The sequence below is a fragment of the Cebidichthys violaceus genome, unplaced genomic scaffold, assembly GCF_023349555.1.
Source record: "Cebidichthys violaceus isolate CVI_PGR_0920_01 unplaced genomic scaffold, fCebVio1.0.p SCAF_85, whole genome shotgun sequence".
Taxonomy (NCBI): Eukaryota; Metazoa; Chordata; class Actinopteri; order Perciformes; family Stichaeidae; genus Cebidichthys; species Cebidichthys violaceus.
Window position 1 is genome coordinate 247,396 of NW_027176970.1, and position 72,089 is coordinate 319,484.

The window sequence follows — 72,089 nt, forward strand, 5'->3', positions numbered from 1 at the left end:
TGAACTGTTCAGTGGTTATAGGGTTATCCGGGAAAGTGCTTTGATTAAGCCCCCATGGATACACTCTACATCAGCTATCATGCAGACGTTATATAACTACTTGAAAAGTTGAAAAAAAAACAATTAGTGAATTACAGGGAGGTCAAATGCTTGACATGCACACAGTGGAGTTATAGTAGTGTATGGATTTATGATGAGTAATTGGGCTGCAACATCTGTGTGTCTGTGTGAGCGAACATGTAGCAGGTGTAAATTTGGGTTTTTTAATCTTGTCTGGCCCTGATTCTGTCACAAACGTCATGTTAATTTGAATGTATGCTTGCCTTTAATTGTATAAGAAAGTAGAAGGAAGCTGTACTTCAGAAAGTGTGATATAAGTCTAATGTATTTCCATTTGTCTTATCTTTATCGCTATATTTAATTTAGTGACCCCATATGATCCTGACCCTGAGTAACTCTGTCCTACAAGGCATAAAAGAGGATCTCCATCTCACTGCTGTATGCATCAAGAATTTATGAAAGCAGAAAATGAAATGTTTGACATTGTACATAATACCCTTAAATGTTTTATTCATTAATTTCATTGCACCACATGTCGCCACCGAGTGCTCAGTAACTCAATATGCCCGAGGAGCTCTGAAGCCTGGATAGTAATTTATGGAATAACTATAAATGAACTTCATACTTGAGGGGTTGAGGGATGACAAAGGGACCCTCTGTTTTTCTATTAATTCTAAAATATTCTAGGGGAGTTTAAAGTGTCTTTCATTTGCTCACACACAAATAACAAGGATATTTTGACATCTCAGGTAACAACAGTATTTGTTCTGTGTATACGCTTTTTATTCTTTTTCTTTGAGCTTTCAGCGAAAGGTGAAGTGTTGAAAAAAAGATTTATCCTGGTGAATGAGTATATGTAAGGTGTCTGCAATTATCTAACAACAGGAATGGAGATTCAGAAATGCCAAGACTATTAGGATGGGTGTCTGCTATGGACCACTTTTCTGCGGCCTTGTTTTGTTTACGTTTAATCAAATTAGCGATGACCCTGAGGATTTGGCAGGAGGTGAGCTGTACATGACAGACAGATGATCCTTATTAGCACTGCTGCTTTGGTTATTATATTTGAACATATTAAAATGTGTCTAGTTCTGTGGTGTGTATAATTTGCACAGCAGTGTAATTCTTCCTGACTGGAGTCCATACGAACATAAACACCTATAAGACAGCCAGGATTAAACCGATTAAACTCGTCTAACATTTAAACAACCTCTGAAACGGTAAACTGTAAACACATTCAGGGTCAGTCAGTAAAAACAGTGCAGAGCCAACTAAATATTCAACCAGGGCACCTCACCTCAGTTTGACCTCCTCTCTTTCAGAGGGGCCTCTCCAGGCACTGTATCATTGTAAGTGAGTGAGTTCAGCTGCAGGTCTGTGTCAAAGCTACGCCAGCCTGAAGTGCAAGTATTTTTTTTTAACTAGTTCATTTGACCTGTAAGCTCAAGTTTACCCGGAGGCTCATGTTTATGTGTGAAATGTGGTGTTATAGATACAAAACATGAGGTGTTAATCTACCAAATACAAAACACAACCTCCTAAAAAACAAATATGAAGAGGGCCATAATCAAGAACAGTGTATATACATATACAAAGTATACTCGAGACATACATTTTAGAATACAGGGGGGAAACCTTGAATATTTAACCACAGTCCTTGCTTTGAATGCCAAATTTCAATCTATGTATCCAACAGGGGAGTATGACTGAGTGCACCACAATCACAGTCAGTGTACAGCTAGAAGGAATGATTCAGAGAGAGAAGTCAGCACTTCTAAAGCACGAGAGACAGAGAGAGAGAGAGAGAGAGAGAGAGAGAGAGAGAGAGAGAGAGAGAGAGAAGAGAGAGAGAGAGAGAGAGAGAGAGAGAGAGAGAGAGAGAAAGAGAGAGAGAGAGAGAGAAGCAGCTGTTAGCAACACAATCACACTATGCATAAGCATCTTTTATTTAATGAGTAATACCCTTGCACTGTGCAGATGAGAATACACAAAAAGGACTTCCTGCTTGTATGGGTTTCAGGCAAATTGTCAAAATGTAATCTGCCTAGAAGAGATTAGAGGCAGAGGAGCAAATATTGAATATTCCAGTACAAATTAGATACTGTTTAGAAAAACAAGCCTGTTTCACAGTTAGTTAGCACTGACAAACTCAGTGAGAATATGCACACTGTTGTGTTTGTTTGAGCTTGTGGATTGAAAGCAAATTGTTGAAATGATAAATAAACTATTTCCACTGAAATGGTACAGGTTGGGATGTGTCGTATTTCTTATCTTATTTTGCTTCTTGAATTTATCTGCTGAGACTAGAATCATTTAAACTAGCATATGTTGATACAGCACAATACAAGTAGCCCGAGAGGAGTTCGTTATCATCAAATCCCTTGGAACAAAGCCTCAGAGAAGATTAACAAAAAACATATAGATATTATCTTTAGTAGTAGAGCCATTCATCAAAGTGGAACACAGCCCTGTCCGCACATAGCAGCCAAACTGCTTGCATGCCTTCATAATGATGCAGTGTGTGTGTGTGTGTGTGTGTGTGTGTGTGTGTGTGTGTGTGTGTGTGGAGTGAAACCTATGTAAACAGGGAGGGTTAAACTAAAGCATAGCTCTGGGGTTTTAAATAAATACTGGCTGAGCCTGAGAGCGGCAGACAGCCATACCACACACACACACACACACACACACACACACACACATACGACTATTGTCTCTTCATGCTGACACAGAGTGTGAGCCAGCCACGATAGTTGATGATAAAGCAGGCAAAAGCCCCTCACTAGCACTGCCACAGTGCTTATAAGCCATATCTGCTCTCAGTCATCTGGTGTGTTTGTAATATGAAGTGTTTCTCACCACTTGTCATCCAGTGGCTGCACTTGTTAGACAAGTTAGAAATAGCTACTGGAGCCACTTGAGGATACAGATAATTTGGAAAATAGTTTGGTCAGGCTCTGATCCAGATGGCCATAAAGCATTCTGAGTTCTATTGTGGATACAAGTCACTGGGTCACAACATAAGAAGAGGAACAATGTGTCACCAGGGTAAAACATTTTTTTTTTGGAGTGTGAGAGCAAGATTTAAAGAACCTCTAATGCAGACAAATAACACACATTGATGATAGTTAACAATAGGTAGAACTTATGGACCTGATACTGGGCAGGGGATGCTAGATAGTCTCGTCCCCATGCACAACAAAATCATTCTATCTAGAAATAACATTCATATGAGTCATCATAACCTCCAGGTCAGTCAGTTCGTTGAACATGAAATGTCATCCTGCCATTTCTCTCAGGAACAAATAATCTTAAGCAAAAATAAACCTGGTTGCAACTCTATCATGCATCAACTTGTCTTTTTCTTACATTCAGATACACTTTGGGAAAATAATATGTGGAAATTAGGTGTATTGACTAATGGGTAAAAGAAAAGTGGGGGGGATCGATACCCCCATGTACCTTATCTTGCATCTCATCCTTCTGCTTATGGTATGAAAAATAAATACAATTTGTAAGGGGGGAAAATACACATCTATGTCCACCAATCCACAACTCAAACACACATCTCTAATTGAAATGATGGGTTTTATTGATGTGTTCATGCCAAGCTTTTGTAAACAGCTTTTCAGCACTTGTCGTCTATTCAAAATATATCTGCAGAGGATAATTCTCTTTATTCTGAGCAGAAAACAATGCCAGCCAGATCTCCATGTTCCATTTGTTTTTCATATCAAAACAACAAGAGCTGCTCTATTTTGACAATTGTTTGAGATATTATTGATTTCAACCAAAACTGAAATCATAAATATACCTTTTAGAACCACTTTAGTCATCTTAAGGGCTCCCTTCATGGTTTTGGATCCTGGGTAACTTACAGCGCCATTATGTGAATGAATGCTTTCTTCAGACACACAAACGGTAAAGTGTCTAACTTTTTAAGATAGGCACTGTATTCCACTTAGTGCAGCTGTTCCATGTGGCTCGGTGCAGTCAGGTTTGATTGGCATATCTGGTGTGTATTTTGAGAGGATGATAAGGGATTCTCAGACTCCAGGGGATAATGTGGGATTTTTTTTGTCTCAGGGATCAAACCAGAGCTGTGCTGTGAGGAAAGCGCCGCTCCTCTCTCTGGAGGGCACTGGATTGCAAAGTCCTCTGAAATCTACATGAATGGATAGCTGGATTATGAATCTAAAACTCCTATACAGCATCCTCTGAAATTCGCATGACTGGTTGATGCATTTTTAAATAAAAAAGTCCTATATAATATTAAATCTTCACTTGTTTGTGCCGAACAGATAGATGCACTACTCATACGACTACTTATATTTTCCATTACTTATATCCCAAATAGTCTGATAGTGTTTTGCCTCGTAGCTGTTACCTAACTGCCGTTGATGAGTGAACAGACGGATTCAAAATCAAAATGATCATCCCGATTCTCAGCAGAATGTTGAACTGCACTTTGGAAAGCCTCGAGCTGCACACGAGCAGCCAGCAGCAGTGAAAAAGATGTGTGTGCTGTGGTGCGTGTGTGTGGTTGCCCACGGTGGTGTGCTGCAGTCTGCTCCCTGCCGTTGTTGAGTAAACTACATGGACATTAGCGGGTTCAGCGACGCAACCACCGAGCCAGAGTGGATTAAAACAGCGTGCGTGCGAGGAGAGCCACTCGATAAACGACTGTGTGACCAATTCAGAAATCTCGGCGTGCAATAGCAAGTCCGTTACATCAGTTTGCAAGCTGCGAAACAGCAAAGGAAAGGATTTTAGTAAACTCAGTATAGTGCCGTGCATTGTGTGTGTGAGAGTGTGTGTGTCAGGCAGGGAGAGCTCGGCGGGAATGGCTTCATCTCCGTGCGGCAACAGCAACTTTGATTCCGGTCTGGAAATCAAAACTCGCTCGGTGGAGCAGACGCTTATTCCTTTAGTATCGCAGGTGAGTTCTCTATGAACGTAAAACAACGCGCTTGATTTTGTTTGATCGGATCCCACCGGAGGCCTGCTTTAAAACGTACTTTGGCTTCACAACAACAGTAGTGTTCGCACTCATGAGGCTAACTTTGATTCTCATGTTTACCTGTTCGTACACGGAGACTGCATGTTTTCACATCGTGCTGTGTTTAAAGACTGTCCCACGTGCGGTTGAATCTACTATAGGTTATTACATTGCGCTGCCGTTATCGATGTTGTCGATAATGGACATTTATTACAGCATACTACTATGTCGTTACAAGTTTTTGCACGCAGCAGAGTCATACGAACTCAAAACTTTGAACGTGTAAGATAGGAATTAGACGAAAGACACAGGTTTTTGTTGTTGTTAGGCAGAAGTTGGTACGCTATTTAATTACATAACAGGCTACACTGTACTGCAAAAGGGGAAAGTAAAAATGGGAGCAATTAAACCAATGATCAGCCATCCAAAAAACAATTAAATTCACTGTGATATTAATCCCTTTTTTGTTGTTGCTGGAGATCACCAGAAACTCTCCTGATAGTCAGCAGACTCCACTTTGAGGAAATACTGTTGAAGAGGGTATAACAGTTTTCCCAGAAGTTGTGTGCTGTCCTTTGCCCGTCCAGTGCTGGGCTACTGTGACTCCCACTTCTCTAATTGTGACACTTTGAGGCACGTGTTTTGTTTTTCAATAAACAGAAGTAGAAGAAAGGCCCACTTAAAGCCAACTGCACTCACTCAGCAACTCTTCTCTTGCACACTCGAAACAGTAGCCCTGGCTTTAAAGCATGGAGTTCAGGTCAATGAGTTAATTAATCATTTTATTGTAAAGTGCTGCAAAGTAGACTAGGCTGCAAACTCCAAAGCTGTTTTGTAAAGGTTTGTTAAGCATTAATGTCGCTTTAGGCTGTTGATTTCCATTTTAGGAACAATAGCAGATGATTCATTATGCAAAGCTTTAGCTTTTGAACTGTTTTCCACTGTTGTTTCCTGGGAGGTGGGTGGCATCTCCTGAATAGGGGAGTGACCACCAGTCTTATAAATGCTAATATCCCCTTCTTGTCCACGATGGTAAAGAGCAAGAGGCCTGCAAATGTCCTGTTGTTTCCACTGAGAGGTGCCTCACTGGTGGTTTAACAGAGTCTGGACAACACCATGATGGAAGGTCCCTGACACTGTCCTTCCCGCTGTGAACACTGAAAGCCTGCTTCCTCCCTCTCATTGCGCAGAACGATATAAGGTCATCCTGCACTGAATGAAAATGGGTTGGTGTGTGCTCTCTGTTTATGTGGTTCATTTTAGTTTTCAGTCATTCATAAGTACACCAAAAAGAAAGTTTATGAGTTTGGTTATACATAGTGAGAAATCAAGGGGAAATTCAGGCATGGTTATACCTGTGATGCCAATAGTAATTACTGTAAGTTTATTTATAGTAAGCACTGATATAATACTGTGCAAAAGCATTAAGTACATTTGCTGTATCTTAATAATATGTATGCTGCAGCAAGCTTATGGTGCACTCCTGCCCGGGGAGAAAGACCGGCTGATCTCCAGTCTGCAGTATAGAAGAATGTGCTATATGCTGACGGTATTCAGCATGTAACAGTCCGCTGTGTTGAATAGTGGGCCTCAAGGACAATCTTTCCTAACTTTCTTTATTTCTCATTGTGAGGCCGTCCCCATAGCAACAAAGCTCTGCAATGCTGAATGAAACAACATTTCCAAGGACCGTTATCTCCATATGTAATGTCTTGTTGTTGTGATGTCATCTGGAGGACAGTCTCTCAGCAGGTACTGACCAGTACATTAATTTCACCTGCTGTGAGTGCTTTTCATCCAGTGTGGTCACATGCAGACAAATGACTGCATATATCCACAAAACATCTTACCAGAAAGTTGAATCAATCAGTCGACTGATAGATACAGCAACAATTATGATTATCATGTAAGACTAATTTTTGCAAGAAAAGATGTAAATATGTACTGTTTCTCTGTCTTCTATAATATTAAAATGAATAACTTTTGGTTATAATTCTTTTTTTTTTTTTGCCACGACGAGTTCTGGGAGCTTGTGATGGGCATTAGTTTTGGAATTTTTAAGCTTTGATAGATCAAACAATTAATTGCTTTATGGAGGAAATTATTTGTGGATTAATTGATAATCAAAATAATCAATAGTTGTCCAACATGTTTCATAATAACGTGATTTCCCCATTTACTCTTTTCACGATTTTACATGAAAATAATGTAAATAACTAGTGTTGGGTTAATGTCCAGAAATAGGTGTGGCATCCTGTCTAATAGGAAATAGGAATATAACAGGAAAATGAAGGGATCTTGCAGCTATTTATTGTTTCTTGCATTTACATAGTCCTGTAACTTGCTGTGGTAGGGCGGTTGAGGCATATACACAGAATCAAAATGCCAAAATAAATCTGTCTAACTTGTGTATCTACCGGTGGTCATCAGAAAGACTGATGTTTAAGCTGTGGTACTCTGTTTAGCCTTAATGTGAGTAAGATGACTCAGTTAAGGGCTTTACATGATGGTTCTGAGAATGAGTATTGCCTTATATGGGTTATAATTGGATCATTATAGTCAGTGTAAACGCACTGTGGGGGCTGGTTTGTGTGGCTTTTCTTTTAAAGCAGCTTTGTATGAATGTGTGTGTGCGTGCCCATGTGTTTTAGGGATCATTAGATGACTATCAAGGAGGAAATGAAAAAGCAGTGTCAGTGAGAAAAGCCAGTGTTTGATAAGGTATCATGTTGTGCACTATCTCCCTTTTTAAAATTTTATTATGTATCTCTCCTCTCCTTTCATGACGTTGATGTCCTCAGGCCTCTTTTATCAGCTTCACTCCCACCAGGGTGTAATTATAGGGCTGGGAGTCTTGCGGCCTTGCACTATATACGTACATACACACAAGCAGTTTTTTTGACAGAGAGTGTGAATGTGGACTTCATTCCTAATGTTAGTGCTACTCAGAGTTTTTCTAAAAGAAGGTCTGAATGTTTCTGAGTCCTTTTTTTTGTAATGTGGCCACCTGGATGCTTTCTATCTGCATCCCTTATCAATTTGCCCACCATCCACTTCGTTCTTTTCAAAACAGAAGAGGCTCTTACTTGATTTGACAGAAGCAGTCTCCTCATCTTGGGATTCACTAATGTGTTTCACCTTTTTCTGCTACAGTCATTTCTATACCAATGTACTTGCATTGCGAGGGGCATGGCGAGGGTAGTGAATTGCTCTTGTGGTGGTTCCAAAAATGTATTGGGTATCACACAGAGAGAAGGGAAACTACATGAATGTGCCTGCTGTTGTTTGTGTGTCCTACCTGTGATGTGCTCTGCAGCCAGCTGGAAGGCAATTAGCGATAATCTGGCTGCTTTTTCCTTGAGATCCAATTCCTGTTTTTAAGTGGTGATTAGTGAAATAACAGCTCTGTTCCTGGGTTTTTATAATTGAGGTGTGTTCCTAGTAAAAACACACCGGCCTATGTCTCGGTGTGGACATGGTGGTCCTCCAGCTGACGAGGTGTAATGGTGTTGTTTTGAGGTAAAGATGTGTGGGAACGAAAAAAGGGAAAGGAAGTAATATCTGAGACTTTGATCAGGTGAACATTTAAACACTTGTGACACACTGGCCTTGTGATTACATAGCTATGCCGGCTCCGTAATTTCTTTGCAGCGCTAAGCCAGGAGTTTCTTAAAAGATTTTCAACTATAATTGGGCTTGGAAAATCTGTTCTCTGTCCAATATTGTTAGTGTCAACTTTGCCTTGCTGCCAGGGGTTCTGTGGTGCTTGCACTGTTGTCGTCTGATGTGCTAAAAATGAGTGGGTAAAAAAAGCTTTACCGTGTTCATTTTGCTTACAAACTGGATTGAAATGGCATATTTATCACCCAAACAAAAGCTCAGTGGCAAGTTTTAGGATGTGATTTGCTCAGAGGATTAGCATTTTACCAAATAAATTCCGCTTCTAATAAAACGCTGACAAAAATGCTCTTCAAAACATACTCCTCACTTAAAAGCTCTGTAAGCACAAACATCAGTCAAATTTTCATCTGTCTTTCTGGAAATATGGGAAATGCACTTTTGCACAGGGCACAATTTCCCTCACAATGTTCCTGGTCCTGTGGAGGGGTGACATGACAAACGTCCAGGTAGTGAAGTTGTTTTATATCAGGACAGAGAGGCATCACTGGTGCCACGAGCCCTAACAGATCTGCTTCCTAGCCGTGTGATGATAATGAAGACAAATGGGTCCCTGGCATGAAGGTGAAACCACCTGAGGATTACAGTGTGCCACAAGCATGCATGTGTGTGCATACACACTCACAGACCAAAATATACTAGCCTCCTGGGAATGAGACAAAATAAGCCCTTATTGTGTGTGTGTGTGTGTGTGTGTGTGTGTGTGTGTGTGTGTGTGTGTGAGAGAGTGTGAGAGAGTGAGAGAAGGGTGGGGGATTCCAGTGTGGTTGGTGTGTCTTTGTATCTGGTATGTGGAATTGTTTGCTCATGGACGACAGAAACTAAATGAACTTGTGGTGCCGCTGTTTGAGGTTTCATGTGTTTGCGCCTGCATTTTTTGTGTTCTGTGTGTTGCTGCCACCATGACCATGTCACCTTCACAACAACGTGTCTGATAACACATATTCAGTGCAAGTCATATTGTCACCATAAGGCCACAATTTTTCCTGTTTTGCCATTATCAGTGGGCGATTTTAAGGAATGGCCCGTGTATACACTAACACTCATTAATTAGCCTATACAGTTATCTTTCTTCTTTGATTTAGAGACTGGCAGAGCATTTGTTTTAGTGTTTTGCTTCAGCATATCCCCCCGGTTCAAACAAAGTATGAATCACAGTGAGCCTGACTCACATTATTGTTGTGTAAATGAGGATCTAAGGCAAGTTCTTGCTCGGTGGTAGGTAGTGTATACAGGCAATAAATAACCCTGTGTCATCAAACTGAAATGAGATGTAATTTCAGTCAACTCCCCCCTGTTTTCTAGTAAAGTGGTTGCATTAGTCAGCTGACTTTGTCAGTTTCGAGAATTCCAGATTCTCTATTTTCATAATTACTCTCACTCCCCTAATCCTCCCACTCTCACTCATTCTCGTTTTTTTTGCATCTCTCTGACACACACGCACACACACACACACACACACACACACACACACACACACACACACACACACACACACACACACACACACACACACGTAAACGGCATGCATGACCTGTCTTATCCCCTTGTACTCCCACTTTCGCTCTTCTCACTATTGCTATCAGGGGAGTCATTACTGATTGCTGTTAAGTGCCGATAAAAGGGTCTGTCTCACATGTCGATCCGTTGACCTCTTCCTAGCTAATAAACTTCCACATGAGAAAGTTGTGTATTCTGTGTGTGTGTGTGTGTGTGTGTGCGTGTGTGCGATTACGCATGTGTGCCCGAAACCTCCAAATAACCCAGCCCAAAGGAATCAGTCACCTGGAGAGAACAGCGGAGTTAATTTAATGGTGAAAAAAGCTCTCTCACCTTCTGCCATTTAAGGTATCTGAAGGTTGTAGCTAATAGCGAGAACCGCTTTTAATTGTCTCAAAGAAAGCTTCTGCCTCGACAAAGATGTATTGCTATAGCTGGTAGGTTGATAATGTATTGATTAAACATCTCTCCCACTATCAGAGAGCCTCAGTGGCACAGTGTCCTTACAAATCTCAGAGTTTTGTAGTCTTTGTCAACTGAAAATGGAAAGCAATTTCAGGGACCTGTTCTCTTTAAAGTAGGGTCCTCTGCTGGCTTTTAGTTTAGTTTAATTTGTTTCAAATCATCACTCATTGAGATTTCTGCCAAAGAAATAGTCCCTAAGAAAACATCTGATAGTGAGTTTTTATAAAGACCTGTCTGTAAATATATTATGCTATTGAATTTTTCAAATACATTTTTTTTATTTATTCTGTTATCGCCATAAACCCAATTTAATTAATCTCAGATGCCCACTGTGTATATGATTATTCACAACGCTCAGCCTCTATGTATCATATGTAAAGGGTCCTCGAAGGCCTGCAAAAGCTATTAGAGGCATTCTTGTTCAGAATCAAGTGGCTTTCTGGCCCATTACCAGCCCGTATTTACAGCATATTTATTTTTATAGCTTATGATGATAAGATAGTGATGAGACGTCTCATCTCAAAGTGTGAGCACAGCACACAGGAAGAGATCTCTGTCAGTGGGAATGTGTTGCCTAATCTAGCATGGTGTTTTGTGTTGTCAAACCTCACTGGAAGCACCCTGCGGATTGAAACAGATGCATTAAAAACATGCCCAGAAGCATAGACAAGGACATACTTATTGACAATAATTACTATGTTGTTGCAAAGAGGCCATCTGTGAACAGTGCCAGTCCGTCTGTAGCTGTACGTAGCTAATATTTTGATAACAGCACGTCATCAGAAAGGATGTACCTGGTATGATGCGTTAGCAAAAATACAGTTTGGTCTACTGTTTGGTCGATACAAAGATGGACATAACGTGTTACTGCACATGCTGTATGGACAGAGGAGACGGATGAGTGTGAAGGGACAGCCCACTTACTGTAATCTTGTTGGCATGCACCCTCCCACTCGTCTTGTCGTGTATTGCCAGAGATATCACACAACGTATCTATATTGTCTGCTGCCTGGACAACCACAGGTAAACAGATCCGTATTTGGCAGGCAGCTGTTTGTAACCCATTGCTTTTCTGTTGGTGGTTTCTTGGCTCGATGTAGTGATAATTCCAGTCTTGAGCACATGACATTGACGAGGCGACTCAATGCACAATGTGGGGTCTGGGCCATGCTAGGGGAAGCTCTGCAAATCCTTACTGAAAAAATATTGATAAAATGTTTGCACAATATTGTATTAATGTGTCATCTTTAGATTAAGCTATTTCAACAAGTGCCTTTAAATATTTAATTTAGTTGTAAGGCTACAACTAACTCATTATTTCCATTCAATTAAACTGTTGATTATTTCCTTGATTAATCAATTCGTTGTTTGGTCTATAAAATGTCAGGAAATTGTGAAAAATCAGTTTTTCCCAAAGCCCAAGAACTCAAAGATTTTCATTTGACTGTCATAGAGGAGTAAAGACACCAGAAAACATTTACATATAGGAAGTTAAAATCAGAGAATTTAAAAATGTTTTCTTAAAAAAATGACTCAAACTGATTAATCGATTATCAAAACAGTTGCCGATTTGTTTAATAGTTTACAACTAATTGATTAATCATTGCTCCTCTATAGACAACTATCATTGAATACTTTCATACTGAAGAAAAGTTCTAGATTTATAAGGAGTGTATTTTTTTACATATAATTTCTAAGCTTATTAATGAACATTAAGTCACAATGTACATTGGCAATAATGACATTCTCAGAAAGAGAATTCGAAAATATGTGTATCATGAGTTAATACTCACAATCGGACAATTTTTTTGTCCCTTACTTGCCTTTCACCTCACGCAGTAACTTTGCCTCATGTCTCAGTCTCATGAGACCCCCCGTGGAGGTGCACCTCAGAGAAAACCTCTGCTTTTTGCGATATACTTTATGATTTCATAATGGAAATAGAAACATTTCAAAGACACAGAAAAGGTTTTCTGAAGATATAGTGGGGGAACACGTTTGGGAACTACTGGATTAGGATATCTGGAAAAAACATTTCTGTTGTTTGCTTTGGATGTGAGTATCATAAAGAGTCCTAAAGAATAGTTGTATACGAATACTGTCGTATGGCGTACATCCAAGCCATCATGTTTGTTCCATTCTCCAGCAGCAACATTGCTGTACCACAGAGGAATCCTTCTGTCTGACTTGTATGTGTTAATTGCTTTCTTCAAGCGTCTTTGAACTTCTCCCCTCTCAATAATGAGTTCTTTTAAAGAGATGAGGTTTGACATGACAGAACAAAGACAGTGTGAAGGACAAGGAGAACACAGAATACCAAACATTTTTCTTATCTTTTCTAATTTAGAACAGTTAGAAATATAATATATTTAAGTCTACTATGTGACTCCAACCTTCTTATCTCTTTCTCACTCTCTCTCTCTTTCTAGAATTATTTCTATATTATTTGAATGCAAATACTGACAAATGTTTGATTAGCAGTTATCTAATAAATCTGTAAACTACATTGAGAGATGTGTCACCTTTGACCGTGTGCAATAGTAGAGGTTATAAAACCCAGCAGAGTAATACTTTAAGTAGTCATACTGAGCACACTGGAATCTTTCACTTGATGATGTAAGTTCAGGGTGTTGGTGTGAGGAAGTATCAGTATGTAAGATGCTGTATAGCACCTTGTTTGTATGCCTTCCGCCCTTCCTCTGTGGCTCTGCCCAATTTCCTGGTTTTGTTTTCCTGTCACACACCTTATTCTCTAGCTCTTTAATTCTTCGTCTTCAGCCTTCTGCTTAGTTTCTCCCTATCTCTCTACACTTAGCCCCCTTTTAATCTCAATCTCTCCAGAGAGCCCGGTGTCCCTGTATCGCCTCATTAATTATGCAGCCAAAGGAAAACCTAGCCAGAGGCTACAAGTTGTGCACAGAAAGTTCACCCTCACCATTCCACTTAGGATCTTTTACCTTTTTGTATGTGCTGTAAACTGAGACATAGTCTTCAGCCCACCTATTCTGAGGAACAGCAACGGGAACACCATGTAACCAGTCCCTTTCTTTGACACAGAATTCAATCAAGATGATGGTGTTCTTACCAGCTTTTGTCTGAGTGACACGTATCTTCAGGGGAAACGTTTTTGCAGCCAGTGCAGTGATGCGAGCACAATTGTAAGCAGATATGATCTAAAACATTGTGAAAAGACTTAGTACCAAGAATAGGACAATATCATTTTAACTTGATACTGATCAGTATTACACAGTGGTGGTATGCTTTTTCTGAACAAACAGGTTTTGTTCTCACATGCTCTGCAGGATAGAGATATTTAAAGTAGCCAGACTATTGCAGGCCATTTAAAAGTTGTGTTTTCATATGGCAGCTAGGGGGTCTATCTATATGGGTCTAGCAACTGTAACGAAAAGACACAACATTGTGAATCCATCGTTTCATTAGGTGAACCAGTTCACAAGCCAATAAAAAAACATTGGCCATAAAAAGTCCAATCAATGGCAGATTCAGCCTATTGCTGGTGTATTTGTCCTATCGTCCATTTCTAGTGGCGCTCTTCCCTGATCGATAACCTGAAAGTACCCGATACAGCATGGGGAGGGTGCTCTTATCTTGTCACTGTTTCTGGGTGACTGGAGCCGGTGGGTGAAGCTGGGGGCCAGCCAGCCGAGAAACGCAGCCCAGCATGAGCATACTTACACACACGCACGCACGCACACAGTGTCAACCCCTATAAATAAGTTAAAGTCACTCACCTTCTATAAATAATGTTCCGGTTGTTCTGGACATTCAAGCGTGTCTGTTATCTGATGGACCGAAAAGAGCTTTTTGAGTTGCTTGTGTTTGAATGTGAGAGTTTGTGAGTGGAATTATATGAGTGGAGTATTTAATATGGATGGGACTTAGCGTTCCTGTTTAGATTGGACTTCTGCTTGTGTATGTAGACGTTTCTGGTAGTGGTTCAAATACATGTTTTTTTTCCCGAGTTTTAAATAGATCCTGACTAGAACTTCCAACACTTGAAGACATAGGTATGTGTCATGTAGTGAAAGCATGTTCTCTAAGCCCCCCGTGAGTATGCGTGGTAAGAGCTGGTGTGTCACAACACAGGCCATTATGCTGTCTGAAGTCAGGGGGGCTGCATTCCTTCACAGGGCTCATATTTCAAGCTCCTACAATGTGTAATAGAGTTCAGTCTGAAATTGTGTCTATGTATTGTTTATAGTGGCATCACGGCTGGGGTCAAAAGTCCCAGTCCCACAGGGTGAGACCTTTACGCACTCTATACTGGCTGGTATGCATGAGTTAGTGCCTTCCCCCCCCAAGGGCTTGAACTTGGACTTTCGTTGTTCGCTCACCGCTTTCATCAATGAATCATCTTGCTCAGCCTCTATCCTTCTGCAAGGAGGGTTTTGATGTTTGGTTTGACACACTTCATTGATTTATTAATGCAGTCATTCACATTTTTAAATCCTTCTCTTCTCAAATGTCAAACCTCCAAGATCACATTATTAGAAATGCTTTTTTTTCCTCCTTTTGGGTGAGGATCTGTCTCGCTCTGCGGATAGTTGGCCAACTTTCTTCCACACCTGACATCTTATTGTCCCATCTCCTTCCTTTCATCTGTGAGGATTTTTCAGAGGCTTAAAAATTGGGAGGGCAAAACATCATGTAGGTATCTTGTTGAGATTTATTTCAGGGTTTTTATCAGACACTTTTGTTTTTATTTGATTTGTTTCTCAATAGGTGAATCAGAAACAAAACCCATTTTTCTTTTTTCACTTTGCAGTTTTATTAAAGAAAAACAAGCCTTATTATATGAGAAACAAGCCAGTGCCTTTGCGTCAGGTGTATTAGGTCAGCGTCCTCCAAGCAGCCACTGCGTGTCATTCTTTTTTTTTCCTCCACAGAACATGCCATCGCTGTGGGAGGCTGTCACAGAGCCTGGTTAAGCCACTTTCACACACTGTTCACCGCACACCATTATTTGTCCATTACTTGTAATTACCCATCACGATGACTGATGGAATGTTTTCGAGGCTGAGTTGGCAAGCAGTTAGGATTATCCTGTTGAGGACTTTATATAATTACCCAGTCATTAAACACGGCTCAGTGTGAAGACAACCTGAGGGGGGCGACTTGCCAATGGCTCGTTTGTTGTGTTCGTATCTCCAGGTTGTGGGAGCAGGCTGTTGTCTTCATGCTATGTTGCATCCAAGAAAGTGACTCTGGGACAAATGTCGCTTGTGCATCGCTTTCATTTGGAGTGTAGAAATCTCCAAGACTGGTATTTTGTTCTCAGGATAAAACTTTGTGAAGCCTGTTTTACAAACCGAGGTGATGATGATGGTGATGATGATGACGAGGGGATGCAGGCTCAAATTGTCTTGATTTTTCTGGATTGCGCTTCGTCTAAAATATGTTGGGCAATGATGGATGTGGAGATAGTTCTCTGACAGGATGCATCAATTTACAGTTCTGTCTATTTGGGTTTATACAGGTACTCATTAATCTTAACTGGTGTGCCAGGAGATCCTTACTGAGATAATTGAGAAGCAGAATGAAGAATACAATAGCGCCTCATCAGGAACTGGAGTTTGCCCTTTTCAAGTGCACTCTTATCAAGTTTCAACAGCAAATAAATCATGGAGGCGGATATTCAAAGTTTGACGTCAGATGGCAAGAACAAAGTAGGAACAGTGCTCTGGGCCACATTGTATTTTTGTCAGGGTCCAGAGGTTTCAAAGAGAAAGATTTGTTTCAGCTTATGTCCATTTTTTCCTTTTCCTTCGTTTGAAGGTGCATCATTTCACAAAGTGAGACTGATCTAAATTATTCAACTCATAAAACAAAATTAATTTCATGGTTGCCTTTTGAGGAGCTTGTCTGTTTTTTGACATGATCCAGAATACAATGCACATTGGCTTTGAGTGTTGTTGATTGTATGTTGTTATTCATTAACTGCAAATTATGGTCTGTTTATGCACACCAACAACGGGCCATGTCAGCAAACGAAACCTTCCACTAAAAAAACCACTGTTTGTTTGTTTTCTTTGCTTCTTCTCCTGGAATGCAACCACTTGCATAATAAAATTATATGAATATTGTAACGGGTGGTGTATGGACCCAATTGCAGTACAAAGGACTCAGAAGACAGAGGTAAAAAGTTCAATGTTTTACTTAGACTCCGGCAGACAGGCAAACGGTTTAGAAACCTGCAAACAGGAATCAGGAGAGGAGAGGCAAAGTTCTTGGTCAGGGACGGAAGGCTAGGTCGAATAACCAGGAGGCAGATGAAGCAGGGAATCAGGGACAGGCAAGGTCGGTACCGGGAAGACAGGCAGGAGAAAGCTGGAAAGACTCGCATGGCAAAGAACAATCTGGCAAAGGAGTGAGTGTGGAGCTGGTGACTATATGCTGGGCTGATTGCATGTGATGAGAGGCAGCTGTGTGCACAGGTGAGTGGAGTGAACTGACGAGGTGGGCGTGGCTGACAGGTTGAGTGGGGCAGAGGCAGGATCAATGGAAAATTACTGATAGCTGGATGACTGAACTGTGACAAATATTCTATTAAGGAGCTGCAAGTCTAATTAAATTAATGAAACGAAATGTCACTTCAGTGTCCAGGCAAATGCCTTTTTATGAGGAATGCTGATTGAATGTCAGCATCCTAATCTGACGGAGCGATTGGAGACCTCACATAGGGATGTAATATGTGAGGCTTCAGTGATTTTTCTGCTGTGTTTTTCTCCCTTTGTTATATTTCCTTGAGAAATTATACAACTGCCATATCCTTGTAAAAGATTTATTCCCAGGCAAAAGTATGAATTAGATGTCTTTTTGAAATAACCTGGTCTTCTTTGGAACAAAGAGCCCAGTGTAGCCTGGAGAAAATTGTAACTACATACGCTGTACATTTCCAAATGGGTGGGATCTCATCTGAATTGCCCTGCTGCCTGGGTCAGAGATGCCTTTGATATTACGTCTTGGATGTTTTGTGAAAACTTGCTCAGATCAAAGATGTCTGTGCTGTCAGGCTGGCTGTCTTGGTTTCAGCATGATAACAGTTAGATCCAAGTAAAAACAGCGAGATCCAAGTGAAAAATTCATTGTGTTGTCAGTATCTCATGTTGTTTCTGTCTGTTTTAGGTTTATTACGTCACTCTCTGGGATGCTGTTTACTCTCCCTTAGACGATGATTTGCTTGCTAATTATTTTCAATGGTTGTTTTTTAAAAGGCGTTATGCAGTAAAAAAAAAAATGTAGATTGTCAAGTAGATGCGTGTTTTGATTATTCACTGCCTCTGAACTATTTGTTTCACCTTTAAAGTGAGATGTTATCAGTGGTGTTCAGATGCCCACCATACCAGGTGCATCACTTTCATCACCGCTCACACACTGGTAGGTGAAGGTTGAGCCCATCTCCAGCATTTAGGCTTGGGCTACTCTTATGAAACACAGAGAGAAACTTTAATTTTCTGATTTAGTATTTATTTGACAACAGAACTTCTCTTGTATTGTGTTTTGCTGAAAACAAGTACAGAAAAAATCCATTTCAACAACAGACTCTCAGATAATCTTGGTAGAATAAGAGATTTTGAGCATTATACGACGATTATGTACAACAGAAACCTAATAAACAATCAGGTATTGCATTTCAACTCATTAAAACAATTCTCTTGTCACACTTTAGTAGCAAAAACTGTACTGCGTCATGTAAGAAAGAAAGATTTTCCTTCTTTTCTGTAGAGACAACAAGATAATCTCACATATTTATGTTTGGACCAACTTTCACAATGAGAATAAATCAGTTCTTCATAAGAGGCAGTTTGACAAAATGCTGATTTGCATTCTTCCCGAGAGTAAGATGAGTTGATGGATACCACTTGTATGTCTGTACAGTAAATATGAATCTACAGCCAGGAGCCGGTTATCTTAGCTTAGTTAGCCTGGCTCCTTCCTAAGGTGAAACAATCCGCCCACACTAGCTACTTAACATGTTCTCTTGTTTTGTTAATCCGTACAAATTCTTAAAGTCACCGTGCCTGAGCAAGAATGGTCAGATACTTAACTGTTTTTCCCAAAACTATAGCTTTTAAATAGCTTATTAAAGGTAGTTGATGCTGTGTTTTCAGACAGCGAATTAAACTGTAACAGCTAATGGCTTCATGTGCACTGCAGTGGAGAAACTGCAAGTGAGTTTTGTTTTGTTGATTAGATGCAGCTTGTCAATCATGCTCATAAAGTGCCTCGTGGTGCACTGTTTAATTCAATGTTGTTATTAAATTAGTTGTAATCAGATTTTTCTCATTCACTATTCGGCCAACAGCAACTGTAAAGGGTTTTAAAGAGCAACGAGGTCGGTGCACCACAACAGTAGTTTGAGTCATGGTCTGGTGCTCTGCAAACAGAGGAGATCGATTCCCTCTGCTCCCCTTCCCATCTTAGTTAACCTTGGATCGTGGTTAACAGAGCAAAAATTGATCGTCAGCCGTGTTGTGTTCGTCTACCCCCCAGCAAGGACCGTTGGATCAGAGGTCACGCTGTCTCATCTCGTCAAATCCCGAGTGTCACTCTTGACTGAAAGAGAGCAATTTCTTAAAAAGTTCTTTGATACAGTAGAGTGAGCTGGTAAAAACTCATTTTGCTTTGTTTCCGCTGTAGCTCTTGTCGGCCGTGCCTTCTGTTTTTCCCGGTCTTAGCTGTCCACCATCTTCCCTTATTTACTGTATGCCCTCTGCCATTTACCCGTCTATCTCTCCATCACAGCTGTCCGTCTGTTTTTCTCCCAGGTTTATCATTCTCTCTTATCAGCTGCTGCTGGTTCCTCTAGGCTTCCTGCACCTCATATCAGCCTGACTCATTACATTGTAGCAATGCTCTGCTTTCAAGAGAGATTATGCGTTACTGTCAGTGCACTAACAAACCAGGTCAGGGGGGTCTCATAATACAACCGCTCAAATATCAAGTACAGCTTTAATCCACATGGGAACCAAGCATTTGAATACAAGTGTATGATGGGAACTGCTGATAAAGGATGACTGCTTTTAGTAAAGACTGATTTGTTTTTGCTTGTCACAATTTGTCAAATGGTAAACTACAACTAGCTCAGGTCAGAGTGACTCCAGCGAGCTCTCCGCTCAGCGGGCCTACGACTTGATAGATTTGTCATTATTTTTAGACAGCCATGATGGAGCACACAGGTAGCACACAGCCTGTTCTGCTTTTCTTTTAGATTCTACTTCCTGAGTGGAAACACTACCCCGCTAATGCACATGAATGGTAAGCCAGTCTACTGCCTGCCAAGCCCTGGAGATGAATACTTCTCTTCATGTGAAACAATAACAAATATGTAATCTGGAAGCCCCGGGCCCTTTTTCCATCCCTCCATTTGGAAATCCGTCTCTGAGAGGTTTCAGAGAGGCTACGAACACTTGAACTGTGGCAGAGCACCAAGGAATCGATGCCAAGCAGTAATACCAGCAATAAGTGGGATTATATTAGTCATTTATTTGACAGTGAATGGTCCCTGGGAAAATATGAGCTGAGTTTATTGGGTTTGTCTACAGTGTGCCAACCTTACAATCTATTCTGCTATTTTGTCTTTTCTGCATCCATGTGGGCAGGTTGAGCCGATCGACTGTCAAGATTGTTGTAGTATGGAGCCAACTGCACTTCACAATCACAGCAGTTGCAGAGGAAGCAACTGAAGGCAGAACAGATTCAAAATATGTGTAAGAAACACAACCAACATTAGACTTGCTGTTGGTATTTTAGATTTATATTCCATTCAAAGAAATGTACCTTTTACATTGTTTCAAAGGCCGAAAAAAAAAGTTGAAGTGCAAGTCTTAATAGTCAGCACAAAATATAATTTTGTTTGTTAAATTGGTTTAAGTGCTTCAGTAAAACATATCTGCATTTTCCATTATATTCATGGGGCTACTTGGTGAGTCAGCTAATTTGATCAAGCTTGAGTTCCTTACACACAAAAAAATGATGATGCACACTGCAGCAGCACTTGCTGTTGTGCCATGGTGCGACAAAAGCTGGAACAGGAGAGAAAGAGTATAGTGTTTGACACTTTGCCGCGCTGTGAGTCATATGAGGAGCCTGGAGCAAACATTTCAGTTGACTACTCAGGGGTTAGATGTCAACTCAGCTTTAATGGGAAAGTCACAGTCACCTGCAGAGATTTAACTGCAAAGAGAACAAAACAGAGAACAATTTAGCAAATGATGTTATGGCTTTGACTATGAAAATGCACAGTGAAAGCAGCTGAAATCTCAGTTCTGTACGACAATAGTGATTATGAATAATAACCGTGTCATTGCAAGAAATGGGTTCAAAACATAAACGCTATTTGAGCGTTGAGTAGAAGTGTGAAAATGTTGAGTAGTCGAAAACTAACCAAATATTGAAAGTAGTCATCGAAAGCCTTGCTAAATTCTTCTTCAGTCCTTTTTTACTTAAATCTTTTTTACTTAAATCAGACATTGTCTCATAACCATTGCTTATTTTAGACTCTGACTTAGTATTTTGCTTAACTTAAGTTCTTGTATGGATTTGTATGTAAAAGGAATAGTTCAACATTTTGGGGAATACTCATATTCGCTTTCTTGCTAAGAGATAGATGAGAGGATTGATACTTCTCTCCCCTGTGTACAGTAAATATGAAGCTTCAGCTAATGTTACGGGACCGTGGATAAGTGGAGAGCAGGGCCGCCTTTCAATCAGAGGGTCAGTGGTTTGATCCCCGGCTACTGCTCTACTAGTGTCATGTCAATGTGTCCTTGAGCAAGACACTTAACCCCAAAATTGCTCCCGCAGCTGCGTCTACGGTGTGTAGATAGATACTGAGTTGTAAGTCGATTTGGATGCTAAATGACTGTATTGTAATGTATTATATTCTATATCGGAAAATGTTGTTTGTGTACCGTATTGACACTATTATCATAAATATATACCCAACCCTAGTCATGACTGCAATAGAAAATAAATAATAAATGACACTGACACTACATAAGTCAGATTTACAAATATATGAACCCAATAGAGAAGCTTCAAAATCACCATTCAATTGGCAGCTTGCACATTGACTACTGGTTGTTTTTCATATCAGCATTATTTACACACACATAGGTAAAGTACATATTTGATTCCACCAGGAGCGTTTCAGAAGCAGAGCGCTCGCGGCCACCATCCACGAAAATTGTGAGATTCCGCAATAATCTGTGTAACAACCACGGATGTATAAAGAGAACAACAAACACATCAAAGGTTACTTTACCTGTCCGACGTTGAACTGCTGTTGATTTGTTCATATTTCCTTGTTTTTTGAGACATTTTTAAGCTTGGATATAGAATCTTACATTTTTGTGGTCAAAGCAAAATAAAAGAAGAGAAGTGTAGAAGAAGAGCAACGACAGAACAAGCATAAACCGACCCGTGGGCTCTCGCTCGCCCCCTTCTTTGAGGCAGAGTAGTGTTTGCCTCTCTGTGCTTTTTCACTGCGGTTTCTGTCAGATCAGCATCACTAAATATGTTCTACACAGACGTGAAATACATTACCTATTCTATGTAAAGAAAGGACATATAATAAAAGTGTTTACAAATATTACAGTGGTGACAAAATAATGAGAAAGCAAAAGACACGCGCTCAACCCAGTTAGTGAGGGATTGCGCAATCTGAGGTGAGGCACAGCTCGTCGCTGCCTCACCTCACTGTCTCCTCTGTTTGAACAGGACATGCGCTAATTCAGGGATTTAGATTATAAAAATGTTTTAAATAAATGGAATCATACAGAAATTACATTTATAGCACAGATCTGTAGAGAAATATTAATATTTATTTTATTTTAGCATTATTTGTTTTTTACTTGTCATGATGACAGGTGAGGCTCTGCCTTACCTGCCTCCCCTGACCGCACGTCCCTGAGTCACAGTTTGAAAAGCTTGGTGCATGTGGGTCTCAAGGCCCAGGTGAGCCACCGCCTCGGGTTGCTCTGTGTCTGATGCTGACCCCCACAGTATTCCCAGGTACGTCGGAGAAGAGGCAGGTGAACAGTTGAGACAGCCAGAGGGAGTTTGACCCAGCAGTCACGTTTGTGTTCAGGGCACATCTCTCCTCTCCTTGGCTGACCCCCTCCCTGACTTTCCCTTTGTCTGTCTCTGTCTGTCTCTAACTCCCTCCCAGAATTACGTGAGCAAGAAGGAATGAAAAGAGGTATTGTGCTCTGTTGAATGTAAGCTGTGTGTGTGTGTGTGTGTGTGTGTGTGTGTGTGTGTGTGTGTGTGTATGTGTGTGTGTGTGTGTGTGTGTTTGTGTGTTTCAGTGGCTCTCTCTCTAGCGCTATTCGTTGCAGCTACTGTATGCACAGCCTTGGCATACAACACAGTAGTCAGAGGAGCAAGGAACGTGTTTTAACCAGCATCATATGTATTGTCTTTTCCATAATGTCAGGGTCAAATCTCACATGCAGTACCACAATACTGTCTGTGTCCACTGACATACCTGTACTAGTTAAACAGCAATGCCTATTAGTGGCCTCTTTCTGTGCAGCACTCAAGAGGTGCAAGTGATTGTTCACAGTGAGAATGAAGACATATTTCACCCTGCTCTTAGCATGAGCCCTTTGAAAAAAAGTAGGAATTATTTTCCATCGTGAGGAAGAAAACACATTATTCTTTGTGTTTTAACAGCTTGTCATGCAAGGCTTGTTTTTTTAGTCCGGATATGTTGAATGGCATGCACTGGCACTCGGGGTAAATACTCTTCTAGTACTGACAGAAATGGGCCTGTAGCACATAGCAACAGAAACCACAAAGATAGACTACTAAAAAGTATGGTGTTATTGGTATTAGTATAAAACGATTCAAACACTAACCAGCCATAACTGGTACAAATCGTTGTGTTGGTATTTCCGACTTCATTTCCTTTCAGCTCTTAAATAATAGGCCTCACTACTGCATCCACCACAGACCCACTATGTGTCATTCAGACTCACTTAAGAGACATGATACTCCATTATTGGTCATTATCCATCTTGAGTAGTTGGTTACCCTCACTGGCACGTAGCTAGTTATTATTGTAAGTGATAACCTTTTTGTCTGGTGTTTGCTGTGGATCCAGTCTGCCTGTCCTCATATCTAAATGTCAGCACTGATTGCTGAGCCAAGCAGGCCCTTCTATCATGCAACCCCAATGGGATACAATCTGATAAAGATACTATCTCATTCAACTGCTAGCCTTTATGGCGTTTACAATGTCTTTATTGTCTGTCAGAGCTGCAACGATGATTCGATAGACAGAAAAATAATCACCAAGCTGTTGTCAGCCTCTCAAATATGGACATTATCTGCTTTTCTCTGTTTTATATTATATTAATCTGACAAAACAACACATTTAAAGACATCACCTTGGCCTTTGAGAAACTAGGATGGACTGTTTTCTGACGTTTGATAGACCTATCGATAAATCGAGAAAATAATCAGCATGATTAATCAAAATAGTTGTTAGTTGCATGCTTATACGTCTGCCCTTTTTTCTCTGTCTGCAAGCCATCAGTGTCGCCTGCTTGTGCGTCTCATTGGCTGGATGTCTGCTGGCATACGTGAGCGAGTGGGCTAAGGTTCACGTCATGTGCTCGTCTTCTGATCTGTGACCTTTTGTCACATATCACCCGCTTTCTCCCCCACCATGTTTACTGAGTCTATCCACAGCCCAGACTTTAGGCAAACAAAGTGAAAACTGGCTCAGCACATTATATGATTGCCAGCTGTGAGCAACTTGGAACAAGAAAACATGACAATGAAAAGGAAACAAAGCCAATAAATACAGCTCACTTGAGCAACAATAAGTCACCCATTCCTCTTAACTGTTACTGCTAACATGCGCTTCGGAAGAGTTCTTAACCAAGGGTTAGTACTATCATCATTATTTTAATGCTTTGTTTAAAATGAGCCATGGCATAAACAAAACATGACTAACGAGCAAAATTCCTACACTAGCAGTTTGAAATGTCAAAAATATAATATTCAATCAATCAATATTGTAATTTATTGAATCCATATCATTCTATTAACTACATTTTTAAAGCGACACTGTTTTCTCCCCTCTTGGGATCAGCAGAAACAATCTGTAAAAGCAACAGCAACATATTATTTCCGTTTAAATTCATACATCTCCAAGTTGTTAACAAACGTTTACCTCTTTACACGTTGCAACATTAGCATTCATTTGGAGTCGTGTTTCTGGCCACCTGGGGAATGGAAGTCCAATATTGATAATATCATTATCAAACTAACACCGTGATGGTTGCGATGAAGAAGAGGAATCAATAGAAAAGAATCAACAGTGTTTTCTTGCAGCTGCAGTTAAAGTTCAATAATAACTTAATAATGAAAATCATACTCTCTCAAAGAGACATAAGCACATGAAGATACTGGCCCTTTGGGCATAAATACAGAGGAATACTAATCTGGTAGTGTGTTATACTACATGGCTGACAGCATGCCCCTCTGTTGGCTTCTGCAGTCTTCCCACATCCATCGCCTCCCAGCGTGCTGTGCCCTTCTCTCCCCCCTCTGCCTCTCTCTTAGGCAATCAGCTGGTATTATCCCCGTCATCTTGTGGTTGTATAGGCACGCAGTGATTTGACTATCTTTTCTCTGGAATTATCTGTCTTGCTTGGTAAAACCATCTGCGTTCAATCATCCTAAAAGGCTACAGCCACTACTGCCAACTCACTGCAGTTTCTTTCTTTATCTCTGGAAAGGCAGCTAGAAAGGTGTGTCTTTGTGTGAATGAAGAAGAGAGCGGAAGCGAGCGTCACTAGTAGGAGGTCAGGAGGCTATCACTGGTTCAGGGAAGCCTGAAGAAAGCTCCAGAATCAGACGGATCTGAGGTCAGTTTGTTTCAGGAACAGGTTCACTACTGTCGGTTGATAAAACATTTATTTGTCACTTTCTATCCCTTCTGTCTCGCTACCGTCTCTCCCCTCACACACTCACTAGTTAATTAGATATGTGTTTACTGTTTATAAATGTGCATTCCAGATAGCCTTACTTATTCAAGTAAGACAATAACCACATATTAAACAGCAGCAAAATCATATTCAATCGAAAGCCTCCGGTTTGTTTTGTGTTGGTGTTAAATGCCTACAGGTTTTTAGAAACTGTGTAAAGGTGAAATACATTCTGTAACTTCTCTGGGTGGCCCCTTAAACAGACGTGTGGTGTGTGTGTGTTTGATGGCGTATTAAATGAAAAAAAGCTCTGTATATGCAATCTAATTCCTAAAGAATGCACGACCAGAAAAGACTACATGTGGTTCAGCTCAGCTTTAATGCTAAGTTGTACTGCTGCTTCGTGTTTCTAATTTAACAAGGTAAACCAGAAAACTTGCCTGCTGCATCTGTAACTCTTCCCATTGTGTTCACAGGCAGCTGAAAGAGCACAGCTTACTTTTGCTACATGAGGGCATGACTCACTGGTGCAAAATACGGGTGTAAATTGGCCACTAGCCCAGTATGTTTTACTATGTTTTTGTTCAGTAATGACCAAATGGTGCACTGGTGTCCAGGAAACTGGCCTTATTAGTTTGGACCAATTTGCTGTTCACGGTGTGCATTGCACACTTGCAATTAGGGCCCTAGAAATTAACTCAATTCATGGGGGTAATGAAAGAGCATATGTTTTCTGCCTAAAATGTTTTGCAGTGTATGAATTGGAGGGTGCAGCCGCTCTACTATTTCTGCTCTTCTCTGCACCTGTTTTTTACAGTATACCCCAAAGGATGTAGCTTAAACATCACAAGCTGCTACTGTATTGCACTTTAACAATGGTATTCACAGTTGAGTGCTAAACCCAAAGTCCAAAAGTAAAAGGATAGCACATCCCAAATTTCAACGTCAAGAAGGACCAAATACTATTTCACTGGTTTGTTTGGCTCTCTTCATGAGTCACTAGTCACAAGTGATGTGAGCCAAAAAAACGAGTGACATGTTAGTATTTTGTCCTCCTTGACTTTGAAATTAGGGACGTGCTACCTTTTCACTTTTGTTTTGGGAATATGCTACTGTAGTGTATCACACTGTACTGTACTGCAGCAGCCAGGCTCTAGAGACAGACTTGAATCATTCACAATACTGCACACAGAGGACTAGAGGAGAGATGGATGAAGTTGTGGAGGGAGACTGCTGAAGTCACAGGGAAGGGAGTTATTGAAACAGAGAAGAATGGTGTTAGAGGAGTCAAGGTAAAGTGGGATGCAGATGTGACATGTCCTACTCTTTATTCTCTCGCTCCCTTCACATCTCCCCATCGATCTGTTTCCACTCTCCTCCAAGCTACCTTGTCTCTCTTTTCATCTCCTCGTATTGCATCTCCAGTCTGGCTGTGGACCAGCGCAGCATCGAACTCCCATCTGCTTGCAGCCAATTTGGAAAGAATTTGCCCATCCGTTAAAGTGCATGTTCAGTGGGACTTTCATCCCTTTCCTCTTATGTTTTTTCCCCCTCTCTTTCTCTCTCTTTTGCCGTCTTATTGAACAGCCAGCTACGTCTCTCCTAATAAAAACAGCTTTTTCAAGAGCAGATTTTGTGGAAGACAAAAGCACAATGTTTGGAAACCAAAAAGTGGAGAAATCCACATGGAATAGGCAAACATTGTCCTAGTCTCTTTAGGTGCAGCTCACCCTGCAACAATGATCCCTTTGTACTGTAATGGGCCAAAATAAGACCTGGAAGTATTCCTTTTCCTGTTTACTTTAACAAAGTGATCCATTTGCTGTAGAGTTTGTGTAATGAGAGCATCAATGTGAAGTGTACAGAAACAGGAGGCTGCCAAAGTTACCCAAATGGAAATTATTTTTAACATTAACAAGGACAAACACGGAACATCACCCGGACAAGATGATGCAGGCAGTTTCATTTGATCTGAAAAAAAACAGGACCAAGGCGTAAAATCCCTCTTTTGTTGTCTTCTCCTCTTCACACAAGCTACTGTCCAATTATTTCCTTCCCATACACATCAAGGTTATTCAAGCACACATACTGTACATACAGCTGTACATGAAGTAAAGTAAACACTCATATCCGCACACACCCACGCATGCTTAAGTAGACAAAAATAAAAAATAATTCTGCTGTCACGATAGATGGATGGCTAATGTTTTTTCTTTGATCAACACCTCCACATCCACACACGTGTGAAATTCTGTTGAGCTTGACTGCTAATGGCTGTCAAGCTTCTTTGCTAGGATTCTTTACATTCAATCTTTTTGCTTTAGCAAAAAGTTATTTGAGAGTTGTTACTCTCCTCGGCAGGCTAAGTAAAGCTTAAAGGAATCAGATGTAATTCAGACAAATAAACAGGTCTTATATAACAGTTGCCAAGCAAGGAATTATTGTGATGAATGGCTACAATGTGTGTTAAGGATGAACTTGCTCACACTCACTTTTAATCTTACTGCCTTTGTGAAGGATTTTTTGCAGTTATTAAATGACAAGAATGATGCATCATTGCCACTGGGAAAGAGGCTTTTAATTGATCTGTTTTTAACAAACTGGATTTTTCTTCCACAAGCACATCCATTTATTTACAGATTCATACAATTGTATTATCCAAGAATCAGTACAGAAAAAAAGCATGCAAAGAAAGAATGACTCAGATAACACCAAACTTTCTCCAAGAAAAGTCATTCAATGAAACTCGGTAGCCATGGGAGGCCTCCACAAATGTTTCCAGCTTTTGTTACCCTCTGATTTATAGTCGGTCACTGTGTCCTTGAGGTGTTAATTTAGATTTCCCGCTAGCCAATGGGTGGGCTCTGTTGGGGTATTGTGTTGCTCAGAGTAAGCAGTTGATCTCGCTTTTATGGCCTTGTAATTGTCCTCCTAATTATGGACAACAAAGAGATGTGAGGTGGATGGTTGGGAATGACTGGTTGTGTGCCAGAGGAGTAAGTAACAAGAAGGGGATGAACAGCCTCTGCTGTGTTAATGGGAGAGTCAAAGAGAGACACTTTATAAGAGATTGCAGAACTATGTGTGTGCGGCAGCATCGGGAACGCTTTTCATTTATGTCTGGAGATATGTCATTTCCTCCAAATCAGGGACGTCAGGGAGTTTGTTTGATAAATTCTTAGAGTGGACCATTTGTCATGAATATACCAGAATATACATCCCAAGTTGAGCACCAAATTTATACATTACATTAGATAGTAGATAAAGCCCTTTCTCTTTATAGCAAACCACTGTGTATCTATGCTGATATAGCAATGGAGAGACAACCAGCTAGCCCTGTCAATAAACACATCCGCTGGAGGTCTGACTTTGCATCTCCAGCAACATTTGTGCTTTTGTCACAGATTTCATATTGTGTAAATCCTCAATGGGGGTCTGGAGACTTTGGGCTGGGTGCTTCTTGGTTTGTAGTGCTCATTGGCATTCGAACACTGCTGGAGTGCAGCAGAGCACAGCAGCATGGCATAGCGAGGGTGAATGTGAAACCCAGAGATGACGAATGAACTGAGAGCAGCTTCAATGATTGAGCAGGTGTCTGTAAGGAGTGAAGCTGGGTATCTGGTCCATAGACTATCATAATCTGAAGCATGAATGTCTGGTCATTATGTATTCTTGTTTACTATATATCCAAAAATGTCACTTGATACCAAGCACTAATAATAAATACTTTTTTTGTTTTACTTAAAAATGAATCTTCACTATTTTGTAAGCGTTTCACTCATAAATCTCTGTCTCTGCAAAATGAAACTGAGTTCAAGTTCCTTTTGATACACACAAACACAATGGCCTCTCTGCTGCGATGGCACTGTATCAATATTATGTTCTCTCCACCCTGCTCTGTTCCTGTTTGCACAGCCCAGTAAATGTACCCACCTAGTAATCTCCAATGGAGGAAATTCCAGTCTGTGGTTTTCCTCTGCTCTGTCCCTGTCTCTCTTTGTAATTCACACAGACTTTTTCACTCTTGTTTGTCTTTCACAGACACAAAGTGTCAAACGAACGTCACCCTCCACTCATCTGCTGCAGTGTAGCAGAAGATACTTTGCACAGGAAGATCTGTAATCAGGCTTTCTCTCACTGTCCCTCACTCTGAGTGCTGCTGTTTGTGTACCTACACACATGCACACGCTTTAGTTCCTCTCTCATGCTCTGACCCCCTTAAACACTGGTTTCTGGATCAGTGCCAGCTTGAGTGTTCATGAGAGTCCCCATTTGCATGTACAAGCCATCTGGGAGAACAATCATTCCTTTCCCAGCATTCAGACATGCATGGGCCCTGCAGACATAAAAATACCATGCATACACACTTTTAGTTGTGCACAGGACACAGAGTCCTCCACAAAAGCCAAGGACGGATGCTTGAATCATCAGAAACTTTACGTCACAGAATTTTTTATCAAGTCTGTTTTATAACTTGAACGCCACCTGACGTTGAACAACAGTCCATTTCATAACGTAGGTCTGAATCATGTGTCACCGTGCCCCAATTCCTTCTTTTAGGCTGCATCATGTCCAGCCGTTGTTGGTGTTTTCTACGGAGTATCCTACTCTGTGTGGATGAGTCAGTAAAGAAAACTGGGCTCGCAGGAAGGGAAGCTTGAATACTGAGATAAAGAAGACAGATGATAAAAGAAAATGACAAGTGACGGAACAAAAGCAGTGCTTTATGAATACTCTCAGGGTCAGGATCTTGCTACAGAACAACAGTCTTTCCGAGAATGGAGAGAATTAAATGAAAAAATGTTAGTGACGAGGTGACAGTGAGACAGGTATTGAAAAAAGGTCACTATAGTGTAGAAAGAGAGCGGCAGCTTAATTTGGTGCACTCTTTATTTACTGTTTTTGTATATATTCTTTTGCTCGTTGAGTCAACTTTTTCTCTCTATCCTTATTTCTTTATGGCTCATTTTCATGATTTAAAAAAATGTGCTTGTTAGAAATCCTTGATGAGTGCCATTATTACAGTGAAAGTGTCTTTTTGTGATTGAACCAATTTCAATACTATACAGAGATGTGACTTTCAAGGACTTTAGCTGTTATGCAGAATTTATTCCCAAACCGGGTAGCAATCTTTGTTTTGTGTTACACATCCCCGGTTCATTTAAATTTCTCAACAATTTGAAGATGCAAAGTCTGACACAATATTGGATTTTTCTCTGTATCTTACTATAATGGTATATCTTAACAAGAAACTTATTCGCTGTGCGCAGTGCTAATGAGCTCGGGGGCCCTGAGAAACAACTTAAGAAGCATTAAACATCAACATTACTTTGAAACTCAGCAAAGCTTGTTGAAACTGTCAGTGTGGATGAAGTGTGATGTACAGTTTTAATGTGGGTCATGTCTCGCAGGGCTGCAGCTCAAGAGGTTTGCTGACTCAGGATAATTTAGCATTGTAGCATTCAGATTGAGGAGGATTTGTACTGCAGCAGGTTTATGGTCGAACTTTTGTGGTGTGCCATTGGCAAGCATGAATTTGCATGAATGAAGACAAATAAGATTTCTTAAGTAATTGTAATGGGAATTTTTATTTTTATTCAATTAGATCAATTGATTACACAAGTAATCGTTAGGTGTAGAGCTACAACATGATTTCATCTGAGTAGATCGAAAGACAATTAGTTAAAAGCTAATTTGGTACTGTTTTGATTGGTATTGTCTTTCAAGCAAAGACGGCAACAATTTGATGGTTACGGTTCTCAAATGTGAGAATGTGCTGCTTTTTTTTCAGATTTCACCGTGCGGTATTTATTTAATATTTCTGGGATTTTGGACAGTTGATCTGACAAAACAAGATTATTAATCATGTCACCATGTGCTCCAGGATATTGTGATGGTAATTTTTTCTGACGTTTTAATCGAGCAAACAATTAATAATAATAATAATAATAGTAATAATAATAATAATAATAATAATAATAATAATAAGTATTAGTCAACAAAGAATTTCTTTGGTTGAGGACAGCCCTTTGGTTGTCGCATATACTGTTGGGATGACCGTAGAACTAAAACGATCATCAAGTATTCAATTGATTGTAAAGGTAATTAATCTGCGTTGATAATTGTATTTTGTTTGATTGTAAAGCAGAGCTAAGGACCCAGATGTAAATATCCTCAATATCATATTTGGGCACATTGTTGTGTGTGTGCTACCTATCAGGTGCTGCTCTATAACAATCCTGTTAACTTTCCATGAGATCTCAGGGTTAGTTGTGTTACACACTGTCAAATACATCCAAACACATTTCAAGGGATTTCATTTAGATTTGTTTGTGAAACAAAAAAATGTACTGTGTTCCTGTGTCAAGGATGCTGCTCGTTCAAACAGCCGGCTGAGTTCAGCAGAACCAGCGTGTGTTCTGTATCCCACAAAGACTTCACTGAGAAAGATTCCCCACTTGGACCACCTGCAGCTGTGGACCAATTAAAATCACCACCCACCACTCCCTGACCCATTTGTTTTGACTCGCATACACACACTGACACCCACAATGATAACAGCTGGAGAGAGTGAAAGCAATCAATGAATAATTGATGATAATTGGCTCTACCCATTCATAATTCATACCCTCAATTATCACTAAGAGGCCCCACCTGAGTTTAGTGTGTGTGCGTGTGTGTGTGTGTGTGTGTGTGTTTGTGTATCCGATGGTGGACTGTCTTATGTCACAGAATACGTGCGTGCATGTCCCAGCTGCTGTGTTTGTTGCTACTGTTATTTCAAATTTCATGAAATGTTTCGTAAGAGTTTTTGGTGGTTGGGCGCGTGTTTGTGCTGTAGACATGCTTTCTCTCCTTCTGACACGCATAGTAGGTTATCAATGTGCCGTCTTCCAAAATGTTATCTCCTCTTGTAGCTGTACAGGCAGGAAACTCCTCTCTCCTGATAAGCAAATGGAGTACGTGCTCCAGACTCAACACGCTCCCTTATCGAAGATGTTGTTTGGATGCAATCCCAGATGCTTACACTATCGAAAAAGAAGTTGTGATTCTAGATAGGCAATATTCAGCCATGCAACTTGTGTATTCATTTATCCTCCTCCACACTTTTAGATGGGTCGATGGAAAAGTAACTATAAAGTACCTAATTATGCAAGGGTTAGATAACGGGCTCCAACAAAAATAAAGAATTTATCTTAATGTACGTCTCCCTCCTTTTTTTTCTCCACACTTTTCTGCAGATCACAACTCTGATCAACCATAAAGACAAGCCAAAGAAGTCTGAGCGTACCCAGGCAGCCATACACAGGGTGGGCCAGGCAGTGAGCGTGGCTGTGGGACGCTTTGTCACCGTCGGGGAGGCCATCGCCACAGAGAACCAAGAGCTCAAGGATGAGATGGGTCAAGCCTGCTTCGAGGCACGCAGAGCAGGTAAGCCTCTTTTGCTCGCTCAGATTATGTACTCAACATTTCACCAAATGTCTGACCTTAAACTAAACACGTTGCTGAGTGTTTCTCTTTCGGGCGAGATAGAGACGGCACTTATTTTGTGGTTACACATTAATGTCGTAAAACTACGTGGTGCTTCATTCTAAAGACCTCCTCATAGTGGAGACTGTATATTCCTGTCATAAGCATGGCCATGGTGTTCAGAAATTGCCATTGAAGGTGTTAGCTGGTCAGCCAACAAGACTTATCAGTGTTTATTTGTTAAGATACACTGTGACAGTTTCTGAAAGCATCAGGCGTCACCGTCAGACTTCAGTGTTATCAAATTTGAGCAAGTTTCGATTTGTCTGGACAGCCTGGCTGTCAGACTGCATTACACCAGAGGACCTCCAAATTGTTCTAAAGACATTGTTGTTATTAGGTTGGAAGTAAAGGCTGAAAAAAGTGTAACTTCACCCTAAAGTGCTGTGTAGAAGGAAGGAATGAATGTGTCTGCGCTAGTTTGGAAAGCACTGTGTAGATTATGATAGAATGCGCCTGGAGACTTTATACATCAGGCTGTTGGCGAGCATGAAGATGTTGTAGTTTTCCCGATGTTCACCTCCTCATAGATTACTTCTGTGTGAGGATGAGGATGTTTTTCTCCACTTGAGGTCAGGACCTCTCATTTTTTTTCCAGGTTTTGAATCTGCTGGCTGGGCCTGTCTGTGTGGAGTTTACATTTCTCTCCACGTCTGCATTGCTGCAGTTTCATTGTTATTCTAAAACATGCAGGTTAGGTGATAGACTGGCAACCCATCCTCTCCTAATGTGCAGACCTGCAATGATTATCAGTTTGATGGATGTATATGGATATATCAAGGTTAAAACAGTAAACAACTGAGGGAAACAAAGAGGTACAGAGGATTGTAGGAGGGGTGGAAACAGTGACAACCAGTGTGAAGGAACAAGAATGTGTGGATCACTCTTTCACAGCACTGTCAGCTTTTATTGAACCGAAGAAAGAAGAGGTGATGGTTTTGTCAGGAATGTGTTTCTTTCAGTGTTTCTACGCTTTCTTGTAACATTTTGCCATTAAAATTCGGTCTAAAAATACACACTCAAGACAAATGTCAACCCTGTGTCCTCCTGTCTTTCTAAACTCTCTTGTCATTCTTAGCTTAGATAGTTGACACCACTTGCTCGGTGAAACACATCTTTGTATTGGGAAACGTAGTTCTTATCAGGCAAAACAAGGGCGTCTTTTAGCCTTCTACAGAGCAGACCAGAAACAATATCACAATTGATAAGAATTTAGACACAACACCATGATAATAGGTTTATATTGGGGGAACTAGCTTGTGTAGAAAAGCGTCTAATCCTCACACGGCGTTGATTTGTAAAGACGGCTAAAACTCAGACAAAGAGAGTGTTGGTGGGAGGAGGCGTAAAGACTGATGAGAAAATGTGCGTGTGAATGTGTGTGTATAGGTGAGGCCAAGTGAAGTGTGTGTGTGTGTGTGTGTGCTTGTGCAAATGTGTGGATGTCTGAGCCCACTGCGACTAATTTATTCTAGTTCTTATTTTCCTCTTAGGGAGGCGTTTTCACAGTTTTTCCTTACACTTCTCCTGACAGACACTATGCAACTGTTCCCTGAATTAAAAAAAAGAAGAAACTTTTTGTCTCTCTGACCACTTTTTAAATATGACGGAGACATCTTCAAGGATGAAAAAAATAAGGCTTTTTAGAGGCTTTAAATCTCCAGGAGAGAGAGGGCTAGTTAATGAAGGATTGGTGTTTCTCTAATACCTAGCCACAGGGAGAGTTTTATCAGGCAGGCTTCAGCCTTGTGTGCTATAATGAATGAAATAAAAGCAGGTTGAAAGCTCTAGTTTAATTAGATGCTACCCATCATCAGAGCGATGGAGAGATGCAATGAGGCAGGTCAGTGAAGGCAATCGGTGTTGGATCTCCGTCTCTGTCTCTTTCACTCAGTCTCTCAGTGGTATTCTCACATCCGCGAGCTTCTGTCTCACTTTTTCTTTCTTTCTCAGAAAGATTCAACATAAGATGGTAGTTAGGATCAAATAAAGTCATAGCAGGTACAATATGTGAGTGTTTAAATACAGGACCACAGGTGCAGGACAATAAGTTGTTAAAAAAGAGGGTATCGTTTGCATTGTTAGCATGCCAACATTTGCTAATTTCCACTAAACACAAAGAACAGATGAGGCTGTTGGGAATGTCACTAGTTTTTAAGGTATTTGGACAAAAGTGTAGGAGAAATCAAAAGGGGGACATGGATGTGTGTGTCAAGTTTCATTGCAACCAACCAATAGACAGATATTGCCATCCATTGAGTCATGCAAGATTACCTGCTTGCATGTGCTGTACCAACAGATCAAGGATCAGCCTTTCAAGTTTTCACTTATGAATAATAAATTCATCATACAGAAAAAAGTCAAATTCATCACACCTGATGGAGGATTTTTCCATGAAGGAACTAACTGTTTCTTACAGTGAACAGAGGTTACAAAGGTCTCAAGTACATATGATAACTGAAGGACCAGTGGGATAGCTCAGCTCTGTTTTAAATTTAAGGTCATGAATATATCCATCCTCCAGTCCATACCATCCATAATCATTTAGAGAGGAGAGTTGGCTCCTTCTGCTTTCCACCCTGCTAGGGCCATTGGGGGTTGAGCAGCATTCTTTGCGAGCCCAGCCTAGATGTTTTAACTGGTTAACAGAGCTGGCACTGAAAAGCAGCCTGTCAAATGCAATCAGTTCGTCAGTGCTGCTTCTCAGGACCAGCCAAACCGAATAGACAGCCGAGCAGCATGACCCGAGAGATTCCCCCTCCTCTTCCCACTCGCTCTTAACTCTAGACATTTTCCTCTTGATAGGGACTATTTTACTGATGGGATTTTAGCTTAAAAAACGTTGTATTCTTCCCTTTTTGGGGCTAGTAAGAGCAGGGGAGAAAGAGAGAAAAGGTAAAGTTGGACTCTGAACGAATATTTATTATTTGCATATTTCATGTAAGAGCAAATTCATGCTTGGCATGTTTGCGAATTGTATTTGATGGCCTAAGTTGTCTCACGTCACTCAGAAAGCATGCCAGTAGTGTTTGGGTCAGGCTGGCCTAGCTGTCGTACCACTGTGCTGAATAGTATTTCATCCTGTCTAGGACCATATGTTCTCCCAGAGGTAAAGAGTGGCAGATTGGAAGAACATCGTGCAGTAATGTTGTCTTGCTTAATTTTGAGGGCATATCAATTGGCCACCCATCTTTTCATCTTCTGCCTCTTGTCTGGGTCCAGATCTCAGCGACAGCAGGAAAAGCAAAGAAGCCTTAAAGGTCTCTCTGGCCAGTCACATCCTCCAGCTCTTCAGAGGGAATCCCAGGGCGCTCTCAGGCCAGATGGAATATGTAAACCCTCCAGCATGTTCTGAGTCGGCCTCCCCAACTGGACATTTCCTGAATCATCTGACAGGCGGATAGAAAAGTCTCATAAACTGTCTAGCTCAATATAATCAAAATATGCACAAGCCGAGAAAGAATGTTGTATGAATGTTCACTTACAGTTAACAAATTGTGTTTTAGTTGTCATGTGTGTTCCCAGTGAGCTCCATGCTTTGAGGAAGCCTTGTACAGATTTAAAATTTGGGAAAAAAAGAACACTGGATTGGGATCAGTGCTGTGTATGTAAATGAAACATTTGCAGGAGAGAAAAAGTCGGATCCCTATACACAAACATGATATGCAGTTTATCACTCCAGCTCTGCTGTTGAATCAAACAGTACCCATCTCTCCTGTCTTGTAGGTGATGCCATAGCCCAGCTGACAGATGTGGGATCAGCCTTGCCGTCCCAGTCAGACGGACTTGTCACAGTGTTCAGTGATAGGACGGGGATGGTGAAGGCTGCCCGCTTGCTCCTCTCTTCAGTCACTAAAGTCCTGGTCCTGGCTGACCGCATCGTCATCAAACAGATAATCGCATCACGCAACAAGGTGAGACATGCAAACGTGAGATGTGATAACCTTTTTAAGGATATGCATAAGCTCTCTTGCCCACACACACACACACACACACACACACAGATCGTGATCTACGCATAAATACGCGCGCACACACACACACACACACACACACCTTAGCAAACTCCATCCTGAGTCCTTTATTTCCTAATAGATAAGCACTGGCTCTCTGAAGAAGTACTCTGGAGGTAATTGAAGGGAAGCAGCACATTTAGCGATCACATAAAAACACAGAGCAAGAAACTGTCCCTCTTCATCGTACCTGGCTATGCTCTTAGCCAGACAATGTGATATGGATGTAGCTGTAGACTGAGCCAAGAATGGAAACAGGGGGCCTAATCATGACTGGTTAGCCTCGTTTGAACAGACAGTCGACAGCCCCTTGCCCCCCTCCATTACTGGCAAACACGATTACATCTCTTCCTTCCTCTTTGTCTGGGGAGAATAAAAGATGCTGCATTCGCGCTGCCAGCTAGCCTACCCTCGGCAGCTAAATTAGCAGCTACATAGACTACTATTAAGTAAAATGCAGGTTAGAAACTACTTAATCTGGTGGTTTTATTTTAGGAGATCACAAATATAATTACATCACATTGAGCTGTTAACATTACAAAAGGGAGATCTGGAGTAACACAGAAATAGGATATAAAATAAGGAATATTGAAATAAATTGCAGTCAAATAATTTGTATTTTTGGTTCTGTTGTAAGGTAAGGCTTCACTCTTGGGGTATGAATAGATCTGAAATAGGTTGTTAGAGTGTGGATGGATTTGAAGAACACAACCATTTGTGGCCATTCACCATGGCACTCTGATCTTTTCACTCCTCTCAGGTCCTGGTTACCCTCGACCATCTGGAAAGAGTCAGCACCTTCCAGGAATTTGTACAGATTTTTAGCCAGTTTGGCAACGAGATGGTGGAGTTTGCCCATCTTACCGGAGACAGACAGAACGTGAGTAGCATGTGAAGAAATCAAATCTCTTCAGTTTTAAGAGTGTCAAAATCATCAGCACACTGTAACGTTCTTTCAATAAATGAAATAAATATGAGGTCTAACATATGAATATTGTGTTTATGAACATATAGTTATTTGCCTATTAATTTCTGCAACACAGAGGACATTTTGTTTATTCATGTAGATGTAATCTTTTAACAAGCCGTGGTTTTCCTAAACATGGTATTCTGAATGTGAAAGCAAGTGGTGGAATTAGACTGTGAAACCTGCAGCTCTTGCACTGTGAATGTGCAGGCAAACCCAGAACAAATACATAATTCAGGCATCAAATATTTACTCCTCCCAAAAATAAAAAAAAATAAAACAATGAAGTAACAAGGCTTCTTCGGGCTTCTCATATTTCTGCAAATATTTTTTTCTGTATCTTTTAATTTTTCTAACTCATGTCTCAATCCATAGGAGAAATGTAAAGGTCAGTTGTGACTCATTCTCCTCAAACACTGCTTACATTATGATTCATTGATGATGTAAATTGACCTATGTTTTCAGCGATGCCTTCTCTCTGCAATATATCAGCTTAGGGTACAGCACATTTGCAAAACAAAACTTCTCCTTAGAGCTTTAGAAAAACCGTCCAAGTTAGGGTCTTTAACTTTGTTCTGTCAAAGACTGCTAATCCTTCTTTGATGCATACATTCAGCCTCTGCAGCTAAAGTGCTTTGCCTGCAGAAGCTGATGTAAAGTGCGCCGGCTGCAATATCTAGACAGGGAGAGAGGATCGACCATCCCTCTTTCTGAATTTCTTGGACGCACGTGTCTCATCAATGCAACGCAGCTAATGTTCTCTTTCCTCATGTGCCACCCTGTTTTCTTTATCTATTTTGTTTTCACACGCATGCACAAACACTCAGCCCTTTAGAAAATCTACCATCTTCTACTATTGAAGCCAGATGAGCACAGAGCAAAGGCAAAAATAATGACAGATAATCACATCGTCCTTGTGATCTATGGCACAGTAATGGGAGAGGAGTTGATTCAGCTGTCTTTTCCAAATCCCCAAATACCAAATTGGAGCTGTCTATTTCTATTTGAAGTACATGGATGGGGATGCAGCAGGTCAGACACGCTGCATCTTCTTTACTATATTCGTAGTATCTCTTTTTATTAGGAGATAATTAACCTAGGAAGTTTTCATGTGTGTGTAAACTTGGAGAGGAATCTGTGTCACATTTGTATGTCTCTTCATAACAGCATGAAAGAGATTTGTTGCTTACTTTTGAGGCTTTATGTCCCTTGGACACCCAGAGAGTTCTTAGAAGTTACAACTGAAGTAAAGCCACCCATTACCATCTGGTGTGTGTGTGTGTTTGTGCTGTAGGACTTGAAGGATGAGAAGAAGAAAGCACGGATGGCAGCAGCCAGAGCAGTGCTGGAGAAATGCACCATGATGCTCCTCACGGCTTCCAAGGTAAACAGCTTGTGCACTGACAGTGGACCTCTGGACAAGAGTTACAGATTATGTCCAGTTTAAAGATTTATGGCCTTCTCAAGTTTATTTAATTTCAAAGGGTTCTCAAATACTGCGATCAATGGTAATGCTCAAAAGTCAAAGCCACAATATCATAAAAAAAGCCAAAGAGAGTGAAAAATCATGGTGGTAAAACATGAAAAGGGCTAGAAGTTAAAGAGAGTAAAGGAGGGCATGAGCTTTGACATTTCACATCGAATTCCTTCCAAAGACCTGCCTGAGGCACCCAGATTGCGAGTCGGCGCGGATCAACAAGGACGCCGTGTTCCACCGGATGCGCTGTGCCCTGGAGCAGGTCATCGAGATAGTCACCGAGGCACGGAGCTGTGGGGAGAACAAGATCCTTCCTGCCAGCATCTATACCGGCATCAAGGACTTCAAGGTAGGGTCAGAAATTGGACTTAGTGAAGGTGTCCGTGAAGTTAAGTAATGATCCTCTAGTGGGCAGAGCATCATGCTGAGCAAAGTACATTTTAGCTGCTTTAAAAACATTTTCAAAAAAAGGCAGTAACGTAACTGTTCATATTAATAAGAAAGACCATCGTTTTCAACAGGAATCCCTAAATGATCTAAATGTGACTCTATGTGGGTGTTGATTTGTGGTTTAAGTGTAAACATTTCAACATTCACTGTGCTTCAAATGTAGCACAGAATCAATATGTAGAACCAGACCTATCTGTTTTATGATCTGGTTAATACGGTTGTGTCAATCACCATAAACCTTTGACTAATCTTCTCCCTCCTCCTGGTTCACTGGCAAATGAAAGAAAAACAACAACAAAAAAGGTTTTAAAGGGGTCTTTTCCAGTTTGCGGCATTTTAATGAAAGGGCTCAGAGTTGTGTATTGGTTTTAATAAATGGCTTCTTAGCTCTTAATGTCAGAGTTAAACTAAAAGCTTACGCAAACCTGTCATCTTAGGACACATAAACAGAGACCATTAAAAATAGATTTTTGAAAGAAAAGAGAAGGATAGAACAGAAACAAAATGCATTGGCTTTCATGTTTGTTTACTTGAGATGTTGTTTGCAGAATTTATTTTCCACCTTTGATGGTCCAAGGTGACTCCTGGGCTAAACCTGCGTCCCATTTATTTGATGACAAGGTCATGTGCATAATGATAATGAGATAATACATTTTGGCTTTTTTCACCACAGAACATTGTTTAGTAAAACTCGTGTGCGTGTGTGTTGCCACCTCAATCTGCTTCCTAATTCCCAACCCTCCTCCTCCTCCCCTCCTGCAGTCCAGCGTGGAGTGCCTGCGGGAGAACCTGAACTCCTTGTCCCCCCAGAGCATGGGCAGCCAGCTGGAGGCGCTGGTGGAGCGGACAGAGGACTTCACAGATTCGGCCTACACCAGCCACGAGCAGCGGCAGGCCATCCTAGGTCTGTGCCAGCTGGCGCGCCAGGACACTCAGCAGCTGGTGCAATCCTGGGCTGAGGCGGTATGTTGGCACTAGCAGGCTCACTTGCACAGATGCTCATACACCTACGGAAATATTCATACAAATATATGCTACTATATGAATAATAATAATAATAATAATAATAAGCCCCTCATATGTAAGACACTTGAAAAAGTATGATAATAAGATGCAAAACAAGAAGAGATGTTGGTTGGAATACTTTTGTTAGTGTAAGGAATGATGTTGAGTTGGTAAGGTTATAAACTAAATACAATTTTTAATATCTTGTTTGTGCAAGACACACGCAGCATGTTACACAGGCCGACCCACATTAAGACTCTCGGCTCATCTAGTCATTCTTATTGCCTACTCACTTTCTTTTCATACATCCCTCCTGGAACAACGGAGCATAATAACCAACCTGAATACCCGTTTTTACCAAGGCTCATTCAGTCGAGAGAGAAACATCACGTAGTGTCCCGCAATTTGTCTCCTTGGCCTCCGAAATTGAAACGTTTTGTTTCAGTTTTCTCATTGTGAATTTTTTCAGTGTGTTTAGAGCGGACAAAGAGACTGCTGCCACATAGTTGTACAGTAGTGCCTCATCTAGCCTCTACAAAAGAAGGTCATCTGGAGAATTGAAAAGACCAGAACACTGTGGTGTTTTGAAATTGCAGCGAACGCATCTGAATGTGTACATATTCTTGGGTGTTCTGCACAGTCCAATTTGTGGTCTTGCTTCTTGTTGTTGAAAGCGAAATATATAGTTTTCATTCACAAATGTAATTGGAAAGTCAAAAACCATGTTATTAAAAGCCCAAGTTCATTTTCCAATCCAGTTGTTTTCTATTGTCAAACTCTTCCAGACAATAATGTAGGTTTGTGTGTGGGCCTGTAAGACCATGTTGAATCTCATGTTGTATTCCCCTCTTCCACTCTCTGTCTCACTGGAGCAGCAGTCTGTCCATGCCAAAGAAGCCACAGAGGACATGGAGGTGGCCATCCTGAAGACATGCCAGAGCGTCAGTGACCTCAGACGCGAGGTGAGCAGCAGTCTCTAGATGTTCTTCCTCTGTGGTTGGTTTCCCACTTTCCTTTTTCTCATCACTCTTCGGCTTACCTGCCGTCTATCCGTCAACTCAGCTATGTCATTGTGTCCCTTCTGTTCCTCTTCTTTTTTCTTTGCCTCCTCAAATTCCACCCTCATTCATGTCTCCCACTCATCTTTCTTTCTTTTGTGTTTGATCCAGCCTCCATTACTTCGTCCTTTTTTTATTCTGCAATTTAATTTTTGATTCCTCCTCCAGCTCCATAAGGTGGCAGTCATTCGTGCCTCTGACTTGCTCAAAGTTCATGGGGAGCAGTTGCCTCTACGGGCTCTCAAAGCTGCAGGCGCCGAGGGAAACCTGGAGGCAGTAGCGGAGTATTCACGCACACTCACTGAGCAGAAGGAGCAGCTGGTGGAGGTAGGTAGAGGCGGGGGCAAAGGGAGCAGGGAGGCACGGGGCGGTTTGTTGTAGCGCCACCTAGTAAAGGTGTTCAACTGGCAAACAATACACTGGAGGAAATCTTTTGTGAACTTTAAAGTGAACTTTTTTTATAGTTATCAATCTAGATTTGTGGACAAAATTTTAAGTGAAAAAGCTAGTTGGCCATGAGTTGCAAAGTTGCGAAAAACACATCGAAATGGCTGTGCAAGTAAATACAAACAGCCTGAAATGAACGAATTTGGAGACTACGTTTCTAATCCTCATGTGACTTTGTTATGCAAACACTTTGTCATGTCTTTGTTAGGGGCGCTAACAAGCAGTACATACAGTACAGTATGAAGAAATACATTGTGCAAGAGGAAGGTATACTCTTCCAAAAATAATATGAATTTTTAAAAAATAAATACGATTTCTTTTGGTTTGAAACCTTTTCTTAAGTATGCATCCTTAAGATTCATTAATTATCCACTCGCACTAAAGAAAAGTTAAACACCATTACATTTTATTTTTCTTCATGCTGAAACCAGAAAGGAAAAAACATATACAGTAGTTGTACAGTTTTCTGTATAGTCCATCAATGCACCTAAAATTAAGTAACGAGGAAAAATGACAATGCAGTGATACGTGTACTGTATAAACCACAAAATAAGTATAATTCATCCACTGTGATACAATTAAGTATTACCACTTATGATTGTGTTCTTTTAAGTAAGTGTTAAATTGTTAGAAATACATAGAGTTAGAACATTTATCCATTTCCTACAGTGTGACTTTCAAACAATGACCTTTTTTGTCCTGTGTCTCTGACTTCAGAATTGTCGGCTACTGTGCCATGTGTCGGGGACAGAGCCTCTGGAGATTACCTGCATACACGCTGAGGAGACCTTCCATGTCATTGGTCCACAGGTAACAGCCAAATATGTTCTGTCGGGACTTTTGTTTTTGTTAGATTGATATTATAACCCATTGACTGGCTGAAAACCAGGGGGACAGGATCAGTCTAGAAAGGGACAGAGGTTAGGGCTTAACCTGAAACCCATTTCATTTGATTCAACTGCATGCCAGTTGATCAAACTGGTCACACAGTGGTCTGGGAGTGAAATCAAAAACTGAGTAATATTCTACTTAGACGTATTGGGGAGGGAAAATATACAAATTACCTCACGTCTCCTCAGTCTACCTCCTACACCTGAGAACATGCTATTCACCTAGACTACTATCTAATTATGTTTGCTCTTGGAAACCATCCATGCCAGTAATTATCCAGCAATGTAGAATGTTCCCGTCCTGCGGTACGAATGTCAGGCCCCGCATGACTCTGCAGCACTCCTAGTTCAAAGGTCAACCAATCAATAACACTGCAGCATGGGGCGGCGGGGGGGATATGTGTCTGTGTCGGCCCAAAGTAATAGAGGGGTGGCCCAGAGGGTAATTGGCTATTAAATACTACACTGTAGGGAAAGGCTGCGGGATGCGTGTTTTTGTGTGCGCGCGTGTGCTGGTTTTTTGTGTGCGTGTGTGTGAGCGCTCACACACACACTCGTGTATGTTTATTTTTTAAATTTGTATTTATCAACTGTAGTTGTAAACCCGACTTTATTGCAGATTTATTTGACTATTTGATTTTACTAGTCATGCATCAGAAATGTGCTGAAATATACTCAACCTTAATCCTTTTATTTTGTAAAACACACAAGGTTGATAATAAATGCTTAATTCATGCTTATAACACCTTAGTTACCGAACACATTGTTTTTTGGGCAGCTTAAATTACTGTGTAAGGTTAATGTTTATGGTTAACATGACTCTGTGTCATTTTATTTCCTACCTGCCTTTGTTTTATGGGGGCTGTTGTGAGTGGTCCAGTGTTGAGTGTAATGAGTGAACCCAGAGAGTTAACTCTGTTATAATGCTGTCTTGCCGTGGTGGTGGTGGTGGTGGTGTTGATTAAAGAAGACTACCATATTCCAAGTTAACTGTAGCCCGCTTATATAAGCCACAGCCCAGAGAGATGGGACATATTAATGACTTTGTTTAGTCATTGTCTGTTAGTCCCAGTATTAAATAACGGTTTGAAATGGAGAGCAGCCTCTAGTCTTGTGTTTTGAATTTCTGTCACAGTCTGGGAAGCAGGCACAGGGGATGGACCCAAATTCAGACAAAGACAAGGAACCAGCAGTAACAATGCAATGATTTAATTCCAAACTGCTTGCAAGTCGGAGTCCAATATAACAGACAGGAAACAGCTGGCAAGGACACAGACAAACTGGTACAAAACTCCAAACAAAACTGAAGACAAACCAACAAAGAACAAAAGAACTGGGCTGGTATAAATGGAGACTGAGTAATGTGGAAGTGGGAACAGGTGAGCCGCAGCACAGGCGACTACAGGGCTGAGGAGAGACAAGTGAAACAAATGAGGGCGGAGCAGACAATCACAAAGGCGGGAAAACTAAAAAAGGCAGGAAGTAAAATAAGACAAGACACATGAGGACTACACTTCAAAATAAAAGCAGGAAAATACATACATTTTCTGGAAACAAAAAAATGCAACACAGTGCAGTCTCACATGACAAATGTGAGAGCATGAACCAGACTGTGACAATTTCACTAGTAGGAAGACTCGTTGGTGTATTTCCGATCAACAGTGGCAGCTGATTAAATTGAAAATGACCACGGTGAGTTTAGAATCATAAGCCACATTTTGTTTCTCTGTCTTTTACTGTAATTGCATAGTTTTTCTCTCTAGTTACTGACCAACTATATTTTAATATAACTTTTCTCATGTCACAATTCTTCACACACTTCCCACTCAGATCATCTCGGCAGCCCAGACGCTGGCCCTCCACCCGTCCAGTAAGATTGCTAAGGAGAACCTGGAGGTGTTCTGCGAGGCCTGGGATTCGCAGCTCTGTGACATGGCCCTGCTGCTGAGAGAGATCAACGACGTCTTTGAAGGCAGGCGAGGTGCGTTTTTGTTCAGTTGTTAATGGATACTTGTGTGCATTTGTGTGGGTCAGCAGCACATACATCAGAGAGGATCAGAGAGTCTTTCAGGAAGAGTGCGAAGCAGAAGAGAATACAGGCAAAATATGCTCCCGATGGCATTTTAGCCTTAAAGAATAACATTCTCTGATAAAAAACCTTGGTGATCATTTTGCCCCTGAAAACACGTCAATAGCCTTAATGAATTTTAGCAAAGCAAGCACATATCTTTAAAAAATGTATCATCGTACACTGGGAAGCATTTTGTAACAGGAGAAATGTCAATGCCATTCACCACCCATGCATTCATTCCTCCTCTGTACTCCCTCTCTCTTATTCATTATTGTGCCAGTTGCCTAAAGTGTTCAAATGATGGACTCTAACAAATCAGTTGTTTGTTTCCTCACTGACGGGCCTGTGTGACTGTGTGTATATTTGCATCTACTTAACTATTTGTCCATGTACACACAGATCTATGTTTGTATCAACCCTGTGCTTTCACACACTGTAAGTCTGAGGAATCTCAAAGACAGGAGAAAGATGTTTTGGAATATATCCACGAGGCCTTACATAAAACAATATTTTTAAGTGCACCTCAGCGGGTAAAAGGATCAAATCCGTCACACATTTGTATTCCCAAGAAGCCCAAATGCTGTGTTAAAGTGTTGTATTGACACTGTGGAGAGATTTGCTTTTATTATTTTCTCGTAATCGTCCCGCATAAACATGACAGAAGAGTATATTGTCCCTGTAAATTTATATAAATAAATAAATATAATTATTATTAATAAATATTGAAACGAACCAAGCAGCTTGTGTTTATGGCGAAAGATAAAAATGTTTTAAAGGTGGACAGTGATAAAAGCAAAACAATTTCAGTACCATAACTACTGAATAACCATAATTGCCACCCTAATTGTCTGTCTCAATATCTTTTTCATCCAAAAAGATATTGACTTTTAATATATTTAAGCCGCTGCACCGTGAACGCGATCTCTCAGGAACGTCTGGAGAGAATTTCTTCAAATTTGGCACAAACGCCCACTTGGACTCAAAGATGAACTTCTTAAAATTTCACAAAACACGTTTTTGCCCATTGTTTAAGTTTCATATGGTAATTATGACAAGTCTACACAAATGTTTAGTAAGATAAAAAGTTTTGGACAGACATGGCTATAAACTGCAACTTAGTTGGCGGTGGCATGGAGCTATCTTTTAGATGGCTTTGTTAGTCCTTACTTGTTACCATGTGTTCAGATAATCACAATTACTTTCTTCTTCTAGGAGACAAAAGATCTTATTTGTCACTTCCCAGACCCGGAGTGAGTATCACAACGTCCATCCTCATGACTATTCCATTGATCCAATGTTTTGTTATCCTCTTATTAATACCACTCTCTTTACCCACAGAAACACTCAGCTAACTTGAAGACTGCCAAGGCTGTCAAGTTGGACGCAGAGGTAGCATACACCATACTCCTCTGGCTTTCTGCACAATACATCACGACACGTCTGACAGCAGTATTTTCATCTCCCGGAAACTTTGTGCCACTCATTTGAAGAATTGATGGTGTTCGTATGCTAATAGGCTGCGTTTTTTTTTTGCTGAGCCAGCAGTTTTTCACATGCTGTTCCACCACAGGAAGCGGGATTATGTTGATTAGAGAATTTATGGTGTTAACAAATGAAAATACCTTGTTTGCTAATATACATTTCTGAAATGACATCCATCATATTTCTTTGTGTCTTTCTGTGTGTTGTGCAGGAGCAGACAAGCATGGCCAAGCTGGGTCTGGAGCTCCGTCTGCTGTCGTCAGACGTGGACACAGAGGTGGAGAAATGGGAGGAGCAGGAACACGACATTGTCCGACAGAGCCAGAGCCTGGCCAGTATGGCATACAACATGTATCTGTTCACCAGGTGACCGAACAGCACCACATACTACCCAAACATTCACATGCTCCGATTGCTTTCATTTCAGAGCTCAATATGGTAAAGCCTCTTAAGCATACCACATGAATCTCTTTAGAGGCTTACTGTTAATGAGATTCTTGAGCCCCCAGCTATCGATATTCACCAGGCATAGTTAGAGGCACTGACAAAGTTGACATGACAATGATTGATTTTGACAATTAAATTATTTCGATTTAATTAAGTCACAGTTTTTATTGGTAGTTGTAGATGTATTTAGTCTTTGTCCATGATTTCTCTCCTCATTTTCTGTTTCCTATATTGATTCCCCAGAGGGGAGGGGCTGCTGAAAACAACACTAGATCTTTTTCATCAAGCTGAGGTATGTGTATCCATATCTGCCAATCTCTCCTTCTCTCCACCTTCTGTTCTTTTTTTCTCCTGTTTTATCGAAGTTGCAAATGAATGCATCTGTTGTTTTATTAAGCCAAAGGCATACTGTGGCCAGCAGATCAATAGATAAGTAAATGCCAGCATCCCCTCGTTCACTTCCCTCTCGCATCTGATGGGGCAAGACTAGTAGGACTTATTATTATGACGGAAATATAGTGCTGCGTGTTCCTGGCCACATCAGACTCATGATAACAAACAAGGTTGCATGGAGGCGAGTATCTATTGAATTGGGAATGTTCAGTAATTTGTAGAATCAGCATCGAAAATGCAGCCAGGATCTATTTCATTTGGCGTGAGTGACGGAGATAAGAGAGGAAGAGGAACGGGAGGGGGAAAAGACGGGAAGGCATGCTGATAAGAAGAGCTGAGAAAAAGTAGACTGTCCTTTTTTTCTCTTTTATAAAAACATTTGAATGGTTTTCTGGTGGAAGTTAAAATAATTATAGCTTTGCCTGTGTACGTTTTCTGATTTTTGTCCATTTTCTGACTCATTTTTAAGGTTCTTTCTGAAGAGGGGCTCCAGCTGTGCTCATCTCTCCGCACTTTTTCCACTCAGGTAAATACCAATGCAATAAATCTCTCTCTCTTGAACACACACAGTTTAAGGCTGAATACTAAATCACAATGTACTCACATAAAAATAATTTTCAAATGGTCACATTAAGCACTAGGAAAATCAATCTAATGTGAGTTATGTAAAAGTAAGAATATTTGTAAAAGCAGCAATGAAATGATTGCAGTAGAACATAAAAACAACTAAAAATCAAGAAATATATATTTTTGTGTACCATATGTTCTTGCTTCTTTTCTGGAATCTGACAAAAGATTGCATTTGAGCTGCTGACCCATCTGCATGCAGACACACACAGGCACCTGTGCCCCCACCCTCGTTACGCCTCTCATACACATACACACCCGTATCACCCATTCTGGCATGCCACGGTGTCAGGTAGCAGGAAATTAAGTCTGTCACACACTTTCACCGTCCTCTTTCCCTCTGAGTGGAGATCCAACAAACAAACGTAGCCCCAGTGTCTTCCTTCCTCTTGCCCTCCACCAACTTCTTCCACAGGTCCTCCAAGTGTAATTAAATGGCTTTTTTTGACAGCCGTTAACAACTGCAATTTGTCACTGCCGGGTCCGTGGGTGGGTATGTTTCTGCACATGTGCATGTGTGGAGGAGATCAGGGTGGTGGAGTTGACCGTTACCGCACAGGACTAATTCATAATCAGGAGGCCCAGCTCTTCAACTTGCCTCACACTTTCTGATTAATTACATCAAAAAAACCTGGGGCTAATGGAGTCCCTGTGTCTCACCCTCCACTCCCATAGTTCTTTGGCACCAAACACACTTGTAGCACACCTATGTTGCCTTCATTCAACATTTTGAGGCTGTTTATGCAAATTAGCTTGTAAGTGAGGTTTAAGAGGTTTTGTATACTTTTGTCTGTCATGAGTATTGCTATGCTGAATAAAAGAGCCTGTGTTTTTAGGTCGCTAGTGGCGTAACAGAAATAGATTGATGGCTCCCGTGACTGAGATCGAGGGATTAACCCAGCTGGATAACAGACTTAAGCAGTAGATCATGACCTGGCTGTTGCTGATGGATTACATCAAGCTACACTAAATGTTAATGTATTTCACCCTCATTTTTGGCTTTTTGTGATATTTGATTTGTGTTTGAATGAGAGCACTGTAAATCCAGTCCAGTACATCTATCAGTGGCTGTACATATTAACCCAGTGTCCCTGGATAAACCTGGACATACCATCATAAACCATCTTTCCCTCTGTTTCTGTCTTCATCTCTGTTCCAGCTAGTTGATGAGGAAAAGTCTGTGGTGATGACAGAGATGGAGAAAATGGTGGCATTATGCCAACAGCTGCAGATGGGAGCCAAGACTCCTGTACAGGGCAAGACTGCCACCTTCCAGAAGGTACTCATACTACGCTTGCGTGTCTTTATCTTTTTTTGTGTTTGTTTGTGTGTATAGTTAAATAATAAATAAACAATGACTTCTTTCTGCCCCTAGTCTGTTTTGTTTGGAAGACAAATTAGTGTGCAGAGCAGACTTACTGTTGTTTTTTTTTCTTAAAGGGATAATTGGCTTCAAAAAGCATCAAAACTACATCCCCAACAACAGACGGGCATCAATGAAGCACTATGCTCAGTGAACACACAATCGAGCACGACTTACTGCGTTACTTCATTATTGGCCACGGCATAATATTTTAGTGATCTGCGAGTAACACCATTATCGGACGCAGGGCGCTAGATTAATGAATGTCTGTGAGGAATTAATGAGCATTTTGAGCAGGGATGAGCTGCCTTAGGTCACCTTGTAATAAAGGCGAAGGTTGTAATCAAAAGGACGCGATAAAGAATAGCGTGTCCATTGCTGATTAATGAGCATCTCGTTGATGTGTATTGGCTCGCATCTCTGTCGCTCCATCCTGATGTTCACTTTATCATTCGTCTCTAATGGAAGAATGTGTTCGGGGTTATATTCTGATGTGCGTGAGTTGGCTGCTGGGTCTTAAGTGTTTTTTTTTGTGCATTTGTATCCAATGGGTATCCATGCTACCTCTTTTCAACTAGTGTATAATAATTTTATTTTTTTGCCTCTAGGTGGACTCATCCATTCAGACAACCAGAGGTATCTTGACTGTGGTTGTCTTCCTTCTACCGTCCTGCAACAAGCTCACCAGAAAGGTGATTAAACAGGACTCTTGACTTAGTGACTGGCACTTGTAGTAGCCTAGCAAGCTACATGGAAATCCACTAAAAGACAAAGAGCTCAGAGACATTTATGTAGGCCTAGAAAATCTGATTAAACTTGCAATAACAAATTGTAAGGACACTTAGGGGCAGTGGAAGTTCGCTTTAAACACAACATGAACATATACCACCTTTAGTTGATATGGTCAACTTGTAAGCAAACAGTTGCATATTTACACATCCAACAGACAAAACATCCAGCAGACAAAACATTAGCATTCATTTGGATTTGTGTTTCTGGCAAATGTTAGTCCAATATTTACGAGCCACTTAGCTCTGTTTTTGGTCTCCACCAACAAAGTCGACAGGAACTACAGAGTTTAGTAATAATTAGTTCATCAATAAGTGTGTCCACTATAAATATGAAACATTAATTATAGGAGCTTTAATTGTATTTAACAGCTAAAAGTGCCGTCATTCTATTTTTTTTTTTTTTTTTTTTTTTTGCATGTATATAAAACAGCAAAAAAACATACTTCATTTCTCATCATATCTCATTTCTTTCCATTCTTCTCCTTGCTGTGTCCATTTGCAGTACAAATCAGAGAGGAGTAGCCTGGGTTCCCCGCAGGACTGGAGAGAGAGGCAGGATGCATCCACACCTGTCAAAGAGGAGGGAGCTCTTAACAACAAGAACAGCAACGGCTTTGGTGCCAAATCTCTGGAGCAACACATGGCCGGTCTTAACCTCCTTGAGAGCAAGTAATCCAGAGAAAGGTCACCTCCTTTGTCCCCTATTCTCGCTTGGAGCAGCACATAGCCAACCTCCCCTTTCTGGAGAACATCTATTCCAGGAAGTACTTTACTCCCCTCATCCTCATGCTCCCATCAATGAGTGGGCTAGAGCAGTGTATGTGGTGAAGATGGATGCCTCGGGTCATTTAGAGTTTGTATCTGTTGTCTGGATGATGAAGTGTAAGGTTTACAGAGGAAAAAGCAGATCCAAGCTTGCTGTGCCCAGGGGAAGTTTGAACCCAGGGTAGATTTGTTACCTGAAGCACCGGTTCCACATCAGTCCACAAGATGGAGACAATCAGCCAACACTATGACTTTGCCACTTGCTGTGAGCCTCCTCATTGATTTTGAATTTATCAATTCTCTGGATATTGAGTTGATAAACTGATCAGAATCAGGGAAAGAACTTCTCTTAATGCTCAGCTTAGCCATACATCTGTCTTCACTATGTGCCTGTGTTACAAGTCAAAATTGCTTTGTGGTGTACTGTAAACGTGTTGCACATGTTCGCCAAATTTTAGGCGGGGGGGCATGCATGATGCAATCATAACCAAACCCTTGTGTTTGAGTCTTTTGTGGTCGACATGTCATAGGCTTGTAATGTTAACACTTTTTCTGTAATATTAGATAGTGGTACATTGTCTCCTGGCATTCTATTCATAAGTATTTAAAAAGTCAACCACAGCATATGATTAATGACTACTTTCCATACAGTTTGCCGCAGAATGTTAGCCATGTTAGTTACAAAATCACAATTTAATGCCAAATATGATTGTTCTCATTAATAAGCTATGATCTTCAGCTTGCTACTAGTGTGAAATATAAAGCTCTTACACCTCCAGTTTACTCACTGGATGGGCCTGGTTTCTCCAAAAAGTAAGGTGATAAAAATTCAAGTTCATCACTAAGATGCTTTTTGGGTTGTCAGGACCTTACTTTATGCTGTCCTGTTATTAAATCATATTGTGTAGTTATACAGAAATTTTTTCTTTTTAACAAAATAACTGAAACATAATTCTGAAATGGAGCCTTGAAGTGTACTTGTTATGAAGACTATCATTGTGAAGCTGCCTTATAGGCCAATATGTAAATGGTATCTATAATATGGTACTTGAAGCATACACATATATACACATATATATATACATATACATATATATATATACACACACACACACACACACACACACACACACACAGTATCCTAAGGTAATGACTTTGGTACTAGATGAGGTGTGATAATGACTAAGATGAATAACATACATTAAGCTTTAGAGATGCTCTGTACAGTGTGAGAGCAGCTAAGGATGCTGGGTATTGTAGTTGCGCTACAGATGTGAAGAAATCTTAGATCTAGTTTTGGACCATCTATTCTTTTGACAATTGAAAGGTTAATAAAAGTGACACAAACAAAATAAACAATATTTTTCTTAAATCTCTGTGGGTTATATTTATTGACATTCTAGAAAAATAATTCAAACTGAATATTAGTTGGGGATATCTAAACTACAACCAGATTTCAAGTAAATTATCATGCTTTCCTCCATTTCCTAATTTTTCAAATTAGAAAAAAACAAACAAATGAAGAACTTGAACGCAGGGTGCTTCCTGAAACAACGTGTAAGTACAGAGGCATAGTGCACAGCGTGCATTATATGCAATAGTCCCTTTGAAGTGACCTCACTCAAGTGTCACTCTCAAGGATAACGTCCTCAGTCTTTAACCCAACCTGCTGAGTGAGTCAGAATACTTTTGACGTAAATAAGGCAGGAACGTGGAGCTCAGTCATGATGGTGGAGATTGGGCAACGGCACGTTTGGAGACAACGCTCTCGAACTCCTCTCTGCTCAGAAGATTCTCCGTTATGCTCTTGCTCTCCTCAAACTTTGGCAAGATGACGGCAATGTATCCTTCAGTGGACGGCTGTTTGGATTTGACAGACAAAGCACTATTAACGCATTTGTTTTAATAAGATTAGATGACAATGATTGTGGGAGAGAGACGATAACATTCATAAATGATAACATTATGATAACATTATAAATGATATTGAACAGTGACTTTATTTTATTATATTTAAACAAAATGTTATAGAATGTATGGCCTTTAGAAGAGGGCATTCAATCATTAGAAGGACATACATATATGCCAATCGTAACCAGGTGATAACATTATTGTGTAAAAATATATATATTTACCTTTTCCAGCAGGAGAGTAGGTGTTTCTAAAATACTCTCATTGACCTCCAGAAGACGGCCCCGGATGCAGCTAAAAAAGACGACAGATTTGCGTGACTGATCATGACAGACAAGCATGTGGAATGTATGACTAGAAAAACAAAACCATTATCTCACCTGTAGATTGTGTATTCAGTTTCATCTGTGCATGTTATCCTGCACAGAGGTGCGAAATCAGTAAGGAACTGACCCCCCTATAATGGGAAAAAATTATTGAGAGGCATTAGAGGCCAGGCTGAAAAGAATGTGAAGTGGAGCTACACAAGTACACATCTATAGACCAAATTCATCTGTAGCTTTATTAGTCGTCGTGAATTTACCCGCTTAGACTTCCCAGACACTTTATTGTTCAGCCGACTGCAGCAATCACTGATCTGGTAATTGATGCTTTTGATTGCCCGCCCATTCTGAAGGATTGGGTGAGTCTCCGCTAACGTGACAACACATAGTCTGCAGAAGAAACATAAACAGAAAAGTGAGCCTTAAAAAAAAAAAAAATACCAAAAGTTAACATTATCAGTAAATCACCAGAGTGTGGCTGAAATCAAGTTTAAAACATTAGATAGATATTCATATTGGCTCAGGAAATATAACAACATAATAAACTGGATGACTAGAAAGAAAAATAGAAACTCCTATACACTGTTATATGCAATCAACTTTCCAGTAATGATGTCACCTTTTTTGTGAGGCTTATATATTTATTTATTTTTTAAGCTGTAATAAGTGTCGTTGTTTTACGTTAAATATTTATGTAAAGTTGTTCTAATATTTCTGTTAACTCAAAAGCATTATTTTAAAATCTTTATATCTTTATCGATATAATGTAATACTACCACAAAACCATGTTGATACAACACAAACGTCTCAACAATACTGAACAGTATAGTCGTATCTGTCCCATGAAGTAGCAGTTTATATCTAATAACCAGTTATTAAGATGACTATTCGTTTTGTAATCATCACCACCTAGTGTGGATTTCACTGAATACCCATCACGTGACTCGTGTTAACGTTACCTGTTTGAATGCTGCAGGATGCAGTGGTCCTCACACGGTTTCCCCTTCATATCTGAATAAAACAACCACAATACACTCAACGCATTTTAATTAAATGCATTACGCTGGGTAATCGAATCAAAATGTAACGTTAGTGCTCTATCCGCAGAGATGTTCTACTAACGTTAGCTCATTTAGCCACCGGACAGCTAACACAGCATGAGAAACAGTTCAGTGATAATATTTACCGGCTCTGAACCATCGTGTGTAATATCGGTCGATAACTGAAGGCGCCGTCGCTTCTGTGTCTTTCTGCTCCAACGAGTCCATGAAAAGTATTCACAATACAGGTTGTAGAACAAAAAGACTAAAGAGTAGATTTATAGAAATGTGTACACTTCTTTGCGTGACGGATAGCATCTGGCGTGACACCGAAGTCCGTCCTTAGAACGAATCCGACAGTTTTAAAAGGAAGAAAGGTTCCGGAGATTATTTTCGCCTCTTTGAGTTCGTGAATTTGATAAGAAAGCCCCTTGCAGGACTTTTACAATGACAATGTAAAATAAAAATGTAATTCCACAATAACAACATGATCATTTTGTGCTATTTGGGTAAAAATGTAAACGCCAGTCTGATCTCAATAGGTAGAGCTTTCCACACTCAGGGGCTCTAACCAATCTTGAGATTCTCAAAGTTTACTACTTAGTAGTAGTAGTTCAATTGTTAGAAAATTGCATTTTCGTTTTAAATAATGCATGCCTAAATGGGCTACAGTGTTAATACTGCATTTTAATTTTCAAATTTGAGTTAACATTTGAATAGTCCACTGGATAGAGGGGGGGACAACTTTGAGAATTAAATACCAAACAGCTTTTACATTTTATTTTAATACAGTCATAAAACAAAAGCCACCCAATGAATCATTTAATTGATCTGAACAGGGTTGAATTTCGATCTGCAGTCAAAACCATTAGCATGTTTGTGGGCAGTGTAGCAGAGTCATGTCCATGCTGTTGTGTAAGCTGTGTTGCTACCTGGGACACATTTTGAGAGCAATTTTCACTTTGCCCACTAGATGTCCAACTACCGCTAAAAACTGCAGTAAACTCTATAGTCAATGTGATTTGATACGCTTTCAAACTCCTCACACGACATCAAAGTTTATTGAAATGCAAGTCCTCTGCATGATGTGGGTGCATTTCCATATATTTGAACTAAAGTAATATCTCCAGCTAAACATTTTCACATTTGATTAAGATGCATTTGTTGATGTGTAAACCAGTTAAACAATATAATATAGTTGTTATATGTGATGTCATGGTGTCTCTGAACAACTGGTACATTTTTGTGCTGTGTGTCATTTTCTTATCACTTATCTCTAATGATTCTCCCAGATGTCTGATAGATATTTATATGTTGAATGTGCATCCGAGCGGGTTATGTAATGAAGAGGTCTGAGAGAGAAGGGAAGCAGTATTGAAGGGACTGAATCTGTGAAATTGCCCCTCGCTGACCCAGACCAATCACATACTGAATGCTTAGTGAACATTTTACAGGGATTGGCTTTGGTACGATGACTTCATCCTGGTCACATTATTGAGAGAAAGAGATCACAAGAGAGAGAGAGATTTGTCTGATATTTGGGGGCACAATGAGTTTTCCATGCTCACCACTACCAAGACTTGGAAAGGTTTGCCGTCAAGACCCATCGTAATGAGTTTTTCCATTACTCCTCCGCCTGTGGTCGGCCGTGGTCTGCAATTAATTCAGAGATGAAACACAAAACCATTGTGGAAACAGTGAAGACAAAGGGAGTATCTCATGGATACAATTTTGCATCAGGCATTTCCAATAAACATGGCCATCCTTAATATGAGTCAACAGCTTTAGCTATGATTTTACTTTTTCCAAACAAATCTACGACAACAAGACATACAGCTGCTGCTACTGCTGCCGCTACTAAAACAACACCTAGATGCTAAATAACAACAGTTAGGATTCATCATTAGATCTTCAGAATAGATTCTGTGAAAGTTCATGACAAAGTTTCACACGAGAGGGAAAAGGGCCCCGTATGTCCTGATAACTATGACCTCCATGGATATTTCCATTTGCAAGAGTGTATATGTGCATCTGTGTTTATCAATCTGTTCATTGCCTACATGTATCTGTCAGTCTGTGTACATTCCCAAGCCTTAACTACATTTTGTTGGAATGAAAACATTGCTCTATCTCCCCCTCTTCAAGACTTGACTTCCAGGTTCACTGGCTGGTTCTTAGACAGGCACTCTGAGTGTCTCCAGCTGCACATGCTTCTGTGTGTGTGTGTGTGTGTGTGTGTGTGTGTGTGTGTGATGCAAGCGTAGCTCCACGTCAGCTTCTAAAGCGAGCAGCCCTTCTTCTCTGGCCCGCTGTTTTGGCTTCAGCAGTCTCTCCCTCCACATTGAAGTCGTCCAGCATATTTCCGTAGCTGGTCTTCAGTGCCAGAGGAAAGCCTGATAAGGGAAGAGAGAAGCTCTGACCAAGGGGGTGACGGCACTGTATTCATACCAGACCAGAAAATTGAGGATTTCCTGGTTCGTGGCGCATAGTTAGCTGGGTTTTAAGACGAGATATTTCTGTGTTGTAATGCAGATGGAAAGAATTATTGCGTGAGGGGGATTTCTTTTTCATAAGTGGTTCATGCAGACAAGCTATCAGTAACACTTACAGATATTCATTGTTTGTAGGTGGAGAATTGCATGCAATCCAGGCTCGCCTACAGTATCTCATCATTTGATAATGTCTAGGAAATTAGACAGAGGCATGCTGCAGTTAGAGGCATGCTGCTCCTCTTTTTCCTGGAAAGCATCTCGCCTGCATTTACCATTTAACAGATTGAGACATAAGCTGTCAAAAGGCACATTTAAAACCTGTTTGAATCGCTGGTGTGTATGGCAGGTGTCAGTTAAAGAACTGTAATTTTTGGGTAATGTCTTTAAAGGGCTGTCAATTGTGATTTTGTGTCACAGAACAATAATTAGATTTGTGTCAGACTGTGATTAATGCCCCATGGTGGACCGATCAATAAATACAGTGTGGCAGTGATCTGTTTTCTCTCTTAAAAAGTTTAGATTGGGAATAATAAAGTGGTCAGGCTGCTGTCAGTGAATGTGCTGACATGCAGCAGCACAGAAACCCCAGGTAGTTCCCGTTACAGTAGGTGTCTCCCGGACCACATTTTGCCATTATGACACACACACAGACTCATAGGATGAAAAACGATGCCAGCCACACACAACCACGGCTGGTACAGTTGTTTGCATTAGCAACACGGTGCTTGACAGAGAGCATGACCAGAGCCAGTAAAGCAGACATCTGCCTCTGATAAAGGACACAAAAAGCTATCAGTATCTTAAATATTGGTGTGTGTGTGTGTCTACAGGAACTGTGTGAGTGAAAGGGATTAGGTGTCCCTGGCTGCAGAGCAGGACTCTCCTCCCAGAGCCACAATGCTCCCATATTACTGTTGGTGTTGTGCAAAACCATAATGATACAAAATGTGTGCAGGCCAAATAAGTCTCTCATTGTTCCCTTAAAAGGATAGCCCGATAGTGGTGTCAAGAGGAAGTGGTTTAAACTGGTTTGTTTCAACTTCCTGTCAGTTTGGGACACTACTTCATTTTTAACTTGGTAAAGGCAATCTGTATGGTGTTTTTTAATCATTTAATGTCCAATTTTAGTGATCACAGGTTATTTGAAAAATGAATGGTCCAATAATTGAGAGACACTGGTCTAACAGATCTGGTTACATCAATCACATATTAGTTTCTGTCGTAGTGACTCATCCATTGTTACTGCCCACCATGTCTTCTTTCATGTCACTGAAGTGCTTCAGTCTCATTCCTGATGCTAATTTGTTCATAGCTGTCATCCTCCTTGTCATTCTCCAGTGACGAATGGGGTTCAACAGGAGATCAGAGCAATGGAAAGAACATGCACACTGTAAGACGCCAAATCCACATGCACACACAAGGAATAATTTACAGGTATTAAGAGGTTACAGCTTTGGATTCTTACCGCTTTTACCTGCTTTCTTTTGCCAAAGCAGTAAAATTTAACAGGATGTTTTTATGAGACACTGAAAGGGATATATGTATATATATTAAGTCACCAACTGGGCTTCTTTAGGTTTACCAACAATTTCTAATTAGAAAGTGCCTGCACTGCTTGTGTTAATTATTTGTAAGAAGCCACGTGGCAAACATCTCCTCATGGAAAGTGAACTTTTCTCCAAGAGGAACTCTCCACGTCTTGTTTTCTTCTTGTAGCGTAGCAGCAGGCAGGATGCTCTGAGCTCTAACACAGCTGGCGGTTGAATGACAGCGGAGCCAGGTTGTTCCTTTTTATCCAAATATCCACCCTTCAACTGCTTCCTAGAAAAAAACTTCATGCCTCTGCTCTGCCTGACTGAAGCTTTCCAGATTTATATGGTTGCTTTCTTAAAAAATATTCTTTCAGGGTTTTTTCTCATTTAGATAGGTTTCAAAGCATTTCACTGAGGCGTTACAATTATCCTGTATTGTTAGACTCTGTCATGGTCACTCTATAAAGCAGCAAGTAAAAGTTTCCTTTTGCAGCATTTACGAAGGTCCTTGCACAAACCTGTAAAATGTCAACGTAAGCACACAAAAACACAACATTGCGTATCCATGCAAATGTTTTGTAGCTATTGTCACAAAACTTTCCTTGCCTAATGTTTTGTTTATGTTACCTAATATGGTAAAAAGGTATTCATGAATGTCACCGCCTCATTCCTCAGTATCTTGCGCAAGAAATGGTTTGATAAATGATAGCAGACACAGATTCAGCAGGTCACATAAGAACACTCCATTCCTTGGCAAAGATGTGGACGTTTGGAGCTTTTTTTGTAGTGTTGGGTTTTTGTTTGTTTTCCTCTGGCTCTCTGGACAGACATGGTTGTGTGTATTGGCTGAGGCTCTTGGTTCAACATTAAAGCACATATTCTCATGTGCTTTAATGTTTCTGAAGCAAACACTCAGCATTGTTGACAGTGCTCTTTGCGGGAGGTTATTTCACAGCTTTAGTGAAAATTGTCAAAAGCATTCTGAAGTTAACGTGTTGATTTTCTCTGGATAATTTTACCATTACCGTAATTTTTGCACTAGTGGGTGCATTCTCCGTCTCTCAGAAAAAGAATTCATAATTATCTTTCAGTCTGCAGCTAACATATTTGTGTCCGTCTTGGGGCTGTATTGACGCAGTAATCTAGAGTGGTTTCTTTCTAAACCTGCAGGAAGTGGTCAGTGTTAAAGATAGCATAATTTTGCACCAAAATTAAGAAAGCAACAACAGCTCATAGAGTGAGGTTTTCTGACAAGAAACTCACACTATTTATATGATTCCTAAAAACAGAGTAAAAGAGAAAAAACGACTCATATTTTATATTAGAGCTGGTCCGAAACCCCTACAAGATGATTACCAAGACATCTCCACCTTAGCACAGTTTCATGTGATGAGGGCAGAGGCATGAGGGGGGAGAACAGCAGTTTTAATTAACAAGGAGGGAAAGTACAGAATGCGCTTTTGATTGAGCAAAGCAAACATTTATCTGGATATTTTTCAGCTGCAGCATGCATACAGTGCAGAAGTGGTGAAGTCAGAGGTTTGTACAGCTGGGCCTTGGGATAGAAGCTAGGATGTGACGAGATTAAAAGAGCCTGATTAACAGAAAACAGACTGGAGGAAGAAGAATATCCCTCCATCTCTTAATTTCCTTCACTTATCCCACTCTTCCCTCCATGCCTTGATCCCATTCCTAGAGAAAGAGACATGGACGGGCATCAACTCTTCTTCCTCTTCTTGTTTTAGTTCAGGGGAAAAAAATCTAGGACCAGAGGACATTGTTCAAGTGTTTTCGTTGGTGCTTACATCCACTGAAGCATTAAACTAAATGCACATGGAGAACAAGGGACTCAACTTGGAATCCCTTTTGTCTTGAACCCAGGGTTTTCTTGTAAGACAGCATGCGCTGTGCGGGTGTCTGGTTTTGTTGAGTTTGAGCTGTAATTCTTCCGCTCTTCATCCCACTGAGTGCATTTGTTTTTTACCAGATGTGTGATGATTGGCAGGGTGAGGGAGTATTGTCTTTCTTATCTGCATTAGTATTACAGTAAATGCTTGAATGATTTCAGGGAAAAGTTGCTTTTTGCTGAATGTTCCCAGATGCATATATGGATGAACAGATCGGTCAAAGGGAGTTTATTTTGAATACATAAGTGGCCTTTGAAGAAAACATATTTCCCACAACTTTGCTTTTATTCTGATTCAAGATAAACTCTCAAACTTCACCCTTTGCTTCACCCCAGATATAACGCACATCTGAATGAAACTGTCAATTAATTACATCCACAGCAAATTCACCCAATGGAGCACAAGCTTCTGTCTTTTTTAGACTGGTTCCACGTGGTCTGGACTCCAGAGAGGGGCCTGATGTGAGGAGTGAGTAATGCTGACTGGACAGCAGTCTCTGCGTGGTGCATCAGTAAGCTACCAGATGTGTGTGTGTGTGTGTCTGCATCACTGATTGTTCCACCCAACACACACACACACACACACACACATTGCTTGACTTCTCTCCCAATCTGTTACAGGTATTTTACGAGACTTTAAAACCAGGAAACACACATATTAAATGGTCCTGCTTTTTAACTGAGATGAAAGTGCTGACCTCGTCTTAACTAGTCATATACAGTTGGCTCATGAATTAATGAAAACAAAAAAAGTTGATTTGCAGAGTTGCCAACTTTGGGGATTTACATCAACTTCCTGAAACTGATCTGAGACAACACACCTTTTTTGTGAAGTTTCATAGGCAAGTGAACACAGTAGCCATGTTTCACATCCACTGATGGTAACTGGTGATGATGAAAATGCCTCCTAACATATTGTTAAGTGATGCAAGTGTTTTTTTTCCTTCTTAGACTGTTTCATTCATTCTTAAAGGCCTGAAGAAACAACTTTTTTAGTTGTAGAACATACATGTATTTAACGTTTTCTCACTGACTAATTTTTATCGTGCTAAACTGTCTGACTCAGATGCACCAGCAAGGAGCAGAAAGCTATAGATAACAACAAATGCGGCTCTCTTTATTTAGGCCCAAGTTTATGTTTTCACATAGTTTGCTCTTTGGGGTTAGTGGCTAAAAATGTTTAGGTCAAGCTCTTAAAAACAGAAGAGGAAGTTGCTCAGGCACAAACAAGAAAGTATCAGAGGGTTTTTTTTCTGGCACAAATAAGTATTCTGCAGTGGTGATAAATGTGCACTGTTTACATTCCTCTATCGACGATGTTATCTGTTATCTTATAAAATAGCAGGTGTAAAGTCTTTTAATAAAAATGTGAAATTAGTGAGAATGTCACACTGACAGGAGCAGACATAGCTGGACAGAAGAAGTTCAACGTACATCAAAAGTTTGGCTTGTTTCCGTAAACAGTTTTTTCCTCTTAGGAATAATTTGTGAATCCCTCAGTGAGGTTTATCATTTTCCAAATGATTATTTCTTCTGCCAAATATTTCAAACTTAAAGTTGCACTTTCAATTATTCAAATAACGATGTTTAATGTGAAAGTCGGTCATGATGACAAACCCACTGCGACCTATCACCCATCTTCCAGTTCCCATTAGCTCTACGGAGCGTTTTAGTGTCTTTTAGCGCATTGTTTTGGTTTTCTGGTCTGTACATTCACGGTTTTGGTTCATTCCAGTCGCTCTGCATAATGTCAGCAGCAGCAGGCAGCTGTTTTTAATTAAAAATCTCTGATAAACCTTTGCACTACCTGCCCATCACCAAACAGTTAACAGACAAAGTTACCGAATGGCTTACATAGTGGAGCATTTAGTAGATAAAGAGCCAAATATTTCCCTCTGGACTTGGTGGAGACCAAAACATTGCTAATGCTGCTTTATATCTCCTGGATTTACTGTTTTATAAAACATTTTCCATATCAACTTTACCATGTATAAAAATGTCAAAATGGCCAAAACAAGCAAACAATGAATTCATGTTTAAGTTGGTGTCACAACCATTTAACTGTATAACATTTATTAAGAACAGAGGAAAATAGTTTGAAAGCCACTAATACTCATACACATTAATATAAGCCAACAATATCCATAGCATTCAGGTCTCCTTGTCATCATAATTAATGTGCAGAATACACATCAGAGTTCAATTGCACCATTGTCCAGTTCATTTCCATAAAGATTCGTCTTATTGGCTGAGTCAAAGTGTAAGTGGTCATGCAATTTGTGTTATCTTTAAAGTATTTCAAAGTGCTCACCTTAGAAACTATCACACTGCAATGTTTGGGATGCTTAAACACAAACTTTGTTTCACTGCCAACACTAGAAAGGTGGTGGGTTTGAGAGAAGGAAGCCTTGCCTTGCACTTGAAGGTATTCCAGCCTCTTGAACCTCGCTGCTCTCTCTAGAAGTCAGCTTCATAGTCAATGTTTCCAAGGCCGTTTTCAGGGAGAGCATAAACAGATTTACTCTTTTTCTTCCTGCTTTCTGCTCTCGTCTGCGCAGGGTTCTGACTCCCAGAAAAGGACAGGTAGGCAGAGATGCTGTTTCTAACTCCGTAGCTCACCATGTTGTCACTGCAGCTGTCTGTGCTGGCCAGCTGTCTCCTGTTAAGGGAGAAGATGAACAAACAAATGACAACATGATGTTTCAATTTTCTTGTTCACTTGTGAAAAAAAAATGAAAATAATGTACATTGTCTTCTGGATTTCGAAATCCATCCATCACAGATCTGCTTGAATATCTGTATTCAATAAGGACTAGTTAATTAATTAAATAGCCAATTTAAAGAAAATTAATTTTGATCATCGCTTTATTGTTTCAGAAATCTTTCAAGAGAAAAATGCCAAACATATCTAGAACACTTTAGACTGTTGGTAAGACAAAACAAGCAATTTTAAAAAGTCATGTTGGACTGAAATTGTAATGGTAATTTTTCACACTTATCCTTTATGTAACACGCAAAACAATTAATTGATTATTATTTGATGAATTATTTGAAAATGTTACCAGCAGATAACTCAACATAATATCTGATCTTTGCTATTTGGACTTACAGTACAAGACCAGTAATCAGATGACACCTAATACGCTACCATCTACATAATACTGTCATGCTGACAGATTAAAGCTGGTACATATCATTCCAAAGAATCTAATGTACCCGTCTATTTTCTTCCAGTCAAAGTTCCGTCGCATGACTACAGGTGGAGCTCCAGGAGATGCGTCTGACGGAGGGGTCATTCCTGACAGACAGGGGGAGGTTAACGCACAACACAGGCCATCTGCAAAGTCTGAAAAAGGCGAGGATAGAGGAAGTAAAATACTGCCCACAAGCTTACAAACAAACAGAACACATTTTGCATAATTTGCCTTTGCTACTTTCACACTCTACTGCTCAGGCAGAAACACAAACCAAATTTCATCCATATTGGCCAAGAATAAGTTTACTATTACAACAAATAATTATAACAATGTTCTTGCTAAGTACGCACCAGTAGTCATTATAGAGCATTCATATTTGTATTTCATTTCCTGTTTTGTTACCAAAAAACTCATGTCAGAGCAGGAAATACATCGAAAGTCGCTGATAAGAATGAGTTCTATGTTAAGAACATGATGAATTATTGTCAGTGCCTAAGTGCGTGTGATTGACTCTTTGTGTGTGTGTGTGTGTGTGTGTGTGTGTGTGTGTGTGTATGGCTCTACGTGTCGTGATGCTTGTATCCTTTTTTTTTTTTTAGTTTATGTTTTTTTATCTATGTGTTCTTGCATCCACCCACCACAGTAGTGGTTGATCATATCTTCAAGGCACTGGAAAGTGAGTCGAGGGGAGATGTAGTACCAGCTGTTGTCCAGTCTGAGGATACGATAATGCTTTACGATCCTGTGCTTCACTGAGAGCGAATATAGACCTGAGGGTATGACACAGAAATATTTCAATCATGACACCAAGCTACTGTTTTAGAAAACAAACACACAACAGTATCAGATCAATGCAATTTAGCCAGAACCCCAAAAACATCAATAACTATTTACTGACTCGTATTGAAAGTGTAAAAGCAGAAGTAACGTGAATGTCTATCCTTTACCGCCGAGTGCAGTTTTTTAGGCTGTTTTTGAGACGGAAATGATGGAGCAAATGGTGATGATGTGCATCAAAGATCCCCTGCCAGAAATTAGATGCATGGGCCTTGAACAATGTGGTTGCCCCAAGTCTATAATTCTGTTAATTTTAGCCAATGTGATAATATCTTAACTGTTTTAAATTACGTCAAATTCCCTAAGAATCCTCAATTCCCCTAAGAATGTGTGTTCAGGTGGAAATATCAAAGAATACCATTTTCTTGACTCATGATTTCGATAAGACAAGAACTCATCTTGGTTTGGCGTTTACTCCCCCTGCTCTTGTCTCAACATCATGCTGATCTGATCTTTCCACATGCTTACTTGTTGATTGTGAACTCTGCTGTACTCACCTCTCTCCCTGGCGCTCTCTCTCACCAGAAAGGAGCCCACTCTGTTCCCAGGTAGACAGAGCAGCTCTTCGGCCTTCTGCCTCTCGACCCCCTCAAACAGCCAACTGACCAAAGAAAAACATGCTATGAGTTGAAGATCACATCACACACGTTTTAAACCTTAGCAGTAAAATCGATATATGAAAGATTTGAAAGATATTTCAAATTCAAAGAGATCAACTAGGCTGATTTCAGAAGACTGTGTCAGTATATTTCTACTTACCCATGGTATACTTTTGCCACATGGCTGTTGGGTATGTAGTTCTCCTTTTGTGTTTGGACAGAGCGTACTCTCCACCAGTAAGCCTCCCTGACCACGAAGAAGATAAGAGGAATCAACAACTGACCTTTTTGTGTGAACACTTCTCTATACTGCAAACTCAGAGCCTCAAGTCACAAATTAGACTTTATTTCCTCATAGTTGTTTGAGATCTTCCGTTTACCAAATGTACATCTGGATGGAAAAACTGATTATTTTTTAATCAAGAATGCAAAAACACGATCGTACTGAGCGAGGAGTCTGAGCTTCTCCCCCATCCTGTAGATGGGCTCGCTGATATCAGGCGACGGGTAGTCCTGAAGCACCACCACCATGTCATCCTCCGAACCTGCCAAGCCCAATGATTATAGCGTTTACAAACACAGCCACATGCTGATGCACAGACGTCATGATTTGGAAAAGTCCAAAGACGTCTTAGACTAAACCTCTGAAATGATTGCCAAATCTTTTTTTTTTATGTAAATGGGGACCATGACATCTTACCGCTGCTCTCAAAATTGCTGAGAGCAGTGGTGAAAGATTACGCACTATGCAAAAGACTATTGTGTTATTTAAAAATTAAAAAATAAACTTGGAGAGATCTTACCTTTTAAAGAGCTGTCTGTGTTGACTTTGCCCGTTGAACTCCCACCTCGCATGATATTCCCCATCCTCCAGACGGACCAGACTCCAGCCTGAAGTCAGGGCAGAGAGACAGGTATACTGTGAATGTACTAACCAATTCCCACTCATGTAACAATCTTTATTTTTTATACCACTAAACTTCTCTTTGCTGTTGCACCACCAGGTTTTTAACTTCCTATAAGCTGACCATTTAACAATCTCAACTGACACACTCTTTGCAGAATGGGGAAGCTGAGACTACATCGGCTATCAATCAATTTTTCCATTGCGACACCTAGCTATGTGTACTGACAACTCACAGCTATTAATGATCCTGAATTCATATATTGTGAAATACTGTTCCCAAGTTGCAAAGTGCAATTCATATTACATCATTTGCATTTTGATGCATTTCAACAGATCCCGCCCCAGTGATGATACTCTTAAGTAACATCACACAGTGTTCAGTTGGCCGGTATGGAGAAATAACTGTCCCGTCAATACAGAAACTATGAGCTTATGTGCAGCAGAAGCAGTTGATGTGATGAAAGGTAGACACCTACCTGTGGAACCTATAGCTGGTCTGGTGTGATGGCATCAAGTGTGGTGAGAGAGGTGATAGTCCAAACGAGGCATGGTGGCAGCAAGGGAGTCCGGTACTAGAGAAGTGCCATGTTCATAAGAGTTAACAGCAATGACCTGTCAGAGAGTGTGGCGACAGCGCTGCATCTGACTGCAAACTCACTTCCTGTATTGAAATGAGGAAGAGGGCCAGCAAAAGTGTAGTTGAGACACACACCACAGATCATGAAATACATAACAGCCCTCTAATGGTGTTTGGAGTGACTGAAAGCAATACTATAGGCTAATGATTTTTATTCATCTACTAAACTATATGTAAAAATGTTTGGTAATGTCTGGATCAACCCAAAACTATTTTATCACTGCCCAATAATCTGTTGTTCAGAGATAATTTCTGCTGTTATAGAAAGTACAGAAATATTTGAAAATATATTAGAGCTGTAATGATTAGTCAGTTGATTATTGATTAATAATTTGAGTTATTTATACCATACCAAGCATGACCAGCTTCTCTGATGTAAAGATGTAATGCTTTTCATTGTGGTATGTGATAGTAAATTGAATATTTTTGGGTTTCGGACTGTTATCGCCTGACATTCTATGGATCAGTAAAAGTAAATCTCCAAAATCTTTTTAAATACACACATATTGTATTTCTTGCTAGAGTTGGATGAGAAGATTGATACTACTTTCATGTTTCTACATTAAATAATAAGCAACTGCCAGCAGGTTAGCTTATTTTAGAAGTAAAACTCCACAGCGAGCTCTTTCCAACAATAACAAAATCTACCTCAGCACCTCTAAAAATTTACTAATTAACACAATAAATATCGGGCTTTGGTTTTAGGATGGGTTGTATGTAAGACTATATCTTGGCTGGGACTAGTTGTTGGGTAACCAGCACAGACCACAGGAAGTTACTGGTTCCTGGAAGATAGTGACTTCTTACTGGGACTTACAACTTGAAGTTACTGTTTTCCCTTGTCTCCAGGCGTTGTGCTATGCTAAGCTAACTGGCCTCTAGCTTGAAGCTTCATATTCATATACAAACATAAGAGTGTTATCAGTCTGCTCATCTAATTCCAAAAATGGAGAACTATTCCGATGCTCAATTAATCAAAACAATAATTCGCAGATGCATCTGAAATAAAGTGTTATTTGCTGCCCCAAAGTGAATTAAAAGTACATTTTACCATATTGTCAGTGAATTATATAAGTTGAGATGTGCAAAAAGCAACAGTATTCAGGTAAACTCTCCTTCACAGCCGTAAGTGGCTGTGCTTAAGTTTTTTAAACATTTGTGTCGTCAATGGAACAAAACTGAATTCCTCTTTCTTAAAGTCCACCAGAAACAAAGAAATAATTATATTTATTGGAACTGTCGTGACATGTTTTACACAAGTTATTTTTAGTCTGTGAACTAGCCCAGAGGAAGTCCGCTTTTATCAGCTTTCATGCCCAGACACCCAGACATTTTATGTGACATGCTCCCACTGTGGTTATCTAAATGTGTCATGTCAAAGGTTAGGGATAGCATAGTGGTCATTTTCTGGTATGAAAAAGTATGTGATAAACTCTTCTTAGTGATAGCTACGAATACACTGGAAAAGAATAGTGATTGAGACAGAAACATAACAATAACATCACTCTGGTGAATCTCTCATCTTTCTATCTACAGAGGTGAAACTGGAAATGTGTTGGTCTTACCTTCAGCTGTTGTGTTTGGTGTCTGAAAGTATCCTGGAATAATAAAGTTGAAGTTCAAACTAGGCAACTTAAACCCCTTCAGTTTCAGATGTATGACCTTCTGAGACAATACATCATACTCTGTATGACATGTATATCTTTAAATGTTCATGTTCTGTGTCAGGAATCTACGGTATTTTGCATGTTGTATTATAACCGTAGATGTTTGACACACTGCTGCTGATTTCACAAAAATGTTCAGTGGGGATTTTCTTTGGTGCGACACATGTCTCAGGGTAAAAAAAGTTGTATCCAGACTTTCCTTTCCACCTTCACTTGTGACGAATGACAAACCCTTTCACTCCCTGTCTCACTCCTGCTTGCCCTGTGATTCATTATCTTTCATTCACATCTATTTAGCTTTTTTTTCCTCTTCAGCACTCTTATATTTCTTATCTCAGCTCCACAAATGTGCTTTTTTTGTATTTGAATCACAGTATTCTACCTCAGATCCCGAGTTACATAAGAATGTTCCTCTGTGCCACACTTAACTATTCTTAGGAAAACTTAGCTCATATATTTTCCATATTAAAACCTGGATCAGTCTGTTCCAGACCATTGGGCCTATATGTCCTGCCACCTTTCCTTTCTGTATGCAAGAAAACAAAAACTGAGACAGAGCAAGCGATCAGTCTCATTATGAAAGTAAACTTATCTTTGGGGATTTCAAAATAGGTAAATAGGGCAATCATATAAACCCTTTTCATATTGGCGTCACTGTAGAGTTTTAAAGTATTAGTTGTAGTGAGAAGATACTGAGCTGTCAGTTCCTTTTGTTGGCTTCCTGCTGTGTGTTTGTGAGAGAGAGTCAGTTCTGAGAGATTAATATTCCTCAGAGGAAGAACACAGGAATTGTACATCAAATTATCTTTAAACTGAACTGCAACACCTTTTCATTATAGGCTGTACCAAAGACTGTTTCTGCCAGTTGTAGAAGAAAAGCAGCTGCTGTAGCTTGGTGGGTGGTGGTTGGTGTCAGATGCCAGGGCTCTTGACTGTTGTGGCTGCAAGGGAGGAAGGAAGTCTTCCTCGTCGATGAAAATAAATACAAGGTCAATGTGTAGCTTGTGTGTGGTGACGGTGTAAAGAGCTCACAGAAAAGAATTTGCCACATTTCCTGTGGCCAGTTTTATTCATTTTTAGAACATTTTTAAAGTAGATTTGTATTTGTTGGTGGATATGTGAGAGGAAAATGTCTTCATCTTATTTTGGGAACTGTTGGTTCAGCCGCATTACAAAACAAATGAAAAACTAAACATACCGTCTCACTCAACTCTTTCTTTTTTACTGTATATTGAATTTGTAAGTGGTTTATTACCAATGCACCATATCACAAAGTTCATGATAAATATATCTAAATGACAGTGGTAGAAGAAGTAAGTGTATTATGTATTCAGATCCTCTACTTTAGTAAAAGGGTAAGTACTAAAGTTGTATAGAAGTACAGTACTTGAGTAAATGCATCAAGTTACATTTCATGGTTAAATGAAATTCAAATAAAAAGGATTTCAAAGGGAAAAAATGGGAACATGTACAAATATAACATATATACAATAGACACTGAGTAGGAAAAAGATGAATAGGTTTTTAAATGTGCAGCATTCAGGCATACAAAGCTATTACTTCACTCTGGATAATTTTCCCTCCTTGACTACACAGCTTTTTATTTTCTGTTTTTCTATTCAGGCCCTGGCTCATGTCACTGACTGAGCCAGGGCCATGTGTTTCTTTAAATGAGTCACTAGCAGACATAACACAGGTGAAACTAAACCAGTGAGGCCGTTCACACTGACCTCCAGCTCAATGGACTCTTTGTTACATAGGGATGAGAAACGTATTATCCAATTAGTTAAGGTAATTGATCGAGACTCCCTCCCATTTAAATGACCTGTATTAATAACGTTTGTTTATAATTGGATTAGACAGATGTTTATTTGGCAAATGACATGAATAACGTCTTATAGGCTACAGCTAAGAAACAGGAAGATATTAAATCATAAGTGGTCACACACCACCACCATTACAGATAAAACCATAAATTCAAATATCATCTTATAGATCCATGCCTTCTTGAGTGAATACAAAAATAAATTCGTAACAAATATTTTGGTTAATGAAATGTTTATAAAAAGCGTGCAGCAGGTGTTTGCAGATGTTACGCTGGCAGTAAAGCTGTCAAAGACTTTCCTTGCGTGTAAAATTGCGAAAGAGGTCTGCATGATTGATGTCCCAGTGCCCGTTTATAAAACATGTTGGGAGAAGTCTAATCTCCAACTCTGAAGATGATGATTTGAAAGCACTTTTTCAGGGCAATACAGTCTTTTTCTACCTCTTGTAAAGACAGATGCTCTCCGCCTGTGGCTAACGTTGGCCACAGTTGCCATTGGCTGTTGTGTGGGAGACTGGATGTGTTTGAACATTTCAAGGAGAAGTGACTTCCACGCCCTCTGTCTAAAATTATAAAATTACTGACTGTAAGGAATTCCCCTCATAATTTTTTTTTCTTGAAGTCTAAATCAGGATGGGGTCATATGCCTTTAAGGCTCTTTGGCAGGGAGTGGAAGCAAGAGAGGCGAGTGTTGTTATAATGAATCTTTCCACAGTTCTTCTTTCCCTAAAAAACAATACACATACCGCATGCTTGGACACCGATAGTTAGTCCTGATGCAGTTGTTGTGTTCTCTCACTGTAATGAGTGGTATCTAAATACAGTAGCAAGACTGACCCCACTGGACTCCAAACCACAGGATTGACAGGAACGGGGCGTGTGTTGCCATATGTGAGCATGTATGTATCTGCTGCTTTTTTAGCCACAGACTTCGAGGCAAAATACATACATATAGAACCCCAAATCCTCCAACAGTTAGCCTGTAATCATTAATGCAATGTGGTCATTCAGGCATCTGGATCATCTTATCCACCAAACCATCTGCACAAGTATCCGCCCTCCCTGCTTCTCACATCCATTAATGCATTCCTCTCAGCTTTCAAAAATATTTCTCGAGAATAATCCTCAGACGAATTTTGTCAGCAGTGTTATTTCTGCTTGCTTATTTAGAGATTTAAAATAACTATAATAACATAGCATTTTATCCACGGGCACACTTCAGCAGAATAATTTTGGTGATTGTAATTGTAACATAATTGGATGAAATTGCATTAAGAAATCGGAGCCTGCACTTGCAAACCACATCATTATAGCAGATTTTGTGAGGGGAGAGAGCACAGGGCTGTAAAGTTGTCCTCTGTTTGGTCTTTTCTGGCAGGAAAGCAAAATTAAAGTTCTTCAATCAACAACAACAACTTTTAGACCTGAAAACCTTTCCAGACCTGAAACATTCATTCCAGTCTGCTGCAATAATGAGGCCTGACTTAATGGCTTTTTTTCTGCTGTGTATTGGAAAATATTACTCAGAAGAATTACATCACTGACATTACTGTGAACCACGAACGCCATTAAAAGAATCCAGGACTGGGCCATGTGATGGCACTTAGTTAAGTGAAGGTACTTAGGAGAACTGTGGCTGGACTATCATTGCAAAATAACTAACATGTGATGCCACTATTCCTTCTCATTCAAATACTGGTCTCAAATCAAACAATCAAACCCATTTTTGTTGCTATTTATGGTCAACCTTTTTTCAGCAATAGCCATTTAATGTATTT

The 72,089-nt window shown here is 40.2% G+C and overlaps 3 protein-coding genes across 3 annotated transcripts; 1 reads left to right on the forward strand and 2 right to left on the reverse strand.

Moving 5' to 3' along the window:
• The first annotated feature begins 4,645 nt into the window (after positions 1–4,645).
• Positions 4,646–52,802, forward strand: ctnnal1 (catenin (cadherin-associated protein), alpha-like 1). The gene is made up of 19 exons (XM_068702511.1): positions 4,646–4,996; positions 32,904–33,093; positions 36,919–37,106; positions 37,966–38,085; positions 39,467–39,556; positions 39,828–39,998; positions 40,862–41,062; positions 41,980–42,066; positions 42,331–42,489; positions 43,327–43,419; positions 45,330–45,480; positions 46,783–46,820; positions 46,909–46,959; positions 47,264–47,418; positions 47,743–47,791; positions 48,362–48,418; positions 49,679–49,798; positions 50,491–50,574; positions 51,176–52,802. Exons 1-19 carry the CDS (start codon positions 4,901–4,903, stop codon positions 51,344–51,346), a joined length of 2,271 nt encoding a protein of 756 aa, XP_068558612.1. The 5' UTR covers positions 4,646–4,900; the 3' UTR covers positions 51,347–52,802.
• An 8-nt stretch (positions 52,803–52,810) lies between these two features.
• On the reverse strand, positions 52,811–55,038 carry abitram (actin binding transcription modulator). Its single transcript, XM_068702512.1, has 6 exons — positions 54,859–55,038; positions 54,632–54,683; positions 53,933–54,062; positions 53,730–53,806; positions 53,574–53,643; positions 52,811–53,298 (listed from the first exon to the last, which is right to left on the reverse strand). Exons 1-6 carry the CDS (start codon positions 54,938–54,940, stop codon positions 53,161–53,163), a joined length of 549 nt encoding a protein of 182 aa, XP_068558613.1. The 5' UTR covers positions 54,941–55,038; the 3' UTR covers positions 52,811–53,160.
• Positions 55,039–62,677: 7,639 nt separating this feature from the next.
• sla1a (Src like adaptor 1a) lies at positions 62,678–66,805 on the reverse strand. Its single transcript, XM_068702529.1, has 8 exons — positions 66,659–66,805; positions 66,079–66,166; positions 65,721–65,820; positions 65,436–65,522; positions 65,174–65,277; positions 64,478–64,609; positions 63,859–63,988; positions 62,678–63,301 (listed from the first exon to the last, which is right to left on the reverse strand). Exons 2-8 carry the CDS (start codon positions 66,140–66,142, stop codon positions 63,100–63,102), a joined length of 819 nt encoding a protein of 272 aa, XP_068558630.1. The 5' UTR covers positions 66,143–66,166; positions 66,659–66,805; the 3' UTR covers positions 62,678–63,099.
• Between the last annotated feature and the right edge of the window lie 5,284 nt (positions 66,806–72,089).

What these genes read in the sequence shown, in the direction of transcription:
- abitram (XM_068702512.1), bottom strand. Translation starts at nt 54,940, where the DNA reads ATGGACTCGTTGGAGCAGAAAGACACAGAAGCGACGGCGCCTTCAGTT. An exon ending in CACACGATGGTTCAGAGCCG is followed by an intron (nt 54,684 to 54,858) that starts GTAAATATTATC and finishes TGTTTTATTCAG; the next exon opens with ATATGAAGGGGAAACCGTGT. An exon ending in CTACTCTCCTGCTGGAAAAG is followed by an intron (nt 53,299 to 53,573) that starts GTAAATATATAT and finishes AAATCCAAACAG; the next exon opens with CCGTCCACTGAAGGATACAT.
- sla1a (XM_068702529.1), bottom strand. Translation starts at nt 66,142, where the DNA reads ATGGGGAATATCATGCGAGGTGGGAGTTCAACGGGCAAAGTCAACACA. An exon ending in AAGCTCAGACTCCTCGCTCA is followed by an intron (nt 65,523 to 65,720) that starts GTACGATCGTGT and finishes CTTCGTGGTCAG; the next exon opens with GGAGGCTTACTGGTGGAGAG. An exon ending in GTGGCAAAAGTATACCATGG is followed by an intron (nt 65,278 to 65,435) that starts GTAAGTAGAAAT and finishes TTCTTTGGTCAG; the next exon opens with TTGGCTGTTTGAGGGGGTCG.
- ctnnal1 (XM_068702511.1), top strand. Translation starts at nt 4,901, where the DNA reads ATGGCTTCATCTCCGTGCGGCAACAGCAACTTTGATTCCGGTCTGGAA. An exon ending in TTACCGGAGACAGACAGAAC is followed by an intron (nt 38,086 to 39,466) that starts GTGAGTAGCATG and finishes TTTGTGCTGTAG; the next exon opens with GACTTGAAGGATGAGAAGAA. An exon ending in TGCTCCTCACGGCTTCCAAG is followed by an intron (nt 39,557 to 39,827) that starts GTAAACAGCTTG and finishes TTCCTTCCAAAG; the next exon opens with ACCTGCCTGAGGCACCCAGA.